Source organism: Hoplias malabaricus, chromosome X2 (genome assembly GCF_029633855.1).
Source record: "Hoplias malabaricus isolate fHopMal1 chromosome X2, fHopMal1.hap1, whole genome shotgun sequence".
Classification (NCBI taxonomy): domain Eukaryota; kingdom Metazoa; phylum Chordata; class Actinopteri; order Characiformes; family Erythrinidae; genus Hoplias; species Hoplias malabaricus.
The window spans coordinates 46,143,361-46,215,449 of NC_089819.1; the positions used below are offsets into that span (position 1 = coordinate 46,143,361).

The 72,089-nt window shown below is 38.1% G+C and overlaps 2 protein-coding genes across 2 annotated transcripts; one reads left to right on the top strand and one right to left on the bottom strand.

Annotated features, from left to right (window-relative positions):
• The first annotated feature begins 18,176 nt into the window (after positions 1-18,176).
• Positions 18,177-45,816, top strand: LOC136677533 (solute carrier family 12 member 4-like). The gene is made up of 24 exons (XM_066655105.1): positions 18,177-18,315; positions 29,673-29,764; positions 30,118-30,249; positions 30,665-30,811; positions 31,187-31,241; positions 31,502-31,632; positions 32,413-32,654; positions 35,082-35,296; positions 36,295-36,459; positions 36,630-36,728; positions 37,298-37,355; positions 37,456-37,630; positions 38,512-38,630; positions 39,230-39,328; positions 39,900-40,019; positions 40,103-40,207; positions 40,728-40,896; positions 41,146-41,341; positions 41,591-41,760; positions 41,902-42,033; positions 42,148-42,255; positions 42,428-42,615; positions 44,414-44,547; positions 44,711-45,816. Exons 1-24 carry the CDS (start codon positions 18,177-18,179, stop codon positions 44,800-44,802), a joined length of 3,282 nt encoding a protein of 1,093 aa, XP_066511202.1. The 3' UTR covers positions 44,803-45,816.
• Positions 45,817-47,232: 1,416 nt separating this feature from the next.
• Positions 47,233-59,246, bottom strand: LOC136677534 (dipeptidase 2-like). The gene is made up of 10 exons (XM_066655106.1): positions 59,181-59,246; positions 57,862-57,988; positions 56,577-56,706; positions 54,900-55,041; positions 53,906-53,978; positions 52,719-52,895; positions 51,586-51,670; positions 51,414-51,489; positions 50,861-50,996; positions 47,233-50,286 (listed from the first exon to the last, which is right to left on the bottom strand). The coding sequence occupies exons 1-10, from the start codon at positions 59,204-59,206 to the stop codon at positions 50,080-50,082; spliced, it is 1,179 nt and encodes a 392-aa protein (XP_066511203.1). The 5' UTR covers positions 59,207-59,246; the 3' UTR covers positions 47,233-50,079.
• Between the last annotated feature and the right edge of the window lie 12,843 nt (positions 59,247-72,089).

The following is a 72,089-nucleotide window of genomic DNA, read 5'->3' on the forward strand; positions in this document are numbered from 1 at the left end:
ATCTAATCTGAATCTGAAAAAACAACAACATACTTATGGTCATTTGGCAGGACATAAATGCAGTGGCAGAAAATATATATTTCTTTTTTAAAGGCATCCTTTTTCTCAGGTTCTTAAAATGAAAATACTGTTTGTAGCAGGTCCAGCAAGTGGAAATGAAGTGAACACATTCACTAGACTTCACGTTCACGTTTTGGTCTCATCCCTTTGCAAGAGAAAGTATTATCATCAGAGAAATCTCTCAGAGCAAGATGTTTGTGTAAATTCTAGAATACTTCCTACTGAGATTTAAATAAAAGTGCTATGACGGACCGGTATGCTATCAGTAGGGCTTATCAGATCGCCTTGAGTTACATAATCGAATTGGAGTGAATGGCAGCATTGAGGATGTTTCCCACGTGTAAAAATTTCATCAACATCCGTGACAAAACAGTCAAAATTAGAGGGACAAAAACAGAGGCCGGTAGAAGTTAGACATCCAGCCTGGTGATGATGGACCTGCAGATAATATCTTGGGTAGGCCTACAGAAAACACAATGAGAGTGAGAGAGAATATAAAAAAATAAATAGAAAGAAATAAGTTACATTTCAAAGGACCAAATGAAGGTATAGGAATAAATTGAGAGTGTATGAGCAAGTTTGTCATTGTTGACAATGAAAAAGATATTATCCAAAGTGTTTGTATATGTATGATGCATGTGTGCTTGTGTTTGTGTGTGTGTGTGTGTGTGCGTGTGCGCCTGGCAGCCCGGCTTTGTTTAATCCAGCTTGAGATGTGTCTCTCTTCTCTCCAAACTGATGCTGCAGCAAAAAGGGAGGAAAAGCAACTGATTTTATTGTGTCCATCTTTATCTGATCACCTCCAGGCTGGAACTGTTCACTTCTCATTTTCTCTCTGTCTCTCCTCACTAACTGTATGAGGCTCAAAAACTGTGAACTGTAAATTTCACACATACAATACAGTATATAAAGGCTTGTTAACATATGATTTACTGAAAACCTCCACATTATTCATTCATTTATATGTTTTCCCCATTGCCATTATTCAATGTTATGTTAGTAGCTCAATTCCAAAGTGATGTACCACAAACAGAAATAAATGATTCTAACTTTTAGCTTTTTTCTTCTGTATTTTTAAAATTGCTAGTTTTATTCAGGCCAAACTCTGAGTAAAACAAGCAATGTTAAAAATACCAAAGGAGAACATTTGCCTCCAGCACAAAACATCAGTTTTGAAGTTTTACCTCAACTGCAAGTTTTTTCATTAAAATCTGCTCACCTAGTCCCAAGCTTTTTCATAAACACTGCAGTGTCTATGACTGGACAAGTGAAGACATGTACTGTCTTTAATGTGTATGAAAAAGAATTTTAGTGCGTATCCAATGAATGGTCTTCACAGAACAGCATGAAATTAAATGAGACATTCTCAGGGAGCTGGACGTGAGCCTATGGTCACCATGCACAATATCAATTGCTAGAGTGACATAATGTCTCCCAGCAATGGGCTGTGGACCAGTGGGACTATTTATGTGAACTATTGGATTTTATAGAAAAAATAAAGGGGAACCAAATGCTACCAACAATGTTACAGCCTAGTACCACTGTTTCAAGTGCTTTGTAAACAGTGCCATTAAAGAGAGTTAAATTAGACCCCTTATCTTCACAGATTTATGTCCTGTAGTGGAACATCTGGACTAAGAACACTTCCAGGAAGCAGTGAAACTGAAGGATGAAACAGCAGGACTGTAAAAACACTCAGTAAATCACTACATTCCAACCTTCAGGTGCTCTGCTACCCCTATGGTCTCCAAGACAACCCTCAAGAGCCAAGAAGTCTGAGAGTGCAACAGCAAAGGTGTGGCCTAAGAACTGCCTGGGCTCAAAGTTTCAAAACACTGAGACACGGTTTTCATCTGGCTAACATTAATACCTGCTGACAGTGCCTGAGAAAGCATTTCATTATAAAGTGTTGTCTGTCCAAAAGGTTATGTGCTGTGTATGTGCTGTTAGGCTGACAGTACAAGATGATGCTTAGAGGATGTGGGCAAAAATTAGCATTTTTCTGGCAAACATTATTTTCCAAAGCTGTATATTCCAGTGGACCTATTAAAATCATGAATGTTTAACTGATCTATGACCAATTTTATCTCTGTGATTAGGACATTTTGTTTCTATCAGTAACTCACTTAAACATAAAATGACAATTATGAAAATTTTTTACTTTGTGAAAATGTCTTTACAAAAAGTGTGAAAACAACTTTTAAATTTATGAAATGAAAATACATCTAAATTTGGTTAAATACAGAAACATCTTATAAAGCCAAACCATTTTCTGGCTCATTTTAGTGAAGACCTACTACAGTGGGAGATACAGTCTGGGATTTTCTCAAATGCCAGGAAACTAATTTTTGCGGTGTCTTGATTATAATAAAATAAAAGACTGTCTAAACTTCACAAGTTTTATTTTGAGTGATGATTTCCCTGTACCTGCCACATAAAATACATAAAAGAACATCTGGATCTGTCCTTTGATCACTGTTTCAATCTGAACATTTACATATGCCTTCGTCTCACATTTTCCAACAGCTTCACTAAATTTCAGAGAAGCCTACTCAAAGCAAAAGAACACAGGGTCAGTTGTCAGCAGTTTAAGGTCCCTGTGTTTAAGGACAACAACTGATTATGTGCAACAAAGTCATACTGGCTTTGAGCCACAATCACTCATCACGAGAAGAACTCTCACTGGTTCATTTGTTTCAAAACTGTCCAGATTTACTTTCTATTAGACATTAAATTTTCCATTAACAATAACACAAGTGACCCCAAAGTAAACTGAAGCTTTATAGTAGCGAGATATACTGCACATGAACAAATATAAATTATATTATTTACACGAGAAGCACTGGTGTGTATATCACTAATAAAAGGCAAGACATTGTTTTTACTTTAAATTATGTTTGCATATATTTCACTGCTCTATATTTGCATGTATTTCACTAGAACGTTACTCGGCCCTGCCACACCCATTATGTCCGGAAAAGAAATGTTCAGTTTTTTTGGTCACTACTCTATAAAAAGTCTGTATGCTACAGCTACCAATTTCTTCATCTGTTGGCTGTTTAAAAAGACCCCCAAAAAAAGGGCCCAAAAGTCAATATCAAATGTCCTCACTACCCTCAGGCCCTCAGGAGACACTGCTTTAAAAACAGACAATGCAAGTTAAAAATATCACCCATTTCTCTGGCCTGAGCTCATTTAAGACAGACTCATGCAAAATGGATGTGCCCTGCAATGGTGGACAGTAACGAAGTAAATGCAATTCATTACTGTACTGAAGTACAGTACAGTACAGTAATATCTGTACTTTACTGTATGTATCTTACTTTATTGAAGTATCTCCATTTGGTGCTACTTTTCATTTTAACTCCACTACATTTCAATATCAGATATCTTACTTTTTACTACCTTTTACTCTGCCGTCAGTTTTTGGTTTATGTATGAATAAAGCCAACAGCGGCTCCATTGCTAGGAGACAAATGAATACAGTTGCCGTGCTACAAGAAATTAAAATATTTCTCTGCCTAAAACAAAATATAGCAAAGGCAGGCTTTGTTTTTATCAACTCATCTGCGAATAATCAATGTAAGGAATCACATTCAGTTCTTAGAACTGTTACAAAATGATCTGTATCCTTTAGTATTTGGCTGTATTTTATTCATTCATTCATTATCTGTAACCACTTATCCAGTTCAGGGTCGCGGTGGGTCCAGATCCTACCTGGAATCATTGGGCGCAAGGCAGGAATACACCCTGGAGGGGGAACCAGTCCTTCACAGGGCAACACAGACACACACACATTCACACCTACGGACACTTTTGAGTCGCCAATCCACCTATTAACGTGTGTTTTTGGACTGTGGGAGGAAACCGGAACACCCGGAGGAAACCCAAGCGAACACGGGGAGAACACACCAACTCCTCACAGACAGTCACCTGGAGCACGAATCAAACCCACAACCTCCAGGTCCCTGGAGCTGTGTGACTGCGACACTACCTGCTGCGCCACCGTGCCGCCTTGGCTGTATTTTAGTCATCAGTAATTACTAATTATTCATATACATGGTTTACAGATTTGTAGATGTCACAAATCACTCACCGAGGGTCAGAGTCAGTTTGTCAGGATCACGAAGTGGACTGACTGAGGGCGGACGCATTCGCTAAAACTCAATAAACGTTTATTAAAGGAACAATAACAAAACAAAGACTTTTAACAGAGAGAAAACAAGCTAAACTGGACACTAGGAAATAAACAGGGTAAATGGGACAGACGGACAACAAAGCGAAACGTCGACAAAGGAAATGAAACGACGACGGGGGAAACTACGGAGACAGACAGCTAACATGACCGACAGGACTGAAGACGATGGAGAAATGAGTAATGTTCGACAAACAGGACGTGAGACAAGAGGGCTTAAATGCTTGACGCAAACGAGACACACCTGGACAGATAACGAGGGGACAGGTTAACAAATGACAGACGAGGAGGCGGGACAAAGGCGGGACTAGAACGTAAACAAACATAGCCATGTGCTGAGAAAGAGCACATGACCGGGGAAAACAGACATGACGAGACGAGGGCGTGACAGATGCCCCCCCCCCATGAACGCGCAACTCCCGGGGCGCATACACCTAAACCCCCCAGGAGTTGGCACAGGAGAGGGCACGGAAAACAAGACAGAGTAAGACAAGGAACCATGGGAGACAGGACTCAGGACAGGACAGGAACAGACACAGGAGCTGGGGACACGACAGGACCTGAGATGGGACATGGGACATGACAGGTGACTGACAAAGGGGGGCAACAAGAGACTGGAACGGACTGGACAGGACAGGAGTGGAAACATGAGACTTGACAAGAGACTGGGGTTGCACATTAGACAGGAATTGTGACCAGACAGGGGACTGAACAGGTTTGGGGACAGAAGACTGGACATGGACAGGTGACAGGACAGGGGACTGGAATGGAGACAAGACAGGGGACTGGACCGGAGACGGGACTGATGACAGGACTGGGTGCTGGGAATGGACGGGAGCAGAGACTGGTGACGAGACAGGGGACAAGACACTGGACAGGATAGGAACGTTAGACTGGACAGGGGTATGTGACTGGACAGAAGACAGGACAGGTGACATGACACTAGACTGCAACGGGGACTGGACTGGAGACAAGACAGAGGGTTGAAATGGGGACTTGACCGGAGATGGGACTTGAGACTGGACAGGGGTTTGAAACAGAGACTGGATAGGGCTGACAGGGGACTGGACAGGACTCACAGGAGACTGGACAGGACTTGGCAGGGGAACAGGGACCAAGACATTCAAGGGGACAGACACGAATACAGTGACAGGGACTGGGACAGAGACAAAGGCAGACACAGGCACAGGGACAAGGACAGAGACAGGAACCAAGACAGGGACAGACAGGGGAACCAATATAACAGGGGGGTGCCCAGGACTGGCAAATGTCTGTGGGGCAGTCTGAGGAACCAGCCTGGGCACAGTTCTGGGGATTGGCCCCGTAGTCCTAGGGACCGTCCCTCGGACACGACCAGGAGCGGCCGGAGCCACAGTCACAGGTGGCGAAACGGCCGAACCATAGTCACTGGGGCAGAAACGGCCATAGCTACGGGGACAGGAGCGGCCGTAGCCACAGTCACGGGGACAGGAGTGGCCGTAGCCACAGTTGCGGGGACAGGAGCGGCCGTAGCCACAGTCACGGGGACAGGAGCGGCCGTAGCCACAGTCACGGGGACAGGAGCGGCTGAGGGAGCCGCCATTCCGAAGACAGGAGGCCCTGCGACGATGTCCACGGAGGCAGGGGAACCTGCGACGACGTCCACGGAGGCAGGGGAACCTGCGACGACGTCCACGGAGGCAGGGGAACCTGCGACGACGTCCACGGAGGCAGGGGAACCTGCGACGACGTCCACGGAGGCAGAGGAATCTGCGACGTCGTCCACGGAGACAGGAGAAACTGCGACGACGTCCACTGAGGCAGAGGAATCTGCGACGTCGTCCACGGAGGCATGAGAGGCGGGCGTCGCGCTCATGAAGACGGGAGAGGCGCGCGCCGCGCTCACGAAGACAGGCGCGGCTGGAGGCGCCGCGTTCACAAGGACAGAAGCAGCTGGAGGCGCCGCGTTCATGAAGACAGGAGCGGCTGGAGGCGCCGCTTTTACGAGGACAGGGGTTTGTGCTGCTCGCCGGGCTCGCGCTGGAGCTGTAGAGGGTTTAGGGGGTTTCACAGGCGCACCCATTTCATCCCTCAGAGGTGCGCCCCTGTTAGCCCCACCTCCGTCGTCCTGAGGTTGAAGGCTAACAGCCCCTACCCTTAACCCCCCCCCCAAAAATTTCCCCGGACCTAAGGGGGTAATCCACCGTCGAGGGGGGGACTCCAGCACGCTTCTTCCGCAGACTCTTTCGACTCCCGCTGGCGCAACTACCCGATTCACGAGTTGACTCCTCCGGTATAGGATTCGGAACAGCGCCAGGCAGGAGCTGGAGCCGGCGACTCCATTCTGAGGCCGCTTTCAAAACCTCCCCCACAGGATCTTTGGGGCCTGTACGGAATGGAGTCCGGCGAATGGCACACCCCTTGAGAAAATAGTCCGTGCTAGCTGCGTCCATAGTTTGGTCGAACATTCTGTCAGGATCACGGAGCAGACTGACTGAGGGCGGACGCATTCGCTAAAACACAATAAACGTTTATTAAAGGAACAATAACAAAACAAAGACTTTTAACAGAAAGAAAACAAGCTAAACTGGACGCTAGGAAATAAACAGGGTAAATGGGACAGACGGACAACAAAGCGAAACGACGACAAGGGAAAACAACGGAGACAGACAGATAACATGACCGACAGGACTGAAGACGACGGAGAAATGAGTAATGTTCGACAAACAGGGCGTGAGACAAGAGGGCTTAAATGCTTGACACAAACGAGACACACCTGGACAGATAAAGAGGGGACAGGTTAACAAATGACAGACGAGGAGGCGGGACAAAGGCGGGACTAGAACGTAAACAAACATAGCCGTGTGCTGAGAAAGAGCACATGACCGGGGAAAACAGACATGACGAGACGAGGGCGTGACAGTTGGACAGTTGGAGATGTATTAAATACAATAGACGAAGTGAGGTCAAAACAAGAAGAAATATTCCAAAACCCAAAAATCAGTACAGAGAGAAACAAGTCCAAAAGGCAAAAATCAGTACAGAGAGAAACAAGTCCAAAAGGCAAAAATCAGTACAGAGAGAAACAAGTCCAAAGGGCAAAAAAGAATATCAGGCAAGAAGTCAGGAAAGCAAAAAACCTTAGCTTATTAAAAAAAATAGGTATCTCAGAATTGCAGAAATCACTCAAACTATACTCTGCAGCCAAAACAGAGAGTTTAAAGAAACACTATGTAATATTTTACCTTAAAATTACAGCAGGCGTGACTTGCACATTTGTGAAGGCACTGTTAATACTGAACAATGCGCACAGGGTTTGGAGAAACATTCAGATGATGTCTTTTTTGAGAGAGGGTCTTGCTTATTTTAGCAAGAAAATGCAAATCCACATTCTGCATAGATTATAACATCATTTTCCCATAGCAAAAGAAAGGTGCTAAACTTGTTCAGGTCCACTGCAAACATTTGGTGCGTTATTAAATAAAAAATACTATAACAGAGACCTGAACCTTTGAGCAGCTAAAATCCAATGCAAAACATAAAATGGGAAAACTTTTCAAAACTACAATTAATGGACTACTCAGTTACCAAATGTTTAGAGAGTGTGGTTAAAAGAAGATATGATGCAACACGGTTGTAAACATGCCCCTGTCCCAGCTTTTTTAAACATGTTGTTGGCATCATATTCCCAATGGGCATATGGGTTATGATGTGCACATAATTGTGCCCTGTTGTAATTTATAGTTCGCACTCTCAATTTTTCTGGAAATTGCGTTTGTATTTAGGGACATTTATTTTAAATAGCTGACCTCAAGACTGCAACTGAAAGTACCATGACCTGTTGTAGAGAGAGTTTCTCTCCATTTCATTAAAGGGTTTATCAAGCAGATTATTTTCCCTCCTCAATTATTATCGACCACTGTAAGACAGCAACCTCCACCAGAACTCTGGCTTATTTTCTAGACATGGATTAAGCTCAGGCTTGGACAAAACTTCAGTACCAATGACGAATCACAGTTAAAAATTCTATTTAAATTTAAGTTTAGGCTTGGATTAGGCCTTAAAACCTGCTCCTACACCTCAACACTGTGAGTCAAATACCCTTCGTTTCCTTGTCAGTCACTGCATGTAATCACACCTGCTCCTTATTTTATTGCTAACAATGCTTTGTTATGAGACTCTATTAAGTTATCATTTTGATAGAGCTCTAATTCTTTAACCTAGCAAGCTTTCAAATATGGTTCAACAAATGTCTCCAGAATTTTACCTAATTTTATCTGCATGGGACTATCCACTGTTTATGATTAGAAATACCAAATCTGATAAGTTTATCTTAGTTTAACTCCCACAGTGATACAGTGATATAGTAAAACATGTTCTGTACAACATGCACGAAGTCTGTCTTTATCAAATCACAGAGTTTATACTTTATTTTGGCAAATGTTATGTTTCAAATATTTCTGTAAAATATTATCTAAGAATTTAATGTCTGTTTACATTGGAAATACAGCATTCAAGATTTCACACTTCAGTTATCAGTAATAAATGAAGGTGCTTGCTTCTTTATACAAATCAGTAAAAAGGGGGCATAGATACAACTAATAAAATATCATAAACTAATACAAAACTTTATACAAAGTTTGTAGACATCCCTATTTAGGGGTCATACAGTTTACCCAAAGTCAAATTCAAGCACTTTTCATGCACTTTCCAGGTCAATGTTCAAGCCTTTCCTGCACTTTACCATTGTAGTAAATTGCATATTTATTCAAATACATTTAGTCAAAATGATAACTTCAATTTGTATATATTTTTATTAATGGGATATTAAACGTCCAGAACTGTATTTGGAAATAGTGGAAGGATAAGACTTTAAAAAGAAATCGAAGTTTCAAAATGTGTCACCTGTTTATAAGTAGACTTTCCTTGCTATAAACTTTACATTTTTATTTGTGCATGTTTATATTTTCACCTAGCATGTTCTAGTATTGGCATTAAAATGACGCCATGAAAACCCAATTGTGTCACACACAGTGCACATCATTAAGCCTGCAAATTCGGCAGCTAGCAGTATGCATAAAAATATTAGCAGTCACGTTTTCTCAAAAATTCTCCACTACAATGTATTCCTTTCTTTCTTTCTTTCTTTCTTCCTTCCTTCCTCTAACCTGGGCAGAATGTTAGGGTGATTTTCTCCTCCGTGGTACAAGGAAGAGCCATTTGGACCCCAAAGAGTGTGCACTTCTGGGCTGAGCCGAGTCAAATAACCTGGTTCACCAAAAAGAGTCAGAATTCTCATCATTAACACACGCATAGGCACTAGCGAGCAGTTTTCGTTTTAGGCTCAGAGACTTATTTTATTTGTCCATCTAATAGATTAACCATTTGTTGTGAAAGAAATTCAGTCACAATTTTAAGCACTTTATCCAAAATTCCAGTATTTTTTCAAACCTGGAAAATACAACATTAATATTCAAACATCCATCCGTTATCTGTAACCACTTATCCAATTCAGGGTCCAGAGCCAATCCACCTACCACCGTGTGTTTTTTGGACTGTGGGAGGAAACCGGAGCACCCGGAGGAAACCCACATGGACATAGGGAGAACACACCAACACTTCACAGACAGTCACCCGGAGCGGGGAATGGAACCCACAACCTCCAGGCTGGAGCTGTGTGACTGCAACACTACCTGCTGCGCCACCATGCCACCCCTAACATTCAAACAGTTTCAAGGATTTCAAGCACAAGTACGAACCCTGCGTATAATTGTTAGCTTGGCTATATAAAAGTGCATCCTAATATCCTTGATTACAAAATTTAAAAAAAACAACTATGCATCATACTTGATTTTCTCTTTGTATATGTATCTTTATTAAGACCCTGAGAATGTTTATATAAAGGAAGCCCTTTACCGTGACCCTATCTGAGTGCAAGGCTACAACCGACCCATAGACTCTCTAAAAAGTTTGAGATAGTGCTGTAGTCTGTAAACCTGGCAGAGGGAAAGGACTGTGGTAATTGGATTGATCTGAGCTCCAAAGAGGGATCAAGCTTTGCAGCTACATGGATAAATGCTTCATGTCATGTAGCTCTACACTGATTCTGACTGAGTGGTCCGGTTGCCACTAAATCAAGGAACTGCCACAATATTTTAAATAACTTTTGTAACCTAAGAATATAAGCCTTTGACAAGCATCACATATCACTGTAACCTCTACTGTTGAATGATTATAACTCACTTACCTTACAGACCTTATGGTCTGACAACATGGAATCCTGATAAATGTGTTTATGCATAAAGTGCACAAATTAACTCTGTAAAAATCAAACAGCACATTCCCTTTATGTCACTTTGCATATATCAAAAGAGCCAGAAAGTGAATTTAGTAAATTGATTTTAATATAGTCCATGTGTATGAGGAAAGAAAGGCAAAGAAAATAACTTTAAAACCTTGAAAAGAACTTATTCTAAAAATGGAGTACAAGAAATTATTTAAACATAGAGTGAAAACAGCCATGCAACAGTTAGATTGTTAAATGTAACAATTAAGTTAATTAAGTTGTGTGTGAAATAAATATATATATATGTGTGTGTGTGTAAAAATGCCTCTAAGTGCTTTTATTGAACTATCATTTATTCAATTATACTGTAGGCATCCTCCATTATATGTAAACACTGCTGCCGTGTGGTGTTTGGAGGGAAATGCTGTGAGAGTTGCTCTCTTGTATTTGTTGAACTTTAGCGGCATCTACAGGACAGTACCATTAATCCCTTCTGTTCATTTGTGGTGGCCATATGAAAATTTCATTTCAGCCACGACATATTAAGAGCTTAATAGCGCTGGTAGTTCATTAAAAAGTAATAAAGACGTAGACATTTGAAACAGGCTTTAAAAAATAGCTTAAAAAATTAAGAATTAAGGTTTTCTAAACAAGTGTCTAGGCACGACTGAGTATCCCAGAAAATTGACAGTTTCTTACTGGGCAAGGAGTGGTGAACACCTGCTTTCTTCTTGTCTTTCCCAAATACACCAGACCCCTTTATCATTATTTCCAAATCATATGATTATCGTAGGTTCCTAAATATTCATTATCTGTTACGCCGTTATCCACAATGCGTCCATTATTTTCAAGTAGGGTGACCACATCTGAGATGGTGAAAAAGAGGACACGTCTCGGGGGGGGGGGGCTCGCTGCCGTTGTATGCTTAGCTGAACCTATGTGTGCTTTTAGGTCATTTACACCTTTATTTTCTACACAAAACATGGACATTTCTTTTTTAATTCATCCGAGAACTTACATAGCTGCTCGAGATGAGGGTAGGTACAAGAGCTTTGCTTGACGTAAACAAGGACTACTGACGTGCAGACTGACTAATTAAATGTTTACAGAGAATGTTATTGACCAATAACGTTAGCTCTACAGTCAGATACGTCCAATACGAAGATTTTAGGCTACTTCACCACGCCCCCTTCTCACTCAAGCGAACCAATCGGACTGGGGGGGGGGGACTAGTTTGTGAACGAAACGCTTCTCGAAATTCTATGTAAGTACGAGAAAAACAAAATCCCAGACGTTTGTGAAATTCCGCCCGAACAAGTCTAAAGTCCGGGTAAAAAAGGACGTCTATTCACTCTATATTCAAGCCACTGAGTACACTAATTTACAAAATTACTCAGTAAGGCCTAGCCTTTAATTAGTCTCTGACAACTGCCCTGTCCACTACTATGGCAAAGTTGATTTTAAAAATGACAAAACTATCAGTGTCTCAGGCTTTAGTCTTGGATCCAGCACATGGAGACCACTATGTTTTTGAAAGAGCCTTTGTATAAAAAGCATATGTATGATGAAGTTTCTACTGAACTACAATGAGCTTCTATACCGTCACTGATAGGTTTCTCATACGATTTATGCTTAGACCAGCAGCTCACTGTAATACTGTTGCAGGAGACAGCGGACACAGCAATAAAGTTATTCTAAAAGGGCACAGTAAATTAAACAACAGGGTAGAGAGGACTTTGTGTGTTGTACAACATGCCTACGCACACAACCCTCCTTTACATTAAATTTTGCGTGTTCCTGAGTTACAGTTTATTTTTTTGTGCCTCTATAGCACACCAAGTACAGCTGAAAGAAAATTTCAGGCATCATTTTTAGAAATAAAGCCACCAGAAAACATGAAAACATGTTCTAACTCAAGTTTTTATTTCTATTACTGGGGTTACACCAGCCCTGAAGACACTGCTGTTATAATACTCATTTGTAATAAAGAACTGCTGAATAATTTGTCTCAACTTGTGTCTGTTGAGTTGGACTGCTCACTTGTGGTCAAAGCTGGTACAACATGCTAATTCTTAGCACTTAGATCCTCAGAAAAAAAGGTTTCCCAAAGCCTAGAAGGCTACGACAAGACGGCCATTTTATTATTTTTTGCTCAGTATAGGTTTTTCCAACAAGGATTTCATAGCTGACGTAGCTGCTATTTCAGGATGACCATTACGGTGATTATTTTATGGCCTTAAGCGATGTTTTCCATCTGCTTTCTTCCTTCTGGACATCAAAAACAAAGTCAGCTTCAGGAGGATACCAGACACTGAAATTACATTACCACTTCAACTTCACATCTGAAATATGAAACTTAAACATTTATTTATTAAAGGATCCTGACTAAAACATATATAATGTTGCATAAACATTCTATAGGGAGATCCTATATGTAAAATAACATTTGAGGCCTACATTTACAGTGCAGTACTGACGTTTTGACCACTACAAAATGTACATTTAATTTTATGGCTTTAAATGTATCCATGTTCTATGCAAGTAGCTAAATATGTTCTTTGTTAATATTGAGTGACCCCATGTGTGATTTGGGAACATCTAATTTAACTAATGGTAAGTTTGTGGGTTAGTTAAAGTTTACAAAACCCTGTACATACAAATCTTTTAACGAGAAAAATATTCCAATCAGGCTTTAGTGAGACTATTGTACATTCTGGGACTTTATTTACTAAAAATGCTACTGGTGAGACTGTGTTCACTAGTGGGAACTCAGGAATATTCAGAAGTATTAGACACAACCTGCAAAAGTCTGCAAAGCAGTTGCTCAAATTGAAATAATCAGATAAAGAAACTAATAAATAAAGTTACAGGTACTTTGTGATTCTATAGGTCCCTGAAATACTTATCCTACCTTCGTAGCTTAAGCACTTTTGAGAAGAGTAAATCATTCAAGCATTCATTGTCTGTAGCCGTTTATCCACTCCAGGGTCGATGTGGGTCCAGAGCCTGCAGACATCCAGCACAAACATGCCGTCTATAAATGCTAAAGTAGTGATCAGATATTTTTATCTGACTCACAAGGACAGCTTGTAAAATCTTGCATGGTCTTTTGAAGAGGTACAAATGCTCCTTGGATTCAGAAAGAATCCACTGAGAGCCAGGCGGTGCAACAAGGAACAAAAAACTGTACTGATCTGTCTGATGTTCAGTGCTATGTTCACTGCCAAAAAAACTAAATCAACACCAGAATATATGATGAGTAAACAACATTTAATGTTAGCCTTTGTTACTGTTTCCAAAGCAAGTAGAAACAAGTATGGTAGGTACCTTGAAGTGGAAAAAGTACAACTGTATTGTTTAAAGATCCATTCATTTTAAATTTATTGACCATACAGCATTTCTATTTTTTAAGTGTAGGCGATGTCCACAAACATACATAGTCCCACATAGAACATTTTGCATTATTATGCAACTCATAACTCTGGAGACTGTGAAACACAGCTGTAGCCTTGCAATAAAATGTCACTTGACCCCTGGCCCGAGAAGAAGTGAAACACTGTAAATGTGGGTGCCTACAAATCTAAGGGAAACAAATAAATTCACCACTCCCTTTGTCACAGCTGAAAGCTGACCTCAGAGCCCTTCCGCTCCTCCCTCTCTCATTACCCCCACCGTGTCTATCTTCCCTTTTCTATAACTTTTGTTATTAAATCAATACAGAATACAATTTATTCATAACAATGTAGATATCAGACATGTAACTTTTAAAGGCACTAAACATATCAGACATCTGGTTCCTATCAGTATTTCTGGTTCCTTTCAACTGTAAACGATTCAGACTCTTTTGAGGTAGTTTTGATAATAATAACATAAATTGACAAAAAATATATATCAATAACCAGCACTTGAACTGTCTTTTTTCCTCCCTCAACATTCATGGCTGATGTGCCCTTAAGCAAGGCACCTAAGCCCCAACTTCTCCCTGCTGCTCTGGGTGTGTATTTGGGCTTAGTCTTTATGTTACTTTTGGGATGAGTTGCAGTGGTGTTTGTAATCAGTAGCTGAATATAATCAGATCCTCGCTGGAATGTTTCAACACATTCTGCAAAGAGATGAGCAAGTGTCACTAAATTGTAAACATCATACATCACTCTGTTTAATGACATCTTCAGTCTAATCTTTCCATTAATCTCTATTTACTACATATCTCTTTGTGTCTGTGACTCTTAGGTTATCTCTGAAAAACACACCACACTCTGGTCAGCACTGTGCGTATGTGAAAATATGATGCACGTTGACTGTCATAATAACCATGATGGCATTACTTTCAGACATTGCTCATAATCCCCAGTAGCTCCCTGCCCTACTAACCCACTGTTTATTAGAGAGCAGCAATCTAAACCAGAGGGAACAGACAGTAAAAACCTAAAGGTCTAAACAATGAAAACTTGAGATATAATCAGAAGCTATAACCTAGCTTCTGTTCAGTTTTATAGCATCTGCAATAACAACAGAGACAAGTATCTGAAATGACATGAGACAGCTGGCCACTTGGCATGTGGGTCTATGCACAAGTTCTCAATAAGGGAAATAAATGGGTTTTCTGAAAATTGTAGACATTAAAGAAAAAGAAATCAAGAAAAAAAATCAAGGTGGATCTTGATTGTTCTGAAAATTGTCAGATGATTTGCCATTGGAATGCAACATCAAAACTTTAAGCAGGTTTATATTTTATATTATTTCAATTAAGCATTTTACTGTGTTATATTTTGAACCCAGGGCTTCTTTATACAGCATTTAAGAGGTTTAAATGTCTGTCACAGGACCACAAATATATCAAAAGAAGAAAGCACCACTGCATCTGGCTTGTTCAGTGGTAAAAAGGGACAAACTTATGTAGGAAAAATTGGAAAACATTTCAGACTGGTGGTAGCTTCCTAAAATAGAAGGCCTGGAGTAATTACAGGCTTTACATCTGCTGGAGAGGACCTGCTCTTCCCAGTTCCTCGATAGAAAACGACAGGGTACTACTGGACTACTGAAGTTGATGAGAAAGAATGTCACTTTGGGTTGAAAATTGGGTGGGAGTCTAAGGTGAATGAAATGTCAAAAGCTCCACACAGCTTTTGGAAATATGCAAGGTACTAAAATTGGAGTTATGGATCACAAATGCCAATCCAGTTTATTTCAAAGGTCCTGAACGATTATATATTACTCCAGAGAACACAGCTCTAATGTTCCACAGCCAAATGCTGGATGTATAGTGCCTTAGATTTAACTTTTATACACTTGGAATTGAGTGGGGTAAATTTTAATGTGTCAATGCGTGTTTAATGTGTGTTCATAGCAGCCCATTCTACTTTCAATGCTTTTTATGGAGATTACACAAGCTCTTTGTGCAACTGAATGCCTGTGTTAGCAATGGGTGCTAACAAAACTGTTTAAACTCAGATTATCTACTCTTTGTGCAGCTGTTTTCAATGTTATTACAGCAGCTGCTTTTAGTGCCAAAGGCAGGAAGGGTATATAACAGTGTAATTCCAAACGTGCCTTGGGCTGAGTTATAGTGTTAAAGCTTCCTTTAAATGTTCTCTCCATTCTTTATTCACTGAGACACTTATGCAATAAAACAAGATTCACAGTTTGTTTTGAGCAAACTTACTGTTTATATCACACATGAATTCATCTTTTTAATCCTCACCTAAAGTCCATAAATGTAACTAGCTGTTTAATCACGCGCAATCCAATTACAACAAACCTTTTGAGCTTTTGCTTGTGGATTTACTGTAAAATATTAACCTGCTGGAATAACTCCTTGTTCTCTTCTGACCCAAAAGTCCAAGGGAAAAGTCCATGAGGAAAATAAGCAGGCCAAAATCAATTTCACATAATTGTTTACAGTCAAAACAGCCATTAAGTACATGTTATTAATTTTTTATTAACAAACCATAATTAACAGACAATTACACAGTAACTGCAAATTAATAAATAATACAGCTTAATAAACCTTTTTACACATTTTAAACATTTTCTGCCTTACCTTAAACTCAGGAATCCCAATCCAATAATCACAACCCATTTAGTGATGCTGAGGTCTGGGGTGGCCAGACACTGGTTCTGGTAACATCAGCAACATCTTTAGCATAGCATAGGTTTTTTAGCATATGTAATGTATTTCATTTCTCAATAATGGGTTTGTGACACCTGCATGTGCTTAATAATGTATTACCATCTCACACCGGAAGTAAGAAATGCCTTTGGATCTTTTACAACTGAAGAAAGTATCATTTTCTCTAATCTTTTAAAGGAAGATGGTCTACTAGATGTTGTATTGTACAGCCATCAGTAATTTTCTTTTGAAAAAAAAAAGCAAAATTACTTTGCAATGCATTTAAAGTATCTTATATGTGAAAGAACAGAACCAAGTGCATTGTCCCAATTTTTCCCAAGGTGTGCAAGTCACAAACAGCAATTTTAGCTGCTATTAGTGAGGCATCATCCAAACTGATGACATATTCTAAACTTGGAAAAACCTCCTTAATAAACAACAGTATTTAAAAAACAGAAACATGCTGACTTGGATGAGTGGGCATTTAAATGAAAGGTACTAAATATAATTAGAATGAACAGCACCAACCAGCACATATAATAGATTCCCAAAAGGTCTAAAGCTATTTTACAGTGCAGTGTTTTATTCTAGTCATACTCTGTGTGCAGAAGTCTAGAGAGGCCATGATAAATTAGTTTCTGTACGTTTGTTTTGAGCTTACAACTTCAGCTAAATTTTAAACAACAATCTCCTAGGGTTGTGAGGTGATACCTAGAATGAGTTCTTGAGAAAACATGAATTTGTTATCTTCAGAACAGAAATAATCACAATGAGATCAAGTAAAAAGCACCTTGAGTACTCAGCTAACATGGATGGTTGGCAGAACGTTGGCTAAATGTTCTAATAACATTTTTAAACAAAACACATTAGTCAAATGTTCAAAGAATTCTTTATTTAAAATGACTAACATTTTGTTTAAAATTGTTTTCTTTAAAACTTTATTAGAACTTTGGTGTAACATTAACCAACGTTGTGAGAACGTTCCCTACAATCTGGGAAACGTTTGTCACTCTGGAGAAAATTACGTTGGGATCTCAGTATAACAGAACAGCAGACGTATTTAACACACTGCCTCTCCGGAACTGTTAACTATTAGCAATTTGCTCCACTTACTTCAACCTTTCTGGAAATGACGTTGAATCAGCCAATAGATGACATACACAGTTGGGGGTAACTTTCGCTGGAGCAGCTTCTGTGTGAGGGGTGTCAGCCTGCCCTGCCCCTAGAATTGTTCCCTTGCCCTCCCTCTGTGTGATTCATGTATTCGCAGGCCCTGAAATGAGAAGGGCAAGAGTGAGGCAGGCCAGTGCGTCAGTGCCTGCTCTATTCACAGCTCTTGTAGACAAGGGCAGGGGGGCAGGGCTGGGGGAGAGACTGAGGGAGAGGGAGGGGAGTATGGTAATGTGGCAGCTCTGGAAGGAAGTGAGCGAAGAGCACAGGAATGCGCTTGGAAGTAGTGAAGTTCAGCTGAGTGCTCTAAGCCTACTGCTATCTGCTCAAGAAGAAGACACCGACAGAGAGCAGGCCAGTGCTGGACACTTACAAACATGCCCCATTTCACTGTGGTGCCTGTCGAAGATAACCCGCCGTCCAACTATGACAGCCTGGAGGGAATTAACTGGGTGGATTACAGAGACACGGGACAAGGAGGATACCCCGGCCATGGAGACACGGTCAGCTCTGATGGTGAGTTTTCACATGAAAATCAACACTGCTGAAACTCTTCAGAACTCTTTTTTATCTTGGTGTTTACTCTCCAAACTATTATTAAGCAATCATAAAAAAACTTCTTGACAAATGGGTGTATCCACGGACTTAAACAAAAGAAATTGCGTAGGACAGCGTAACTATCAGCTCCATAGTAACCATGGCAATGCTCCAGATGTGGCAGACATGGGATTATTTTTTTTTTCCTTTTTCTGACAGCTCACATTCCCAAATTTCCCAGAACTCCCTCCTCATTTGGGATAGTTCTGTTTCAGACATAAAAGGGAGGATTTGAGGAGAAACTGCTGCTGACGTTTTTGTGTGGTCAGTGGGCTTCCATGCCCAACATAAGTGTGGTGAAGAAAGGGAAAACAATTGGAGCGGGGGAGAGGGTAGAAATTGTGAGGTGAGAGGAGGAGGAGAAAAAAGAGGAGGTGGAGGGGCAGCACAATTAAAAGACAGGTCTCACACGTTCCCACACAAAAGATGTAACTCTCTCCCTCTTCCTTTCCTTCTTTCTTCCTTTCGCTCCCACTGCCTTGCTTGTCTGTCTTTTCTGAAGACAGCTGTGTGGGCTAGCCTCACACCCATCTCTCACTTTTTCCGTATTCTCTCTCTCTGTCTACACTATATGACCAAAGGTTTACAGACAACTGCTTACCCAGGATTCACTGGGAAATCAAGGGTATAAAATTGTGCGCAACATTACTCTCTTATGGAGACTTTACACTAGATATTGGGATATTGCTCTGAGGATTCATTCATTCATTCATTCATTGTCTGTAAATACTTATCCAGTTCAGGGTCGCGGTGGGTCCAGAGCCTACCCGGAATCACTGGGCACAAGGCAGGAACACACCCTGGAGGGGGCGCCGGTCCTACACAGGGTCACTTTATTCAACCACAAAAACATTATTAAAGTCAGGTAATGTTTGCTGGATAATTAGTTCTGAGCTACAAACACCACTTCATCTCACTCCAAAGTAACTGGATGGTACAAAATTTAATTGATACTACTTTCTTTTATACATCTCTAGCTCATGCATAGCACTGTAATAATAATGTTCCTTCTCCCATAAAGTCACTATTTTGAAGATACGTGTTTTTCATTGGACAGTGATGATATGCAAATGCTCCAGAGGATTCCACTCTACAGGCCGCAGCATTCATTCATTATTAGAGGCTGACAGCTACATATGTAGCTAAAAATGTAGCTGTACATGAATTTAGTCTCAGTCCTGTCTGTGACCATGTTCATCAAACTGTTCCAACTCCTTTATGCTTTCTAGATTTGGAAACATATTTTTTCTGTATGTGTAGGTGTGTTTTGTTTGAGGGGTAATTAGAGGCCTAGTTTGTGGTGTGTGTGAACGTTTGTATATTGATGCAGGGTATTGGTTGATGCAGGGGCTCGTCGAGTGCTGCTCTGGTCTGTCGTTAGGAAAGGGTGGGCAGTGAAGTGAACACAGTGCAGACTTTGTTCAAGTGAGTGCTGTTAAGGCCAACACAACACACACTGCATGCACTGTGTATACTCAGGGCTTCAGACGAATACATACATCAGCTGAACATGAGCTTATACCCTCCACACTCACTGCTCCAGCTTCTTAGTTCCGAGAGACTGCTACACTAATCGTTAACAGATCTTTGAGTTAAACAGAGAAAAACAAGAAAAACCTTCAATACTTTAGTCATCTCATCTCAAAGGTACTGGTAGATGCTGCAGAGCGTCCATGCTTTTTCACTTGATGCATTGTACAATTGAAAGTTTTGCCCCAACTATGAAGTACTTCACATAACCAACTATAAGATGTGTCTTTAATTATTTGGACATATAGTGCATACACTCAAAGATGAATCAGAGGTTTGTTTGCCTTGCATATCTTTATATGCTAAATGCATCAGAAGAACTGTAGCTATAGCTAATGGATTAAGAAAATCAAACCTGGTCAGAGCCTGATGCATACCACACAGGCAGCATAGCCAAGGAAAGATAAACACATACCAGGAGAGAAGGAGGGATGATGAAAAAGAGGTCTGTGTGTCTGCGCATGTGTGTTCAACAGCTGATTCAGAAAGCCAGCAAAAAGGAAGGAGAACTGGGCAACTTCTTTCAGTTCTGTTATTATTAATAGGATGAAGAAATCAGTGGTAATTATCTTGACCTTGCTGTTACTCATATGTGCCCTTGAAATGTGAAAGGATTAGTAAAATCTGTCATTTTTCCCATAATATGATTCTAACTAAAGATCACAATAGAAATGTGCATTTATTGGGTACTGAGTTACACACGTCATGAAAGTCTCCCATTTGGGATTTTCCTGAAGACTAAGAAACTGTTTCATTTCACTGTTTTCTGGATCCATTTTCGTAATTATTTTAAGAGAATTCCTTCAGAATTAAAAAAGACTTTTTATTTTACTGTGAATTTAAGATTGATATAAACAAATAATGTCAGTTTTCATTGGCTGCACTATGATGTGCCAAACACAAAAAGTATAAACTGAACTACTCCTCATCATTTCAGCATGAATGGGCAGGGCAGAAGTTATGCATGAATGTTCTTTGAAAGCTAAGAAGAACATTAAGCTTTGAACTCGGTTCTGATATACCCCATGGTTTTCTATATATTTTTGGACTCCACATAAAGGGGGAAAAAAACTTAAGGGAAAAAAGAATACTTATTCTAGTACTCTGTCATGCTCTCAGCACAGGCAGGTTGAGCAGGCGGAAATGCAGAAGCAGCAGGCTGCCTCAGTCCCAGTGGGAAAGCCCTTTAAAAAGAGAAAAACAAGTTTGTTCTATTTTGGAGGAAGAGCTCCCTGGCAGTCCTGAGACTCAACAATGACTGTGTGCTTATGACATCCTTTCTGCTACAAATAATCCACTCATTGGATGAAGAGCATTATTAGTTTTTGCTGAAAGATAGCAGTCTGTCCCATTGGCTGAGCAGCTCACTACAAGCATGTTGCACTGAACTGTCTCACTGACTTCAGTTAAGAAGTGAGACTGGGCCAGTGAGCTCACATAAAAGTTATTTTTAATCCCCAAAAACACTCAAACCCCTGTGGATTCTTTCAGTCTATATACACAACATTATTCTTACTGAATATACAGTATAAACAGTGTTAGTTGTAATGCCAAGCAGTAATTAAAGTAGATTTTTCGTGCTTCAGTATCCTCCTCCTGTAACTTTTAAAAATGAGATTTAACTGCAGCTATGTTCTGTAACGAGTTACAATATGAAGCCTTAAGATAACTAAAAAATATTCTGGGAGTTTAAGATTTGGGCACATTAATACTTATTTTGTGGGTGCATCTGGTCATAAACAAGGCACTTTTAATCTATAGCATTGATTGTCAGCATAAGAAAACTTGATGGCCCTTTAATGTAGGTGTTCTTCCATAAGCTTAGTTATGACAACTGAATTATCTTTTCATGACAACTCATATAGAGCTACATATACTAATTTATAGGTATATTCCAACATGCCACTTGTCATAAGCCTTTATGGTTGTTACTGTAGGTTAATAACAGAAATTATGAAAGACTTATGCAGGTATCATGTAGCTCTATGAATGAACATGTACAGTAAATGGTTAAACATATTCTTGGAATCTTCTATACACTTAACTTGCCCCTTTGGACACACACACACACACACACATACACACACACACACACACACCAAAAGCTCTTAGTACTTCAAAGCCTGTTCATACAGTTCCCTCACAGCAGGCAACCAATCAACAAAGTTCATCTGTACATTCCTATTATTGTTTTATTAAATCTCTAAATGCTCTAGAAACTGTTTACTACTGATTATATACAGCTTTCAAACTAGCACACCTAAAAATATGGTTCAGGTCAGTTTTGTGTGGGTTGTTTATTAACCATAACCTTGTTATTTGCTGATATTACATTGAATATTACATATGTACACACTTATAATTATTCCAACCAGTTGGAATTAACTCCCCCTGACTCCTGTCAGTTTATTTATCTCATGTTAACTAGCTTTAAATCCTTACAGCACTGGATTTTGTTTTATTGTTTGTTTTATTTTAGAAAATATTATTTAAGCATGCAGTGTCTTATTTGAATCTAAAAATCATGTCACGTTGGTTCAGGATAATTAGGGTAGTTGGAGTAGTGTGTGGTTGTTGGTGTGAGTAAAATCTGATGACTATGGTTTGTGTAAAGAAGTAAGAACTTAAGATTTGATTCACTGGATCAATTAAAGCAAAAATCTGTAATCAGGTAAAGCACAGATGAGCAAGATTTGATGATTAGGGTTTAATTCCCTGCTCAGATAAAAAAAAAGTTGCAGACAATTAATAAATATTTAGTAAAAACTGATAAATCAATATTTAATTCAGAGGTAAATACAACTTCTATTGTTGTATTACTTTATCAAGAATGTCTTGTTTTATGGTAACCTAGAAATGGTTAAAAATATTAGCATGATGTTATTTATTTTTCTGCAGTCGAATTGGTTTTAAAATTAAACTGATACAGATACTTGAACAGTAATGTACTTAGAAATAATGAAAATCATGTTAATAATAATTATGCATGTTATATTCTTTTAAGTCATTGTTTGAAGTTCAAATAAACAGAGACTGCTATTTTAAAATAGTTTTTAAAATATGTCTGTCATTTTCCATTTTCAGAAGCTTAGATCATAAATTCACTCACCTGTTTGGACAGAGCACGTCTGACTGCCGTCTCTGTAATGTAAAATACACACCTTTGTGGTGGCCAGTTAGAGTTTGCTGTGGTCAGGAGACAGACAGCTGGTTAGACCAGGTGTACACAGCATTCTAAACAACAAGAAATGATGCCTTACATTCAGCTAAGTGATTAAACTGAAACAGTACTTACGACCACAGATGAACCCCTTAATTTGTACACACACACCCACACCAACACACAAACACACACACGTACACACACACACACACACACACACACACACACACACACACAAATACAGAAACACACACAGACACACACAATGTCAAGCCCCATATCCAGTGTCAAAACCATGACTATTACGTCAAACAAGTTATCAAGCTTCTAAATCCTGAAAGCTTTTCCTCAAACCAGTGGTTAATCAGCATAAGCAGCATGACTTCTACCTTTGTAAATTCTTTAAATATCAATTAAATGAGAATGTTGGCCTACAGGATTTCAAACATAAGCCTCTAATGTGGTGGTAAAATGTTTTCTGTGGTTAATCGGCTTTAGTGTATTCTAATATGCCCACCCACAAAAGTATTTTTAGCCCATGGGGTCTTAAGAGTATTATTGATATAATGATCTATTTAACCTTAAATACTCTGAAAATACACACACAAATACGTTAATGAGTACATGCAAGTGCCTTAACATATTTTTTGTTGTCAAAGAAGAGTTAAACTATATGTTCAGAAGTCTGCATATCAGCTCATCCAACATACTTTCAAATGAAGGGTAGTGTGTTCCTATTTGCTGGAGTAAAAGACTCTTTCAAGAAGTGAGGGTTTCTGTGAGGATTTTTCACTTCAGCAAACCCTCTTGTCAGTACTGTGCCTTCTGTGTGTTCTGTTAAACCACATCAGTGTTTTACTGAAAAGACAGAATAAGCAGATTTCCTTTATGCCTTACATTTAACTCCCTCTTCCTTAGCAGATTATGCAAACAGATGTCTGAAGAAAACAGTCAACAGCTGTATACCAAATGTGTTCAGACTTTCTCTTTTGTGTTTCAATAGCAGCTTGCACTTTCCAAATAATGACTTTTCAAACTGTTCTCATTACAAATTGTATTGCACTTATACACTACCAGTAGTTAATGAACATGATTAACTTCAGCAGTTGCATTTCATTTCAGTGTTTAAATCTTTACATGTTTTTTCTTGTCAACCTAATTATAGCCAGCTCACCCCATTAAGTATTCATAACTTTCAGCTTTTCTTATGTCGTCATTAACACTTACTGCATTGTTCTTAAGATCTAAATAATTTATTTCCAAGTGACTCTTCATTGACTTTCAAGTAGAATGGGAATCTTGAAAGTACAGTGTTCTAGTCACATATACTTTTAAATATTTGTCACATACGTAAGGAAATCACTCATGAAATATAACACAATAAATTAGGGTGACCAGATCTGAGATGGTGAAAAAGAGGACACGTCTAGCCCCTCGCTGCAATTGTATGCTGAACCTATTTGTGCTTTTAGGTCCTTTACACCTTTATTTGCTACACATGGGAAAACATGGGAATTTCTTTTTTAATTCATCCGAGAACTTACATTTACGTTTCGGCATAGCTGCTCGAGATGAGGGTAGGTACATGAGCTTTGCCTGACGTAAACAAGGACTAATGACGTGCAGACTGACCAATTAAATGTTACAGAGAGGGTTATCGACCAATAATGGTAGCCCTACAGTCAGACCGTCCAATCGGAAGATTTTAGGCTACTCCACCACGCCCCCTTCTCACTCAAGCGAACCAATCGGAGTAGGGGAGTGCGAGACTAGTTTGTGAACGAAACTTCTCGAAATTCTATGTAAGCTCTAGAAAAACAAAATCCCGGACATTTGAGAAATTCCGCCCGGACATTTTTTAGGTCTAGAATAAGAGGACATGTCCGGGTAAAAGAGGACGTCTGGTCACCCTAAATAAATAGCAGAGCATTATTCTATTTAGCACTAGCTGTTTACAGCTCCTGCCTCTCATATATAGATACCTCTCATAATATCTACAAGATATTTGACAGTGTGACAGCAAGCTGAAATTGTTCCAAACGGTTAGTGATAATGATTTTGCAACTATTCTAGCACATTTGATAACAGTATGGATTTCTTGGATTAACGTATTCATTGTTAAATCACGTTTGATGTTGTGTTATGACAAATCAAATCACAATTATTTTAATTTTAAGAACACAGTTTGATTGGTTGAGAAATGTCCTTTTTATATATATTTTTTAATTAACATTAGCAACTAACATCCTAAACTATGATTCAATTTGTACTGAAGCTAACCATTGCTAACTTTCCACTTTAGCAGTTGAAGATACAGATAATTAATACATTAGCTACAACACACACACACACACACACACATATACAGATGCACAAATGTGAGCAACTCTGAGCATTGGTCTACTGTTCGGTCTTTGATCTGAAAAGCTGCATGGAATGTTTCACACTGCACTGTTAATGCGTTCAGACTTGTCAACATAGTTTGTTCCACTCCCCCCAATGGCTGCACAGTCAGAGAGCCTGTTAAAAATACTCTTTGGTTTTAATCTTTATAAGGAGACTTCCAATATAAACTAACACCCTCCCTATTAAACATTATTAGCTAGGAGGCAGGACCAGGCAAGCCATTTTAGAATTCAAGGGTTCTGGAAAGTTATAGCTGTTCAGAGGTGAGACTGGCTGAAACATGACACGTAAAAACATTATCTGAAACCCCAGGTTTGTTATCTTACAGTTTATTAGCAGTAATGGTTAATGCACAATTTTTTCTCATTAATTCATTCATTGTCTGTTACCGCTTATCCAGTTCATGGTCACGGTGGATCTGGAGCCTACACTGAATCACTGTGTGCTAAACAGGAACACACCCTGGAAGGGGCACCAGTCCATCACAGGGCATCACACACTCATTCACTCACACACTCACACCTATGGACACTTTTGAATGGTCAGTCAACCTACCAATGTGTCTCTTTCAACTTTGGGAGGAAACTGTAGCACCTGGAGAAAACCCACGCAGACACGAGGAGAACACAACAAACTCCTCACAGAAACGTGCAAGCAGCAATTCTCTAGTTTAAAATAATAGATTCTGCTTTTCAAAAAGACGGTACACTTGACAGTTGTTGGGATGAATTGTTTGAATTAGTAGCTCAACCCATCCTCTATCAATCTAAAGAACATTATCACAGCTCCACAGCCATTTTGGGGTGTAATATATCCTTGACATTGGGCATGGTGACTTTCTATGGGCAGTGATACACTATGTGGATTATAACCTGTGTGAACACCTGTGTACATAATGGCTGAACCCCAAATAAGAAATATATCCCTCTGCTGTGAAAAAACCTTTACCTTAAGCACTGCTTTAAAACACTAATGCTGTCATTCCAGATGTATTATGTTTTGTTGTACTTGGCACTAGAGGGCAGCATTATACAAAATGTTACTTACAATCTCCCTCCATCCGCCTCTATTCCAGTCATCCGTGTTCAGTGAGAAATAACAACCCAACCACAACACTATAAAACCAGATTTCCACATTTTAATTCTGAACGGTTAACTGCTTAATGGACCTCCTCCCTTTCCATTTCCCAGCTGGCTTCAATGCAGCTACTTTAAGACAAACAGAGGCTGCTGTTAATGGCACTGCTCTCTAACAGAAAATGCCCTTATAACCTAATCTAAATCCTTCTTCTAAGAACTCCAACCACCAAGAGATGTATAGAGTACCAGTTTCTGCTCGTTATAAAAGGACCCACTTTATCTGATACTGCTGAATTGAACAGGATTCCTAGGAGCTGCTGGTAAAACAGGAACGACATGGAAAGATTGGTTGTAACAAATAATAAAACGTGTCATAAGGACATCAGAAAATAAGGAAAAATCCCTTCACAGACCACAGAACTGATCATAATTTAGTGACAGGCCTTACTACATATATAGTCTTGCAAATTCACATAAAAACCTGTTTGTGAGTTCCTGGGAACTGGGGCATGATTGTGATACATCAATACTTAGCTGAGCCCTAAGGGGTTGCAAGGGTGGGAATTGATGTATTAATTAATTATGTGGTATTTTTTCCTTTTATGTGCAGTTTTAAATATATTCTATTCATAAATATACTGTGAAATGGCATATTTGATTAGAATTTAAAGAAAGGATAAAGGCTCATGGCAACATATTATTAGGCCTCTTTGTGTGTGTGTGTGTGTGTTTGTGTGTGTGTGTGTGTGTGTGTGTGTGTGTGTGTGTGTGCGTGTGTTTGTGTGTGTTTGTGTGTTTGTGTGTGTGTGTGTGTGTGTGTGTTCACAGTGGCCTGGATAGAGGTCGATTATGCCCAAAGCTCATAACATTTCTAACACTGCATCATTCAGAGAGACATGCTGATCCACAGCAATGCTAATACTAACTCTAGCACTAACGGCACACTGTCCCAAGACAAAGGTGAGTGTGAAATAACCTTCAGTTTGCAGAATGTAAAAGAAAAAAGTAAGATGGGTTAACATATTTTAAACCCAGTTAAGGTCTAAAGATTTCTTGGGATATTAGGTATAAAATATTCAGTTTCCAGCGTGCTGAGCTGGAGTTGGAACAGATCAGAAAGTCAGATGGAACACTTTATTTGGAGAGGATCAAACACTGAAACAAGTCTTTATCTCAGTGTTAATAATCAACTAATAAGACAAATGTAGATGTGTTAGTAGTGTGAGCTGTTGCTGTTTCAAATCTGATTTGGTACAAGAAACAAACGTGCTGCCAAAAAAAGGATATATAATATCTCCATCACCTCAGATTGTCAATGACCATACACAGATAGGCATCAAATATGATCAAATATGTTTATGTAATGTTTGGAATTTCTATAAACACACATTCTTGGTTGTTGTCTTGGAACTGTAGAGAAATAGCTCTAGGCTGGACTGATGCACTGGGGAAAAAGAGCATTGAGACTTCCTGATTTTATGTTTACTTGGCAGAAACCCTTTAAGTGTTTGCTGATGTTAGGTCAATGCTGATCAATAAATAGATGCATAAATAAATATATTCTTCATGTCCTTCATGTCATATAAAAATTTCATAATTAATTGACCAATAGAAATGCTCCAAAAATACTTGGAACAACATCTTTTTACATTCACAACTGAAAGTGAAGAAGATTTTTTCCCTTCTCCTGTAAAGTTACCATTTTTCAAGATACATATTTTTTTTTTGGACACTGAAAGTATCTTAATGTTATATTTGCTTGTCCTATGTTTGCTGGTCTTTTTGTTATGAAATGTTTCTGCAGTATAAAATGTAGCTTGCAATAGCATTGTTTTGATATTGGAACTAAATGTATTCAACAACATTTTAAATTACATTTTTACAATAATATTTGTATATTTGCTACAGAAAAATTCAGGTGTTTGTCAATGGTCATTCAAAATAAAGGACAAAGGCTGAAATTAAACACTCGACACTTTACGTCCATTTCAGCATTTGTAACTTGTTTCCTTGAAAACGTGGTGATCAAGGCAAAGTTAATATTGACCTTCATGTTTTCTTGGACATTCAGGCATCCATTAAGATTTGTCATGTCTCCTTTAAGGTTTTACAGTCATGAAAAGACCTCCACACAACACATATAAACAACTTAATTATATGTTGTACCTAAGTTTGTGAGAGACATTTTCCAACAAACATGATTAAGACTACGTGAGCCCATAAATTTGTGTCTAACCAAATGCATATTTGTCAGAGAAGATGAACGCCAAAATTGTAAACACATGCAGTTGTAAAAAACATAGTTCAGCACTTAAAGTCATTATTATATGGATATGGCATCAAAGCTTGTAGGAATGTCCTACAGCAGGGGTGTCCAATAAAAGTCTAAAAGCAAACCTAGAAATTCTTTCAGCATCCCTCAGACTTCTTCTGGGTTTCATTGTGTAGGACATTAAGCGCAAGGCTTTTGGTCTTTCCATTTCTCTGTGAGATACTGTATTATTTAAAACAATTACATAATGTGCAGTATATTAACAGTAAGTGACATGACAGAAACATTTGATTTAATACAAGTTGTTTATATGAACTTGACATGGTACATTCTGAAACTTTAATAATGTTAGTGTAAATCCTCATCTTGTTTTATTTTGTAACATCAAAGATATTTTTGGTTTCAGTGGTGTGTGCTGGATACTGAGTATATTTTTTGATTATTACCTGGTAGATCAATAATGGAATATTACAGATTCTTTTTTTTTTGGAGGCTGATGCTGTAAGGTGATGGGTGTTCAGTGAAGTTAAACTTATTTTAGCATATTTTTGTCTGTTGACTTTTTGCAAAATAAAGATTCGAACTCAAGCTGATTGAGGCATTTTGGCTGGATCTAAGAATTTAGGTGGTAAGTAGGGATTTTTGAGTAAGTTGAAAGCAGCATGATGTCATTGTTTCAGGTTGTTACCAATTAATATTTGGTAGCTAAATTTTCTCAACCCTTCATTACCCTACATTAGCATGCATAAATGGAGACTTTTGTGTGTGTGTGTGTGTGTATGCTTCATCAGCTAAATCTGATTTTCTCTTTCTCCAACTCTGCAGGACATGGCAATAAAGAAGACAGTCCTTTCCTCAGCAGGGCAGAATCCTCAAAGAGGAATGACTACTACGACAAGAACCTGGCCTTGTTTGAGGTTCTTTATTGTTTGTTTTACTAATTGTATTGTTGTATATGTTTTCTTCTTCCTAATATACTGAGTAATTATATGTTGTTAAGGCAGTTAAAATATTAATTGTCAGCCATTTTCGGTTTGACCGTGCCGCTATCTCTTTCTGAAGTATGTTTTTTCCATTTACAATGAATAATTGACCTTCCAGTTCTGAACAAGAAATGACCTCAGCTGATCTAATCATTCTGCCAAAAGCACAATTGTTTTCTACTCTATTTTTAAATGACTGAACTTTGAACGTATGTTCATCTCTAAAGTTTCTGTCCCATTTCCCCTCACCATTTGTTGTAATAATAATTCCTTTTATGGATGTACAGGAGGAGTTGGACATTCGACCCAAGGTTTCCTCCTTTCTCAGCCGCTTGGTCAACTATACAAATATCACTCAGGGGGCAAAGGAACACGAAGAGGCAGAAAGTGCTGATGCATCAAAAAGGAAACTCCCCAAGGTTAAAAAAAACTTTAAATTAAAGTTTTAAAAATATAAACATGTCACTGTGAAACAGTAGTATCCAGTACACAATGCTGTGCACAGACTTCCCTTTTCTGTTTCTAGTCAAAACAGCCATTGTATTCAAGTCCCTTTTCAGCAACGTGAAATATATTTATGCAGAAAACTCTACTGAAACTGTAATAAAAAAGCATTTTTGTACAGACTTGCTTTCAGTTTTTCAAAGATATCTATAGGGATAATTTCAACAGCTTCAATGTTCACTTGGTTAACTTTTCAACTTTTCAAAGTCCACATCAGATCCAAGTAGTAACTGTGTACTGAGGAATTCTTTTGTAAAATTCAAGCTCAGGTAAAAGTTGAAACCAAATCTGATCTTGCTTTTGCTGTCTCTCTCTTCTTTCTTTGTGTAGTCTCCAAACATGGGTACAATGATGGGAGTATACCTGCCTTGTTTGCAGAATATATTCGGTGTTATCCTCTTCCTGCGACTCACCTGGATTGTGGGCACAGCAGGAGTTGTGCAGTCTTTTCTTATAGTCCTTATGTGCTGTTCCTGTGTGAGTAGACTTGTGTTACATGTACACACTAAAACGTCCATGTTAGTGGTTTCAGTAAAGAACTTGTAAGTTCAAGTTGCATCTTGTACAAAAGTCAAGGCCTTATTGAATTTGATAAAAACATTCTGAGTGATTTTATATTCAAATGAGACATTAAACACAATATTCCAGTGTACTTGTCACCCATGTGCTTATCTTCTATTTGTGAAACACAAGGGAATTAACACTGCACCACATGCATGTATTTATTAATTTGCTGTTGTATTGCTGTATTAGTTTGCTGTAATGACTCTTGAATGAATCTTGGACTATCTTAAAATTCAAAAGTGTGTGAACCTCAGTGACCAATTATAATGTTCTTATATTGATTTACAGACAATGCTTACTGCAATATCGATGAGTGCAATTGCTACTAATGGCGTTGTTCCAGGTAATTTCTCAAGGAGCTGACTATGTTTAGAAAAGCCTAATTTCCCTAAACCCATACTGAGACATTGCAAGTACTGACATGAGAGATAATTTTTTTTCTGTTACTGGTGGGGCAAGTTGTAGCTAAACATTTTTAAAATCTGTGCAGGAAATTCACATATGTATACACACAAAAAAGCCTAATTGTTAGGTTATTTACTCTTTATTCGATGTAATTATCAGGGCTGACATTTGTGGTTTTGTTTTTCATATTTCCCACAGCTGGAGGAGCTTACTTTATGATATCGCGTTCATTGGGGCCTGAGTTTGGAGGTGCTGTGGGGCTTTGTTTCTACCTGGGCACAACCTTTGCTGCTGCCATGTATATTCTGGGTGCCATAGAAATATTTCTGGTGAGTCAGGCCTTTGTTTATTCTTTTAAATGTATTTATTATTTTTTTAATGTATTTATTTATTTAGTATTTATTTATTCATATAAACAGTTTACCAAAAGGGGTTTTAACATTTTTGCTGTTTTTGTCTATTTTAATATATTCAGATTCGTCATTCGTCACAGAGTTTTTAAACACTGTGTCCGCTCACTCACCACTATGTTAACCATACCTACCTCGTAGATCCACCTTATAGATGTAAAGTCAGAGAGTGTAGCTCATCTACTGATGCACAGTTTGTGTTGGCATCCCCTAGTCCTTCATCAGACACCCACAGGGCACAGTCTGGATATTTTTGGTTGGTGGGCTATTCTCAGTCCGGCAGTGACACTGAGGGCTTTAAAAACTCAAGCAGCCCTGCTGTGTCTGATCCACTTGTATCAGTGCAACACACAATAACAGACCCCCACCATGTCTGTGTCACCCAAATCATACTTGTCTTGTGGTGGTCCTATGGGGGTCCTGACCATTGAACAACAGGGTGGTAGGAGGCTAACAATTTATGTAGCACTCTAGATGGACTACTATCTGTAATTGTAGAACTACAAAGTGCTCCTGCATGGTCAGTGGAGTTGATATAATGCTTCATATATTTGTTAAGCACAGGGAGATTATACAAAAAAATTACATAAGGTTTCTAGTGTACTACCGTAAAGGTAATTCTGAGATGGCATTTAATATGGTATGATCTTAGAATTCAAATATATATATTTGTTAACAAAAGTAATTTCTCATTCACAGAAATATCTGGTCCCTCAGGCAGCTATATTCCACCCTGCAGATATCCATGCAGGAAGCAGTGCCATGTTGAACAATATGCGAGTCTACGGCACCATCTGCCTCAGTCTTATGGCTGTCGTGGTTTTTGTAGGGGTGAAGTATGTGAACAAGTTTGCCTCCCTTTTCCTAGCCTGTGTTATCATCTCTATTGTTTCCATCTACGCTGGGGCAGTCAAATCAATCTTCCACCCTCCAGATTTCCCGTAAGTACAAGCATACTGATAGTCCAAAGAGGTGTTTTGATTAACCATTGTTTTAGCATGGCAGCCAACTCGCACACACACTGAATGCGTTCATACACTGAATGAGTTAGCAAAAGTAAAATATGGCAATTAGTAGCCCTGATATTTTTGTTGATATTTAATTTCATAAAGTCAAATATCAGATGTATGAATACACATTTTCTTTAAGATTCTATAATGCTTAATGCAACTCAAATGTATGCATGTGGTACTCTGTATTAAGAAATTGGTTTTAACTATTTTAACTAAATATTGAATGTTGTCTAAACTTTGTACTTAAGATTTCTTCTCACTTAACCATATATTATAAATTAATTCATTCAATAATTCATTGTCTATAAAACCACTTATCCAGTTCAGTGTCATAGTGGTTCCAGAGCCCTCACACACACTGGACAGGGTAGCAGAGCACAACACACTGGACAGGGTAGCAGTTCATCCCAGTGCACCACACACTCACACATATTGACACTTTTCATAGCCAGTCCACCTACCAACATGTGTTATTGGACAGTGTCTCCCACAACCTGAACCCTCAATACCAGGACTGTGAAGCTGTGTGGCAGTGATGCTACCTGTTGTGCCCACTGTGGCTCTCACACTGAAATAAGCACATGAACCTATCCACATGAAATTCACCAAAAGTAGTAACCCCAGACAATCTGCCATCTTGGCTGAAAAATGCTGCACACTGGTTCTAGGTCTGTGACTTCAGACGTCAATCTATCATATTGGGCTATTTTTAATAAAAAAAAAAACACAAACAGGACACTGCCAAATCAAAACTTAACTTTTACAAACTCAAAAGAAGAAAATGAACATTAGGGTTTACAGTGTAGTTAATATCAAGACAGCAATTAAAAACATACTGGCACAATTTGTTATGGAGGAGTCTACTAATGTCCGAACTTTAATTTTTTACCCAGTAGACTCCTTAATTCCTCATGTTACAATGCTCCACATATGTATACAGTAATCCCATAATTCCTCGCTACGTCGCGGGTTTTTTCAAGGGGGCTTATGGCCGCTATATCGCGAATATTGAGGGAAAATCTAGGAAAAATGTAAGTATGTCTTACGTACAGTACATGTATTGTTCATGTCCACATCCGAGTGAAATTTACTTATGCTAAATCACAGTTTAGGAATTACTCTATTAAAGAAACTGGTAGGATATCACATGTAGTTCCAGCTGAAAAACATTATAGGATGACTGTTTAATGCAAAGGTTAACAGTACAGGAAGGGTTTTAAAAGTCCAAATACCTGTTAAATACATAAAAAATATATCTTTCCTCTACTTCGCGGAAACTCGTTTTCACGGGTGGTCTTGGAACGCATCCCCCGCGAAAACTAGGGATTAGTGTATACGTATACATATAACCTTACACGACAATATGCATATCTTATAATTAGGCATATAATCTATACATTTTAAGTTATAGAGAAATTCACAAATAAAATAGGGTGACCAGACGTCCTCTTTTTTAGACTTAAAATTGGAATTTCACAAACGTCCGGGATTTTGTTTTTCTAGAGCTTTTCGAGAAGTTTCGTTCACAAATTAGTCCCGCCCTCCCCTACTCCGTTTGGTTCGCTTGAGTGAGAAGGGGGCATGGTGAAGTAGCCTAGAATCTCCGGATTGGACGGTCTGACTGTAGAGCTACCGTTATTGGTCGATAACCTTCTCTGTAAACATTTAATTGGTCAGCCTGCACGTCAGTAGTGCCCCCCCCCCCCCCCCCCCCCGGAGACATGTCTTATTTTTCACCATCTCAGATCTGGTCACCCTATTAAAAACGAATCCCCCAGCAACACTCATAGTCCAGTAACGTATTCCCTTACCAGCTAGGGATATTTCAACCTACCCTCTACAGGTATATAACATGTAAACCTGGGGACCCTAAGCAGATTGGTTCTACAATATATATGCACAGAAACAAAGTAAAACTAAATTACATTCCAGCTGCTGCACATGCTCTTTAATCAATTAACACAGAATGGTTTGTGTGTATCTATCTCAGCTGCATTCAGGAAATTGCTACACATTATCGGAAAATTAATCTGCAGACATTTCCTAAATTGATAGATACTGGCTGATTTGCTATAAATGTTTGTCTCCTTCATATACTCTCCTGAGTGTCTGGCTCATATTTTCCAACACATATTACAACCCAGCCCCAAGGGTGATGTGGTAGGAATGAAACAGTAGCTCAATGGTTTGATTGTTGACAGTCAAATAGACAATTGAAAAGGAAAACTTGCAGAGCTGATATTATAATAGGATATGATGTGATATAATATGATATTCTAACACAATTGTTATGTATGTATGTTTTTTTGCTAATGTATTTTTCCCCATTCAGTGCTTTATGTGCTTCTTTTGCAGTATCTGTATGCTGGGGAACAGAACATTGGCGCGTGATCTTTTTGATGTGTGTGGGAAGATGGAAGTAAACGGGAATGAGACAGTCCCCACTAAGTTGTGGAGGAACTTCTGCACCTCAGAGAATGTCAGCAGTGCTCACTGTGATGAATATTTTGCCCAGAACAATGTAACAGAGATTCAAGGCATTCCTGGACTGGCCAGTGGAATTATCAGAGGTAGAGCAGTTAACACATTGTGACCAGAAATATGTGGGAGTCTGTCAAAATAAAAATGAGCAGCTACACAACTATTAAAACATGCAAAAGTTGAAGGCAAATTTCTTTAAAACGGGTCACAAATAGGTGGACCGCAGAACTCTTTAACTTTGAACAGATTGTTTGCTTTAAGTGGCGTAACTCTTCTAGTCATTGCAGATCAGTTTTAGCGCTCCAGGAAATTACTAGGCTATTTGCGTGCATCTCACGCATGAGGCTACTCAGCCTACTTGCTTTTTCTCTGTTTTTGCCTCTGGATTTAGTTCTTCTGGGCTCCGGAGTATGGATTTTTTAAATAATAAAATCCACATTGCTCACATCTGTCTCTAGCTTTTGCTTACTTCCATTAAGCAACTGAAAGTGGGCTTTATTTACAGAAATTTCTCCAAAAACTGGGGGATATATTAATTAAGCAGTCATTTTTTCGAGGTCATTTGGCGTACCACCTCTTGCTGCTTCACGTACCACAGTTTTAGAACCACTGATTTAGAGTATTTGTTATTTATAATTGTTAGTAAATGTTGAAATATTCTGAAATGTAAATGAATGTTAATAATTAGATTTTTCAGTTGTTAACCACATAAAATAATGCTTTAATTATAAGTCAGTTTTAATGTACAGGCTATGGCACTGATCATAGTGCAAGTTATACATTATGTTCCGGTCCATTGCTTGAGAAATTTTTTCTCTATCTGGACCTTAATGAATTTCAATGAATTACCCCTGCTTTAAAATGTGTAATTGGGTGGGGGTTTTTTTTGGACACAAATGGTAATAAAACAACTACCCTGATATTCAAAACTATTTTCATAGCCAAATAAAAATAAATACATACACTACAGTTTTTAATAAATACACACGCTACAGAATTGTGCACAGTATTGTAATTATAATTAAATGAATGTATTTGCTGTTGATTTTTATTGTATCAGAATTTATACAGAGTATTTTTTTTCCAGAGAACATGTGGAGTGATTACATGGAGAAAGGGCAAATTCTGGAAAAACCCAATCTGAAGTCTGTAGACGTCCACGGTTCCATGGAGTCCTTTGGGTTTTATGTATCTGCAGACATTGCCACTTCCTTCACTCTTCTCGTGGGGATATTCTTTCCCTCAGCAACAGGTACACCCTGTCAGGTGTTCATTCAAGCAAAACAAAATTCTGTCATTCATGCTAACAACTTGAGTGACTTAAGTGTCACCTAACGCTACACTGTAATTTTTCTTGAACAAATGTATTATTCTTGATTAACTTCCAAAGATTTGCTCTCATTTTCTGTTCTGTATCGTAAGGCATCATGGCTGGTTCCAACAGGTCAGGAGACCTGAGGGATGCTCAGAAGTCAATTCCTGTTGGGACAATACTGGCCATTACAACCACCTCCCTTGTCTGTATCCTTTGCACCAGCAAATTAAATGAATGAATGAATGAATTAATTTGTTCATTCATTCATTGTCTATAACTGCTTATCCAATTCAGGGTTACGGTGGATCCAGAGCCTACCCGGAATCAATGGGCGCAAGGCAGGAATACATCCTGGTGGGGGCGCCAGTCCTTCACAGGGCGACTCACACACTCACATCTACGGACACTTTTGAGTCGCCAATCCACCTACCAACGTGTGTTTTTGGACCGTGGGAGGAAACCGGAGCACCCGGAGGAAACCCACACAGACACGGGGAGAACACACCAAACTCCTCACAGACAGTCACCCGGAGCGGGACTCAAACCCGCAACCTCCAGGTCCCTGGAGCTGTGTCCCGCTCCAGGCAAAATAAATGCAAAAAATAAAAATAAATAATAATAATAATCTCATGCTGAAGTTTGTTCTTATTTGACCATTGAATTAACATTCATAAATAAGCCCAATTTGAACACCTTGTGATGTTGTAACAGCTTAAACAGCTCGAAACCAACTGCAACAGTCCTTCCTGTTTTTTTCCTGAATTATAGTTGTCAGATTTCAGTTCTGTGGTCCTATTTGGGGCCTGTATTGAGGGCGTGGTTCTCAGAGACAAGTAAGTGTTTATTATGTTATTATTACTTTATAAATGTTTGATGAGAAACTTAATTTTTAAAGTCTAAAATATAAATTGTCCTGTATGTGTCTTTGTGTAGATTTGGAGATGCAGTCAGTAAAAACCTGGTAGTTGGTACACTTTCGTGGCCTTCCCCTTGGGTCATTGTGATTGGCTCTTTCTTCTCCACAGTAGGGGCAGGGCTGCAGTCCCTGACTGGAGCTCCCCGCCTCCTGCAAGCTATTGCTAAAGACAACATTATTCCTTTCCTCCGAGTAAGACCACTACTTTCAACAAAAATCAACACATTCAACAGCATTTGTTTAGAGACAACACTATAGTCAGAAATTGGCATTATATTCCATATGTTCTCTTAAACACTGATCATAACAATGTAAAAAATCTGCAGAGATGTACTTTACAACGTGTGCTGTTTCATTACATCAACCTTAATGAGGGCTAGACTCCATTCACTACCTGCACACTATAGTTATTTTGTTAAAATTACAGTGTATTGTTCTGAGGCCAAATTTTTACCTATATTTTCATAACCAACTTTTGCCATTAAAAATCAAAAACGTCAGCTTATAGAATTCCTAAATGTGTTCTGAATGATATCATAGATGAATTTACTCAGATTGCTAATATCTGGATTTATTATAGATTTTTAATTAAGTAATTAATAATGTTTTACTGTAACAGTGCACAATTGTTTCTTGATTAAGCAATAATTTGAGATTTCAGTTACATGATTTAAAAAGTATCCTGATGTCTCATTTGCATTTCTGTAAGTAATCAAAAAAAGAATAAAGTCAGTGTGAAATCTGTTGTGTACAAATGTCACCTACTCACATATACTGTCTTATTAAATGACATTTTTATTTTAACATGAAATAATTTCTGCAACCACAACCCTAATTGATTAAGCGGAAAAGATGATGATAATTTCTGCATGATTTCTATTCCTTATGGAAAATATTTGAATGTGCATGAGTAGTGTGTATTGTTTATATGAGGAAAGCTCTGGTCTTTTCGGAAATTGAAAATCCAATGGATATAGTTGGAAATGTTTGCATGCTGGCATGCAAAGTGTTGTTTTTTGAATATGATAATCTCCTTGTTCATCTATGCTTGTGTGTTTGTTTTGACCATCTAGGTGTTTGGACACGGTAAAGCAAACGGGGAGCCTACATGGGCACTACTGCTGACTGGGCTCATAGCAGAGCTTGGCATTCTGATTGCCTCCCTGGATATGGTGGCTCCCATTCTCTCTATGTGAGAACTTATATGCACACTCACACGCATTCAATCTAAATACTCACACATCCAGGACTGTACACATCACATGAAGAATGCTGATCATAAGGCTACCTTCCAATTTATGCTAGTACATACACTTTGCTTGTGTTCATGTTTAAGCTATTCTCAGAAGAAAAGTACAGTATTAAGTGTATTCCCGGTATAGTTAGGACCCAAGTATTTATATGTTTTAAAAAGTGTATCAAGCCCTCTATTTACAAACAAGTCCCAGTCTGAGAGATATTTCATTAGTCAGATTTGTTTGCAAGTGCAACAAAACATCTGACGTACATGGACTGGACTTAAGTGGGTCTCCACTTTAAACAAATTTTAAACTAATGGACTCTGATGTTCATGTCTTTGAAAGTTTATAAGTTGTGCAAGTACAGGGCTTAATGTATGTAGAAAAGCTATACTGTTTGTCTCCTTATGACCTGACAGAGGTTGCAATGTACTGTATTTATAAAAACAGCATTTTTGCAACATTTGATCATTTATCTTGTCATATTCTTCTGTTTTTGCTTTTGATATTCAGAGTGTTTTTACATTTTTCCCATCATTTGTGCTCCTACTAGGTTTTTCTTGATGTGTTACCTGTTTGTAAATTTGGCATGTGCTGTACAAACCCTCCTACGAACGCCAAACTGGAGACCTAGGTTTAAATACTATCACTGGTGAGTGTGCATGTATGTGCAAGCTGTGGTGTGTGGGTGGATGTCCCTGTGAGCTGTGTTTGAATTGTTTTTCCATTCTTCTGTCAGCATGTCGGGATGTGTTTGAATTAGATTGTGGTTCGATAAAATTGGAGCTTCCGAATGGTACAACTGTCTAAGCACTGTCAGTGATGACCCAAGGATGGTAGTTCAGGCCTTCCCTTCCTTCAACATATTTGCTAACATAACAGAGCTGTTCTCCAAGTCTGTTTACCTGTCCCTTGAGGAAACGATACATAAAGATATGGTAGCACAAGGCTCTGTTGATGCATGCTAGCCTTCACCTGCCTTGTTAGCACTGTGTACAGGTTGCAGGTATATTTGGCAATATCTAACTTAGGGAGAAATTTGGGTAGATTAACGTTCAAATGAGGATAAAGTTTGACTAAAATTCTGCTAAAAATAATAGCACTGTGAGTGTTTTTAAAGATTATAGATAAAAACACTGTACTTTTGATTCTTTATCAATACTTTATCACTTTATCATCATATGCTCTGTTAGTACTAAGAGCCCTCTATGTCTATCCCTTAGGGCTCTGTCTTTTCTGGGAATGAGTATGTGCTTGGCCCTTATGTTCATCTCTTCCTGGTATTATGCCATTGTAGCAATGGGGATTGCTGGCATGATCTATAAGTATATCGAGTATCAGGGGTGAGTATTGACCAACAGAAACTTTGAAAACATTTTGCTTAGCTTTCAGGAGTAGCATCACTAAATATGTTCTTGTCCCTTAGGGCAGAGAAGGAGTGGGGTGATGGGATCCGTGGTCTGTCTCTCAGTGCTGCTCGATATGCTCTGCTTCGTTTGGAGGCTGGGCCCCCCCACACGAAAAACTGGAGGTTTGTTTCTTGATTACCTCCAGTCAGACAGCGTTTTTAAAATTAAACATAAGATGCACTTTATGCTCCTTGAATCGTTTGTTTAATCTCCTTTTACACTTTTGTCTATGGTGTGTGTGAACTCTGTTGTTAAACACATGACAACAGGTAACACATCCTTGTCTGCATACATTGTAGTAGAGCATAATTATGTTGGAAATACTTAAAGAAAAATAACCAAGTGAAGATAATTATTATATTATTATCAAACTGTTATTTTGTGAAATCTATAGAATTCTTTTTAAATTACCTTCCATTGTAAGTAAAGGATATTTTTCAGTTGACATTGGCAATATTCGTTTATTTCAGAAAAACACAACAGATGTGTTTTCCATTTGCTCTTTTTAAACACGGAAATTGATATTAGTTGTAATGAATGTAATGTTTTCTTATTTTTGTATTAATTTTTATTTATAGTGTGATGAAGTAGAAGTTAAAATATACTGAAGTGTTATAATGATGGGATTATTGTAAATTGTAGACCCCAGTTGCTTGTACTGCTGAAGTTGGATGAGGACCTACATGTCAAATACCCAAGAATGCTGACCTTTGCCTCACAGCTGAAGGCAGGAAAGGGTCTCACGATTGTGGGATCAGTAATCCAGGGCAACTTTTTGGACAGCTATGGAGAAACACAGGCCTCAGAACAGGTAAATCCATCATATTAGTACCAAGGCTGAACTATGCCTACTAAGCTTTGCAACAAAGAACAAATTACCACCTAATAAACAGAAAAAATGCTTAGGTGACTGGTTTGTTGTAAACATATATGGCTTTTTTTTGCAAGGACTCAATAAAAAATAATTTAATTATTAATTTGAGAATGAAGACATATTTACAAAAGTCCTAGTGGAATTCATGTAAATTGTAAACTGTTGTATGTGTCTCTCATCTTTCAGGCAATTAAGAACATGATGGAGATAGAGAGAGTGAAGGGCTTTTGCCAGGTGGTGGTGGCCTCAAAGGTGAGAGAAGGAATCTCCCACCTCATCCAGTCCTGTGGGCTGGGTGGGATGAAACACAACACAGTGGTGCTGGGCTGGCCATATGGCTGGAGGCAGAGCGAGGATCCTCGAGCATGGAAAACCTTCATTAGTGAGTTTCTATCTTTGTCTGTATGAATACGTTTAATAAGAATTTAGTTTCCAAAAAGACTCAGATGAACCCATGTTGTAATTTTTGATAATGTTAGAATTATGAACAAATATTTTATCATTACTCTTCCCACAAATGAGTGCCAAATTACATTCTACACTTGTATGAATATGCCTTCTACTTTCAAACAAATACCTAAATTCTTTCTAACTGATTGATTGAATTCCTCACTGTTGTTCATCATCACAGATACAGTCCGCTGTACCACAGCTGCTCACCTGGCTCTAATGGTGCCAAAGAATGTGTCATTTTACCCCAGCAACCACGAGCGCTTTACTGATGGGCACATTGACGTGTGGTGGATAGTACATGATGGAGGAATGCTCATGCTGTTACCTTTCCTCCTCAAACAACACAAGGTACACATTCAGAGACCCTTGATAGAGTTTCAGCACTACTGCTCACTGCTCGGAGGCTTCAATAAGGATTAGGTGCTCTTTAAATATGTATTAAAAAGTCTCATTTAACTCTGGTTCTCTTGTTATCTCAATGCTGTCCAGGTCTGGCGCAAGTGTAAGATGCGCATTTTCACCGTGGCTCAGATGGACGATAACAGTATTCAGATGAAGAAAGATCTTGCAACGTTCCTATATCAGCTCAGACTTGAGGCAGAAGTAGAGGTGGTGGAAATGGTATGTACCCCACACAAATTCTCCCAAACATTAAAGATTTGCATCAATCTTAGGGTGAAACTGCACTTACAACTTACCCCTAAAGATGTCTTGTTGTTTTGTTGCTGTCTGCAGCATGATAGTGACATATCTGCATACACGTATGAAAGGACACTAATGATGGAGCAGAGGTCGCAGATGTTGAGGCAAATGAGACTATCCAGTGCAGAGAGGAACAGAGAGGTGCGTGTAGTATATCTACTTGATTCATTACCTGCTTTATTTAATTTGTAGCCAAAAACCAATACATCAAGTTTTTGATATTAACGTTAACATTTGGTTCTGAGAAAGAGGACGGGGTGGGGGGTCAAAACCTTGAAAAGCGAGGCTTAATATTGTGGTAATGACCTGTTAGGCTCAGCTGGTGAAGGACAGACACTCTTTGGTGCGAATGGGCAGTTTGTACTCTGATGAAGAAGAAGAATCTCTAGATGTAGTGCCTGAGAAGATCCAGATGACATGGACTAAGGACAAGATGGATGCTGAGAGACGAAACCGAAACAACGCTCCAGAAAACTTTAGAGAACTGATTAGTATTAAGCCGTGAGTATTGTTAATATTTAAAGTAGTGCTTCTGGAGCTGTTGAAATTGGGATCATGTTTATATTTATGATTAGTGAAGGGTTTTTAGAAATGAACTCTTCCACTATTTAGCCATGTTTTATTCTAAGACTACTATTCTCTTTGACTCATTTAAGTTTTGCTGGGAGAAAAGTGTGGATGTGTCTGTAAGAGCACTGCAGTCTAGATGCCTTTACACTGTAGTTTATCAGATAGGTCTGCAGATTTGTTTTAATAATTCTACTTATAGAAGCAGGAGGATACTGATATGAGATCAGCTTGCCCCTTTACTTATATCCCTGAATAGTACAGATGCATCTCAATAAATTAGAATATCATCAAAAAATTCATTTATTTCAGTGTAAAAAAAAGTGAAACTTCATTACAAACAGAGCAATCTGTTTCAAGCATTTATTTATTTTAATGTTGATGATTATGGCTTACAGCCAATGAAAACCCAAAGGTCATTGTCTCAGAAAATTAGAATGATCAACACAAAATTCCTGCAAAAGTTTCCTTATATGGTCCTTTAAAATGATCTCTTAGTCTAGTTCAATAGGCTACTGGTTCATGGGGAAGACTGCTGACTTGACTTGACAGTCGTTGACACCCTCCTGCTGTATCCACCAATATTAACGAGTAGAATGAGTAGAAGGAAAAAGTGTGGTAGAAGAAGGTGCACAAGCAATACGGATAACCGCAGCCTCAAAAATTTCACAAGGAGTGGACTACTGGAGTCAGTGCTTCAAGAGCCACCACACATAGACGTATATAGGACATGGGCCACAACTGTCGCAACCCTTGTGTCAAGACACTCGTAACTGAGAGACAACGCCAGAAGTATCTCTCAAAGTCTTGTTTTCAGATGAAAGATAATTTTGAATTTCATTTGGAAATAAAGGTCTCAGAATCTGGAGGAAGAGTGGAGAAGCACACAATCCAAGCTGCTTGAGTCTAGTGTGAGCACTTCATGCTTCCCTCTGTTGACAAGCTTTATGGAGATGTGGATTTAATTTTCCAGCAGGATTTGGCACCTGTCCACACTGGCAAAAGTACCAACATCTGGTTTAATAACCACAGTATCACTGTGCTTGATTGGCCAACATACCTGCCTGACCTAAACCCCAAAAAGAATCTTTATCAGACATGCTGAAGGCCGCTATCAAAGCAACCCGGTCTTCCATAACACCTCAGCAGTCCCACAGTCTGATCGCCTCCATGCCACGTCGCATTGATGCAGTAATTCATGGAAATGGAACCCTGACAGAGTATTGAGTGCATAAAGTGTACATACGTTTCAGTAGGCCAATATTTCTGTATTTATGTAAAAAAAAAAATAATATTTAATCAGTCTTTTATAATATTTTAATTTTCTGAGGTAATCATTCAGCAGTCGTCCCCATGATTGTGTAGCCTATTGAACCAGACTAAGGGACCATTTTAAAGGACCATTTTAGGACACGTTTGCAGGAGTTTGTGTTGATCATTCTAATTTTATGAGATAATGACTTTTGGGTTTTCATTGGCTGTAAGTCATAATCATGAACATTAAAAGAAATAAACATCTGAAATAGATCACTCTGTTTGTAATGCATCTATATAATGAGTTTCAACATTTTGATGATATTCTAATTTATTGAGATGCACCTGTATATAACCTACAACAGATTAAATCTGAGATCAGTAGTTTTATTGAGATGAGTTGTTTTTGCATGTATGTATTTTACTTGTTTGCCATGAATTTGCTATTCTTATCAGTGTGTTGTTTATGTGGAGACAGAGACCAGTCTAATGTGCGAAGAATGCATACAGCAGTAAAGCTCAATGAGGTAATTGTGAACCGATCCCATGACGCCAGGCTGGTGCTCCTCAACATGCCTGGGCCTCCACGCAACGCTGAAGGCGATGAGAACTGTATCCTTTGCTCAGTAAATAACAGTGACTTGCACAAAAACTTAGCGCATATGCTGTCACAGAATTTGAACTAGACTAGGACTTTCAGATTTTTTTCTACAGAAAGATCCAGCATAATGTTGGTTTTATAGGGTTTGAATCTCCTTTAACTCAACATTTTCAGATATGGAATTCCTGGAAGTACTGACTGAAGGACTTGAGCGAGTGCTGCTTGTGAGGGGTGGAGGACGCGAGGTCATTACCATCTATTCTTAACAGGTTACCACCAGAACAAAACGAACCTTGCCACTAAATATTTGAGAATAGTGAAGCAAGGTATTACCTGAATATTAAAGGTATTACCTGAATACTAATCTAGATATCATATATCTATAGTGTTTCTAATAAAGGATTGCTACACTGAACTGTATCTGGAGATGCATTCGTAATAATTATGGGACCAGTCCATTGTAGCAAGTCATACAGTGTGTTAGAATACAGCCAAGTGTTAAAAAAAAAAAAACACAAATACCACACACCATGGTCCAAACCAACAAATCAATCATGTAGGTGGCATATTATGCAGTGAAAGATATCTCTGATTACAGGAACCTGAATCTATGCCAGCACATATCTCAGTTGATGATTCAGTCACTTCCTCGTACTTCTTAGAAAGCTAAAGCCCATGTGCCAGACAGACAAACCACAGATCCTTATATTTATTTAATTTCCTGTCAAAACTGCTCATTACATACAAGTCAATAGTTATTAATTTACAAAGAAAAATCGACAACAAAATAACCATTTTTTTATGTTTTCTGCTTTGTCCACACTTTGCCTAAATTTCAGCTTCTGTATGTTCTAGTAACTTCCTTTCCTTTTTTATTTAAATAAATCAGTTTTGGTGGTTTAAAGGGTTTTACAAATTTGTTATTTTAATGAACTGAACTTTCCCCTTTGGTATTGTTACTTGTTTCTATTGGCTTTTTTGACTGGAAATGTAATAGTTTTGCACAGAACAATAGCTAATGTGACAATATATTATGTTGTCACATTACAACAGAAGGTTGTCAGTCTGCACAGAAACATTGTGTCTAAACAATGGATGCACATTGAAACTAATGTGTAAAAATAATGATAGTTAATGTTGACCCCATTCTCATTGGTTTCATGTGTGGATGTCTATATACTCTGATCAGCCATAGCATTACTACACCTCTTTTTTCTGCACTCACTATCCACTGAGTATATAAGTGCACTATTTCTACAGTTATAGACTGTAATCCATCTGTTTTCCCACCCCATTTTTCAATGGTCAGGACCCACACAGGGCCTGGTATTATTTGTGTTGTGGATATTTTTGGTTCTCTGACACTGGTGTTTAAAAACTTCAGCAGCACTACTGTGTCTAATCCAATCCTATTAGCACAACACACACTAACATACCACCACCAAGTCAGTGTCACTACAGCGCTGAGAATGATCCACCACCCAAAGTCTACCTGTTCTGTGAGTGTGGAAACAAGGAGGCTGTAGTAATGTTATGGCTGATTGGGGTGTATTACGCACACTGTATTCGCCTCTGTTGGACAATAGATTTTAGAAAACATGCCAAACACAAATTTTATTTAGAGTGGTTTGAAAAGTTGTACTTTATTTATTTTTCTTATTTATGTACATTTACTCCCCATTGTATTGAAGTTAAGTTGTAGATAATGATTCAAGAAGGTGCAGTGGGATTGTATTCAGATGTGGATATTGGGTGAAAAGATGCAATGATTTTATAAATTAAGGCTTTTGTACTGGATTTGTGAAAGAGATTTGATTTGTAATTTTTTTAAGTGAAATGTTTTCAGATTCCAAAATGCAATCACATAGGTATTACATATGGAAGTAAATATAAACAACTGCAGTGTAAACCATTTGTTTGTACTTGTAGAATGAAGTTTCTCTATAGGGAAGTAAATGCCTTTGTTACACAGTAAATATTAATAAATAATGTTCTATAAAATGAAAAGTGCCAGACCTGTGTGACTATATGACTTTGTACTATGAGCTAAAAACTCATTCGTTTTGCTGTGGATGCAAATCAGTCTAAAGGTCATATGCAAACACAGAAATAAAGTGGAACACTCCGGGACCTGACAGGCCTCTAACTGGGCCACATCATTAGCTGCATAATCTGAATTTTTTTGCCACAGTCATATTTGTGGGTTATATGTAAATTGTCTGAACACAATACACAGCCCCTGAGAAGGCACATTATTACATTATACAGGTATATTTCTTAGTATTAATGTCAAGTCATCATTAGTATTTGTTTTTTACATAAATACATTGTTTAATAATGCAGACTAAACATGAAGACTGATATGGAGTGTAGTCAATCTAGTTTACATTCACATTAAAATGAAGATGATAGATGAATATGTTAAAAAGGATTACAAATTCTTTGTTTAAGATGTAATATCATTCAGTGGTTTAACCTTATGTCGTGGTTTATACGTAAGGTACAACAATATCTTAACATTAAACATTTCAGAAAATGCATAAAACTGTTCCTCATTCATCACACAACTTATTCATAACCACAATTAAAGGTATCTTTCAGAGGCAGACATCTGCTTCCTATCACCACCACTGCCACTGTAAACCATTTGAATTTTAGACTTTTCTCTAGAATGGAGCATTTCTCATCAAACCACCTTCAATGATTGTTTGCATCCAAATTTCTAAATGATATTAAATATTTAGAATAACCCCTTTAAAGCCATAATTAGAAACCATTTCTTTCACAGGTTAACATTTCTGTAACAAACTATACCAACACTGCTGAGGTAGCATAGGTTTAGGATGCTATGCTTGCTATGCCACATTACCAGTATGATATCTCATGTCAGTCATGAAAATGATATGACTTTATATTTTTCACATAATACAGAAATCACAATAAAAAGAATATACCGTGTAAGAGATTATTAGAAATGTTTTTTTACAGTATAAAATTTAAATAGATTATAGGATAATTATTTTCTTTTAATCTTAAAGATCTCTAATTTTAAATGATTGTCAAAGAATTGACAGCACCGGATGAGATTTTCTCTCTAATGTTTTTTCTGTGTTACATTCCCCTCAGATGTTACTGAGGGCACAGCAGAAGTAACATGGTATTGGTTCACATTAAAGCAGTGAAACTTCATATTGTTTCTGACTAATAAAAACATGTATCTCCATTTTTGTTGATTTTTAGTTTACTACATCATTTAAACACATGTCCTTCACATTGTGTGGACATTACATGATGAATGTACCAATAGAAAGGCTCCAAAATTACTTGGAATAAAATCTTTTACAGCTTCCTTTGAAAGTTAAGAAGGTTTTTTCGTTCTTCTGTAAAGGTACTATTTTGGGAGATACATGTTTTTAATCGGACAGTGATGATGATTTCTGATTCACAAAAATCACACCTGTACATTTATTTGAGAAATAATTGAACCCTTGTTACCTTTTACATTAGAGTAGACTGTACACTTGCGTTAGAAGTATAAGTGCAAATGAAGCTGGCTTTGCATGTGATTTGTATGTATTTCTTGGAAACCCATCATACTTCCTGATCCATGTTACATATCTAAACTTATGTCCCAAAAGATTTAACTGGCCTCGTGTAATGAACACATACACGCTGGTTCGCATGTTGATGTATGTGCACACTCATCACTTTTTCTTCATTATGTAATAATTCTTCTAAAAGTAAAGGTAATAATAAGTTACATTTATATAATGCCTTTCACAAACCCAAGGAGTCGTTACAAAAATAAATAATCAAGGATGAAGAGAAGAGGATAGTTTTAAGCAGAGATTTAGAGGAAAACAGTCATGAACAGAGATGAAGAGATTGAGGCATAGTGATCCAAAGACTGGGAGCAGCTGCACTAAAGCATCTGCCACCCATGGTTGAGTGTCTGATATGAGGGACAGTAAGAGGTCCAGTGTTGTTAGATCCAAGTGTGCGAGAGTGACCGTAAGGGAGAAGCAGATCAGAAAGATAAACAGGAGCCAAGCCATGTAAAGCTTTAAAGGTTAGAAGAAGAATTTTATATTTTATCTGAGAAATAAAGAGGGAGCCAGTGCAGTTGCTGGAGGACAGGTGTAATATGTGAAGTGCGCTTGTTAGACATAAGAACTCTAGCTGCAGAGTTTTGGATGTACTGGAAATCTAATAACATTTGTGTCCCTTTGATGCTATGACAGCCTCTACATTTCTGGGGAGATGTTTGAACATTTCTTTGACTCTTTTATAGGATGTTAATATTTGTATCACAAATGTCTCTCCAGCTAATACAAAACATACTGGATGGAGCTCCATCACTCCAGAGAATGCAGTTCCACTGCTCTAGTGCTGGGTGGGCTTCATACTCCTTAAATGAATGCTTGGCATTGGACATTGCTATGCTAAACTCACCTGCAGCTGCTCCAGAATATTCCATTACATGCTTTTCTACATAAATTATACAATTTAAGCATGCACTACTGAACATCTGTGTCCATAGTGGGTACACCTTCAAGTACTAACGTGTCTACAAATATTTGATATATCTGTGACTATAACTAACTTCATTGTATTATATAGTTTGTAAAATGTATTTAAAAACTTTGCATTTGATAAATGCCTACCAATACTGTATGGACATATACCTGTCTTGTGTTCGGCACTGTGTGCAGGGACAGTACCTCAGATGGTACTATCCAGGCTAAGTTGGCTACATGTGTTTTGAGTTTAAAGCTACATATAAGCATATAACATCTATGATATACAATACAAGTAGTTTTACATGTATTTGTACACATACACAAGGTATTTTGTGGAACATCTACCCCGTGTTCAAAAAGAGCTCTTCCATAAAAGAAGCCTAAGGAAATTATTTAGTCAACAATGATACCCAAAGGAATAATGTCCTAGACATCACTAACATGGGAATAACTAGACACTTTATATGAATCCTCTGAAAACTGCTGAAAGCAGCTGAATATTCCAGTTGAGGTGTTTTGGAATTCTAAAAGTCCTGTACATTTACATATGTGTGTGTCATCATCTTCAGAAATAACATTTGCTTTGTTGTCCCTGGAGTTTTAACTCGAACTACAGTCTTCCATCAGTCCTAATGATAGGACTCATATTATGATATGATATGATAATTGATATTATATTCTACTATCAGTTTTTGATTGGTTAGGGTTTCTATACACAGATTTATGCAGAAATATTGGTAACCCTGCTCATGACAGTTTTCGGATTATTTTAACTGAATATTAATGCCCTACAAAATAAGCTTTCGCTCTAAAACAAACACATTTCTGAACATGCAAAACTATGATTCCCAGTGTTGCTGAACATGTGGCCTGTGACAGTGTAATACTTTTTAAATATATAAATATACCAGATTTATGTTTGTTCCCTGTAGGGGATATGTTTGTGTTGACCATGAGTGTTCATACTGTGATATAAGACATGTATATATGTTGTGTACATGTGTTGAAAAATACCTTGCTGCTCTAGCAATACAGCAGGAGACATTGAAATGGGACAATAGTCCAGCACAGAGCACTCATAAAAAGTAAAGGAAAACCTCCAGACACGCTGTACACGTTTCCAGTTTTGGGAATGACCGGAGGCTTCAGCTCCATACGGCAGGAGTTATTGGCCTCTATGAAAGGAATCTGAACCTCACTTGGACGAGTGTCACTTAGCTCATCACGTACCTGCAGAGTAGAGTAGCATGAGAGGAAAAAGATAAAGAAAGAGGGAAAAAATTTTATACTTCAAAATCAGGTATATCTATACCACTCAGTCCTTTAAAATTTCTATAACTTTAAATTTGCATGCAAGCAAATATTTATTGCCCACAGCGTATATAATACTGTTTTAATTTTAAATTTTCAATGTCCTTCTTTTGAACCCAAAGCTAAAATAAATGTCAAATGAAGGTCAAAAAATAAATAAATAAAAGTATTTGATGACATAACAGTGACATTCAGTAAACACCCTAGGACAAGGATATCAAACCTTTCCATCTTTTCCATTTTTTTTTTATATAATACTTCCAAAAGTGATATATATTCCCTCTAAATACACCCCACTCATTAGTTAACAAAATATAATTGCTTGATATCTTCTTTCACTAAATTATGTTCACTTTGTTGTGTCAGCTTAATTTTATTTGCATGAATAAAATCAATAATATTCAATAAAATAATTATAAATAAATAAATAAATAAATAAAATGAGTAATGCTTCATTACTTTCAATCTTCTAACAGAGGAAGAGCATACTGACCTTCTCTACATTTTCAAACACTCTGAGGAAGTTGAGTCTGAGCACACTGGCCAGTTCCGTCTCATTCCACCCCCTCCACAACAGCTCACCAATCAGAGCGGGGTATTTAGACACATCCTCCAGACCTTGAGGAAATCTAGACCCACACGCAAACACTAAAAATACTGCATATAGTTTCCTTTGTCTTGCACGACTGGAGGAAATATGTTCACCATTTAAAGAGTAATTACACGCCCTATCCTCAGGTCATTTTACTTCTAGCTGAAGTTGGAAAATTGCTCTGAAGTAAGAGGTGAACTATAGACTAAACCCATCAGTGGCCATGAACACACACACACACTAGAGCACTAGGTGCACTTTCTCACACACACTTGGAGCAGCCAGCATGCGAGGAGACCAATAGAGCAAGAAAATATTTAGCCCTGTACAAGTTATTTGCAAAGTTCAAGTTAGGTGAAATAAATAAATAAATACACAAAGCAGTACAATTCCACTGTTAATGTGAGAAAAGGACTAAAATGACATGGTTTCATCAGCACAAGCATTCACTTACCCATTTGCTCCATCATAGTCCCCTCCAATGCCAAGATGTTCATATCCTGCTATTTGCTTTAGATAGTCCAAATGATCTGCAATGCAAGTGAGTTTAAGAAAAGGCTGAACAATGAGCAGACCAATGCAATATGAAGATACCTGAGCAACATTTGTTTTGGTGCTGCACTCACTGGCTACAGTTGAGATGTTTGCTATTCCTTCACATGCTATGAAACCACTGTGGAAGTTCACCATGATGAGCCCTCCATTCTTTTTCTAACATAGAAAATGAGAATTCAGTTAATTATACTAAAACGTCAGATACTAATAACTTATATCTTATAATATGGACTGCTCAGAAATAGAGACTGGTTTTCAGTATATAATATAAAAGGAATGTTTGATGGGGAAAAAGATTTACACAATGTAGATAAAGTCAACCTTGTATACATACAGTCTTTTACAATCTTATAGAAAAGTGCTGTATATGACATAGTTGAGCCAAACTGCAAACTTTGGAAAGTCTTTGGAAATATAGAAATAGGGTTTTCTAGACTAATAAAGCTCCATAAAATACCACTGGGAGGAGTGGCTTTCATCATCTATAACTAATCATTCAACATCACAAACACCTTATAAAGATTAAGTTACTGAATGCAATCAAATCCTCACATCAATGTGCCAATGTCCAGTGTGAAGCCTTTTTAAAAGTGTAGAGACTGGTAATACATTAAATAGGGAACTTCTCAATAGATACTTTTGATTTTTGAAGTAACACAGGGAAAGCAATTGTCTATTAACTTTTAACCATATAATTTAGAAAGTAAGTGCTCCTAATAAACTTGCACAATAGCACATACTACTTCCAGGGTACGGGTACACTCTAGGAAAATAAGATATAATCAAGGATATTCAGTACCTTTATTTACTTATGTCTTTTTATTGTATTGCTTTATTTTAAACAATAACACAATGTGCCACAGCTGCAAAATGCAATAGCACCTGGAGAGGTTCCTAAATGTTGTACGTTTGTAAGAAATAGATGCAAGATGCCATGCATCTTAAATTTTATATGGTGAAAGACTTCAAACCTGCACAGTTCTCTTTAGAGAAGTGAATGTAGTATAGCTTTTAAGGTACATATTTGTACCTTTTTGAATTTACATGGCACATTTTCCTTGTTTGTACCTTTATACCTGATGAGCAAGAATGTACCTGTTATTTACCCTTATTTATGACAGGGCATAAGACCCATAAATCTAGTCTTCAAAAGCCCTATTTGTAGGACAGGTAATAATTAAGCAAGTGAATTATGTGGTATCACCAGCATCACAAGTAGATCATCAGGGACGTTGCGGCTGTGGTTGCAGATGGTGTAGGAAGACGAGTGGCTGAAGATGACGGGGGCTTTGGAACGCTGCAGCACTGCACGTGCTGTACCCCAGGATGTGTGAGAAAGATCAATCAGCATCCCCAATCTGTTCATCTCATCCACCACTGCCTAGGATTACACACACACACACACACACACACACACATGTATATGTATATTATTAGCAGATATACACTATTCATGTCACTGAGAGCCCCAGCCAACGAAAATGTAATTAATTAATATGGTAAACACAATTACCATGTCATACACAGTCAAATACAAAATTTGGGAACCCCTGTCCAAATGACACAATTTTTGTAAATTGAAAAGTTGAATATATTTTTGGCAAATGGACAGCTTTCCTATTTATATTTTAAAAAATAAAATTAAAGCAAATAAAGTCATTGCTTTATATTTTTTTCTGACACCTCAAACATTGTGCTAACACACTGCAGCCATGGGTTTCTCTGAGCAACTGTCTACAGATATGAAAATGGAAGTAATACACGAGTTTAAGCTTGTGTGAAACATTAAATAACGACAGTTCAGAGGAATTGTGGATGTTCTCATCAAGAAGAGATATAAAAGATCAAGAAAACTCTCAGAATTGCTTACACAAACATTCTTCAAGGAATAGTCATAAAAGGAAATGTTACCTTCAACCTCTTGACAAAACATAATTTATTACATCTAAATGGAACATCTAAGCGAACCAGATGAGTTCTCAAAACGAGTGCTGTGGACTTATGTATTCAAACTATGGTAAAAATCTATGGCAGTCGGCAAAGGAACTTGCCTACTTGACTACAATGAACACCTTGCTAGCTGTGAATCATGGCTGTGGATGTATCATGTTTTGGGTTTAAAGGGTGGTCTCTGACTGTGGCACATGTCTGTCTGTACATGTATATTCCTGTTTTGTGCACAGGAACTGTGTGTGTGTGTGTGTGTGTGTGTGTGTGTGTGTGTGTGTGTGTGAGAGTGTGTGTGTGTGTGTGTTTTTGTGTGTGTGTATGAAGCAATTCAGCATGTGACCAGACATTAAGGTAAAAACATATTGGTGTTTGTTTTAACTGCCTGTGGTAAACTTGTTTGCTTAGAGTTATTTTCACAAACAGAGAGAAAAATTCCATTACCTTACCGAAGTCTGTCAGGCCATTGATATTTCTTTTTTTATAGTAGGAGTAAATATCAGAGGAACTCTCTGCCCTGAGGAAAGGAAATTGTTGGAAAACGTGAACAGCCTGAAATGAGAACAGTCTGCTCTAGAAGAAACTGCTGTTAGACACATGTTCTTGCTGGCCACTTAATTAAAAACACCTGCTCTGAATGTTCACCTTGCTGGTATGCAGTTAGGGACTTTAGTGTAAACTCAACCTAGCCTTAATATTAACATATCTTCACTGTCCGCTAAAAAACACATTTTTTGTTCATTTTTAGTTTAGTACATCATTTGAACACAGCAGCGGTCCTTCACATTGTGTTACAATTTCATGATACACACCAAAATTTCTTGGAATAAAATATTTTTTAATTGACTTTCTCTTGAAAGTTTTATCCTTCTATTGTAAAGCTGCTATTTTGGAGATGCATGTTTGTCATCTGACAGTAATGATATGTAAGAAGCCCTGCAAATCCACTGTGCTTAATACATGCACACCAAATCTATGCACACCTATTACTATCATTACCAATATTGCATAAGTTCCATGGATGTACTGAGTATGATTCAGGTCAACACCTGTCCTGTGGTCATAAACTGGCAGATGATTTATAGGGTGGAGGGTGACTACATACAATCCCAAAATCCATAAACAAACATAGTGGAATCCAAAAGCAAGTGGATATATTTATGTGCTCATATTAAATACGCTGTAGGAGATACTGATAAAAAGGACAGTAACACAGGCTACATGATACATTAATTTAAACTAATTTACATTAATTACTTTAACCAAAAACAATGGTAAAGTCTTATCACAACAAGATCAATTTGTCATACAGGCTGCATTTCCAGCTCTGATATTATCTCCATCAGGTGACTCTGAATTAATGATTAAATTTATGTATGGGTGTACATACATACACAAGTGTGTGTGTGTGTGTGTACAAATAAGTGTGTGTGTTTACCAAGGTGTGTTGCAATTGTGTGTGAGGGACATCGAGCGCACTCCGAGGAGGTAGAACATGCGCAGTGCTGGAAGACTACTGTCAATTGCATGTCCTCCTTCTATGCTGATCAGACATGCGATCTTCTTTGTGTTTCTCATTTCTAAACAGAAACACACACACACACACACACACACACACACAAAACAACATGCACACACAATGTCCCTAGATGTCCCAAGATTATTTGTGATAACAGTTGTTCAAATGACAGCGTAACATAAGCCAATTTTCATGCTAGACGAACTGCAATGGATAAATGTGCCCTAATTAAGATGATTTTCTTCAGAATGATGCGGAAACCACTGTTGCCTATAATTGCCAATAATTACCCTGCCATTACATCTCCTTCACTTTGGGATTTCCATGGGAGCTGAAAATAATACAGTGTAATCCTTTGTCACTTCATAACTCAGGTCAATCAAATACATTCATAATCTAAATTCACTTATTCCTATTTCTTAATGTATTATAAATTATGCATCTGAAATGCAAGGGTTCCAGTAATGTTGCCCAGAACTTTAGCCTGTAACTATAACATACAGACAAGAGATGGGAGGAGCAAACCTAGTTCTGGACTAGTTTACTACATGTTTCAGTCCATATAAACTGCTCATTTCAAAGAAGAATGCACATCAAAAAGCTGAAAACAAATCCATAAACACTGGTCTAGATGAAAGTGGAATAAATTATATAGTCTAATAACTGTTTGTTATTATGTGAGTGAGTTTACAAGAGGGTGACAAGAGAGTGACACAGGGCTGAATTTTGGCCTTATAGGGATGGATGGTGTGTGATGACTCAGTGTCTGGTGAGTCAGTATGTGTGGGTGGGAGTTCTGAGGGGTGCCCTTTGCTGGGATGATCTGCACCAACTTGTTGTCATTCGCATCGTGTTGTGTTGTTCTTCATATTTGGCAGTGGTAAAGACCAACAAAACAGATGCATCTGTTTACCGTTTTTATTTTGAAATGGGCAAATGGTAAATTACCCATTATCCCATTTTAAATTTGAAAGAGAAGAGCTAGAAATGTGAAAAATAGAAAACTGCCTCGTGTGTTTTTTTTCTGGGGCTGTATTCAGCATGAGAGGACCAATGGCTACTTTTCTCTGATGTTCTCATTGTTCATAAGCTTAGCATGACAGCTCAGAACTCTGAATCGACTCCACATGTGTATCACATATCTCTATGATCTGAGCCTGCTCTAAACAGTAAAAAACAGCAGCTGTGAGTAGAGAGAGCAGAGGAGAAAAGTATAAAAAACATCAACTCCCCACTGATTACCAAGGTTCAAGAACCAGAGCTCATTTGGTTGAAAAGGGCTATTACAGGCAAGGGTCATCAGAAATCTAGACAATGTTGTTTTTGTTTCTTCCACATGTTCTGAGGGAGATCTTACTTTTCACTGTTGCCTCAGATAATTCCACTTGATGATGCAATTGGCCCGACAATTATTTATTTTTTTTTGTAATCTATCTTAATGTAACAGTACTGGTATTCAGCTTATCTCTTTGCTATAGGTAGATAATTACAATAATTTTAAAACCAAAATATGCATTTCCGGACTAAGAATTTACACATTATCTTACTCCCAACAAAGTGAGAAAACTAAACATATTTTCATTTTTGAGTTCATACCTTTGGCTGTGGTGGCCAGCTCTAAGTCAGTGTATTCAGTACAGATACGTCGTATCACATCAATCTGTTCCAGGGTCAGCCTGACTGCATCCATCTCTTGAGCAGTACACATCACATAGGCCGCAAAAATCTGACACAGAACAAACACGGTTATTAATTAATCTTTGTACTAAACATAAATGAGTATGTTTTCAGATTAATGAAACATATCACCCCTCCACTTAGTACAATTACTCAGCTCTATCATAAAAATCTCTGTTTGGAAAGGAAGCCAATCTGAAAGCAAATCTTTCATTAAAGTTAAGCCTTCTTTTTCAAATGCTGTTTTACGCTGTTTTAACATGAAAGCTGTTTCTGAGTCAATATAGAATAAACACATTAGATTTGCAAAATAATTAACTACCATTTACAATAACAACTGTATCTCCACTTTGGCGACTTTAGAAATAAAAAGGAAAAGTGTTTCTAAATTTTTATGTAAGTTAATATAATGATATTTTATTCAAAGCAATTTCAGAGCATTTGTTTTTGTTTTTATACATATGCCTGTGTCAATCTAAACTGCTATGAAATATTGATCAAACTCCTGGAGTACTGTTGATAACAGACACAGCTTCTGCTCAAAAAACAAAAGTACTAAAGTAAATAAGATTTTATTGTGATTGTTTCAGTATTAACTTTAAGAAATGCATTTTCTACTATTTTTTACATGACTTTGTATGTTGCCTACTAGGGCTGTGCCATATCATATAGTTCACAATAATATTTTCATAATTTTTAAAATAACATTAAAAAAAAATCACTATCGTGATAATCACGATATTCTGACTTGTTTAGGTAATGACTCAGCACAGCAACTATTCCGTGTTTGTTTGGTTTTTTAATGTGAAGTTTTAAGTGTATACATGTATAATTTGCTGTTTATATGCGGACACAATTTTCTGCAGTTTGGTTGTGTGGTATATTTATATGCTACATTAGTGTTTTATACAAAATCAGAATCGTGGTAAGTTACAGTTTCCAAAATAAGCAAATGTTTACAGATCACCAAAAAACCCTGAAATATTGTGATATTATTTTAAGGCCATATCGCCCACCTCTAATACCTACCACAACAATATCATTAAGCACCCTTATTTGACAAGGTTAGGATAGGAAGCAGAACCGTTAATGCAAGGTGAGATACATTTGACACAACTTACAAACTTCTATATCAAAATAAAATGAGTGTTTATAAGTGTTTAAAGAAAATGAATGAATGAATATTTAGAAGACGACAACCTACCTGTCCTCCAACATGACCAGCTTTGAGTTTGTTAATATTAGTTGCCGTTTTGCTGTAGTTGTAAAAATTAAATTGATCCAGTTTGTTGTTAAACATTATCCTGAGACGCAGAGCTAAGTCATTGTGTCTGTGGAATGAGAAAATAAGATTGTTTACTGGAAGGTCATTTTAAGATCTTCTGATTCCCCAAGGCTTTAGAGTTAAATTTAATATAATACTATTTGAACATAAGACCTCTTCTAATCACACACTGCTGATAGTGATACGATGTAGGAAAGATATAAGACCCAAATATAAAGTATTTTATAATTTTGCTAACCAATTAATATATTTAGACACGAGTGTATTGTCCTGAGGAAAATTTGTTCAATACTATTCAAAGCAAAATAAGTAGCTCATTCATTCATTCATTGTCTGTAACCGCTTATCCAATTCAGGGTCGTAGTGGGTCCGGAGCCTACCTGGAAATCACTGGGCGCAAGGCAGAAACACACCCTGGAGGGGACGCTAGTCTTTCACAGGGTGACACACACACACACACACATTCACCCGCACCTATGGACACTTCTGAGTCACCAATCCACCAACCAATGTGTGTTTTATTTGGACCGTGGGAGGAAACCCACGCGGCCACTGGGAGAACACACCAAACTCCTCACAGACAGTCACCCGGAGCGGGACTTGAACCAACAACCTCCAGGTCCCGGGAGGTGTGTGTAAGTAGCTTATATTTCTTAATATGGTCCTTATACAGCAGCTAAACTTAAAAAATGACTATGTGATTTTTTATGACTAATGACTAAATGATTATAAGGAAGTAAATAAAAAAAATTATTGTGGGCACATCTTGCAACAGTTTTGTTGAAGACTTGTCCTATTCATTCTTCACAAAACGTCTAAACGTTATCAGCAAATGTTGGAGCATCCCTGGTCAAAATACATTACAGAAAGTGACATTAAAGAACGTATCCTATACAGAAAGCACACTACTGCATATTCTAACTCTCGATCACTTAAAATTTGATAAATTTGTACATTTTGCCTGTGTCAAAATGATGGTACATTTCATATTTTACCTTAAGGTTTTTACTAAAATCTTCAACTCAAAATCATGAATCATGAATTAAACTTAGCAGAAAAAATAGCATAATAAAGTGCATGTAGAGTATTAATATGTCAACGGTACCCACAGATATTAATTTCCACTGGGTTACACAACCGTCACCCGGTTTGTCCATAATATTATGGTAGATTAAGTTTCTGTATGGTTTAGCCCTAGGCATCTTTGCTTTTTGCCAGAAAGAAAAAGATATTGTTACCCATCTATCAGTGGATATTTGGACATCAGCTCCAAAGCTCTTGTGGAAAGGTTGGAAGCAGGTACAACTCCACAGAGAAAAAGGAGGATGTAAAAAGTTCCAAGGTATTGACAGATGCCTGATCCTTTTAAAGAGAACATGTTGTTCTCCTGTTCATCCCAGTGTTAAAGAGTCAAAACACAGAACAGTAGCAGTTCATTAAACCTGAATGACAGGAGAGAAAGAATAAGTACAGTTTACATTAGCTACAGTAGCTTCAATGAGAATGAATGTCATTTAGGTGAGCTCTTCACCAAGGCTCGTGTGACATGTAATATAAATCCAAAAACCTATGAAATGCCATAAACATCTGAAAGCTTATGCGTTTATGTACATTATGAACAACAGGTTTCAGTCCATGTAATGATTCTCTGACTATACTTAGACTATAAAACACACAATAAACACACAGAACAGATTTGGTTTACTCACCACGTTAAAGAAAGAGGTTTAAACCTCACGGGCGGAGAGTTCAACTTTGTTTCTGTGCAGCGCTCTTTGGATCCTCCCTAGAGTCGACTAAATATTTCCTCTCGATTTACAGCAAACTCTACACTGTTCTTCATTCAGCACTGATCTGACGCCACCTGCTGTTTCACTAATGAGAAACAAAACCCACAGCAGTAAAGAAAAATCAGAATACGCGTTAGATCTGTGAAGGCTTTGACCTTTCCCATTTCATAACCAAAACAAACAAAAAATTAATCAGTGTTTACAGCAGAAACTTTAAGGATAAATAAAATTAATAAATCTTTAACCACCCTAATACTACTACTACTAATAATAATAATAATAACAATAATAAACAATGCTTATATTATTTTTATCATTATTATATTATTATTTAACATTTAATAAATGAACATTAAAATGTTGCGTATAATTATTACTGCCATTTTACAAAAATCTTTAAATCAGTATACTATAAAGGCTATGGTCTGTTGTGGGGTTCGGAACTATATTGGGCTCAGGACAGCTGCCTTCTTTGATTTAACCCCCCCCCCCCCCCCCTTAATGTTTGGCACTGTTTTGGGGTTATTTGTGTACAGTTGTGCATATCTGGGGTTTAAGCTGTCGTATTAGTGTTGTTTGTTTTTGTGTGTATCACTGGGCGATACATTGTTTTTTTTTTTTTTAGAGAATTGTGCCTTCATAGAGTTGCTCACTACACCCTAGCGTTACTGAAGCACCCTTAATATCCAAGCACACCTAAAAATAAGTGAATAAAATCTTTTTTAGGTAAGTTTATCTTTCTTAAACTGATTTTTAATCTAAAAAAGAATAATAGAAATTACATATGTTTTCAGCAAAATATTCTAACAAGGAAAATACGGCAATCACCCTCTCCGTGCCTCTTCACAAATGGTATAACCCACTCCCCCCCCCCCTCTTCCTGTGCGCGCGCAGGTTAGTTCAGTAAGTGCCTTTAGTTCTGATGAGGCTTTCTGTCCGTTAAAACACTCAGTCAGTACAAATACATTATCATTAACAGCACTCATCATATTTTAATCTGAACTGAATCACACGTCATTCCTCGTGTTATTAATGTTAGGTAGGGGTTAGATAGATATCTAGTTACTTTTTCTAGGAGGCTAATGTTCGTCAGTCAAGCACTGTCCACTCCTTGAACTGGACAGAGAAGAGAGCTAAGGTGCTAGACTAGTACTGTCGGGATGCGTTAGAATGAAAGCACAGACGACATGAGATAAACGATACCCACCCAACTCCTAACGTGACTTGTGTGTGTGTGTGTGTTGTCAGCTAGTCAAACATGGATATTCAACTGTTTTTCAAGAAAAAAAAGCCAGGTTCAAGTAAAAGAGAACGGGGAAAATTATGTGGCTTCATTGCCCAGTGCAGGATGACACCACCCCCCCTCCAAAAAAGGAAATAAATAATAGAGAAAATCATTTTGTTGTCTTAAATGCTAAACTATTCCTAAACAGTAACTGATTAGCTATAGAGTAGCTCATATGAACAGGCTAACAGGCTTCTGTTGTTAATTTTATAGAGAATATATTTGCTACTGTGGGAGGAAAAATGATCAAAATTATGTGTGTTGAGCAGTTTTATTACCATAGAATCTGCTGATGTTTAAAATGAATATAACACACTTGCCACCTGTGTTATAGTTTGGGTGTCTTATTATATCCTCAAAATCTGTAAATGATCTTCATATTATTGATAACAGATTATTAGATTTAATGTGTGATTTGAATCTGACTAGCCCAAAGCAGTTAAATGTTCTATGAAAAACATGCTATAAATTGATATTAATCTATTTGTCTGTGATTAGATTAAAATACTCATTATGTGTTGAATATATTTGCCAGTTGGTTGGCAGCACTAAGATGGAGAGAGGAGAATATAGAGAGAGGGGGGATGGACAGCTCGTAGCAGGTGAGAAAGCTGACAGTTAATGTTAGTAAAGAGCACATTAGTGATAATGCCATGACAGCTTTTGTTTTCCTGGGCTCATTGCAGTCCACAATAATTGAACATAACCAAACTGAGCTTATGATAACCTGTCATAAAATGAATCTCTTACATTTATTTATAAACTCAAACTTTGTTGGTTTGGCCTATTTATTAATATGTATATCTATTTATGTCATTTTGAGTCAAATTCAATGTATTTGTTTTGATCATCAGTGCAAGGGGGGTGGGGCAAGGATGGAGAATGACAGAGGAAGAACCAAGTGAAAAAACATATAATGACTAGTGGCAAATACATCAGTGACTGTCAGGCTGAGAGGGCAAAACTATGTTACTATGTTATCTTTTTATTTATGCTTACCTCATTATCTTTTCACCTTTAATATTTATTTTTGCAAGATTTAAGTGATGATTTTGCAACTCACATGCTCAGCATTAAAGGAAGCTATCTCAGAGTTGTTTGTGTTTTTGTGTTTCCTCAATCCAAACACTCGTGTTCCTCCTTCACCTGTATGGGAACAAATGTCATAAAAATGTTGGGGGAGGGTTCTGTGTAGAGTCTGTGGGGTTGCTAGTCTCACTCTTTACAGCCCTAGTTCTGTTCCTAGAATGTTCTGAAACTCAGCTATTATACTTGAGTGATCCCCCCCCCCCCTCAGAACGTCATAGTGAATGACGCAACAAGGGACATTGGCGTGTAGTGCAGAGAGAGTATGGGGAACTTTACTCATTGACTCACAACCCACAATGATTGCAGATAAACTCTTAACACAAACTCTCAAACAACTCCCCACAACCAAGTATCACCCAACGATGCATTCAGCACAGTCACAAAGAAAAATGTGAGAGAAAGTGAGACACCAGGGGAAAACAAGGAGACAAAAATTAACAAATGATGGTTAATAAACCAATACCTGTATGAAAGAAGAATTATGGTTATCAAAAGTGTATAGTGTGTATAGAGTGTGTTAATAGCTCTATTAATAAAGAACAGTCTGAAGCAGGTTAGAATTCAATTTTAATTAAAGCCCAGTCTCGGCAGTCAATTGCTAACATTAAAATGAGATATTCAGGCACTAGCTAGAGGTTCCATGAGTAGTGAGCATGAATCTGTAAATCTGGAACTATGTTCCCAAAAAACAAACAGGCTCAACTGGAATTAATTTTAAACAAATTGTACTTCACTCAAACCTTTAGATACATTTAGTATGAATACCTCTTTAAAACTTGCATTGATTATAAAGTAAGGAAATGCAAACACTTAAAAAATGAAGTTATATTAGTTCACCATGGACTAAACTAACAAGTCAAACTTCACCACTTACAGACAACACTCACGTGTTCTTCTTGAATAATTTCATCCTCTGCTTTCATTCTTCGAATCTGGTAAGCTTTCTGTTTTGCGCATCATGCTTCTTTAGCTTAGACAACTTAAAAATCCAGCCAACAGCGTTTCACCACCATCGACTTCCCCTTTAAATTACAATTCTGAACATTTTGAATTTCTTTTTTAATGTGACAACATGTCCAGACGGTAGATGGCGCTATAACCCAGATGATATTTTGATGCACTTTTCTCAGTGGCGGGAAGTGAGCTTTTTGCAAATTTTTATTCCATATAAAGTAGAACAGGCTTAGCTGTTAAAACAGTGATTAATAGGCATTTTGGTTGTTCTGATATCCACTATGCTGAGGACAAACTGCTGAAACAGAACACAATCACCCACACATTAAATGTATTTCTTTGATAAGTTTGACATACAGTGTTTAAAAGAGGGCACCATAGTGGCACAAATATAGTGTCACTGTAACAAAGCTCCAGGATCCTGGTGTTGTAGCTGTAATCCCATTTAAGGTCACGGAGTTTGAGGAGTATTTCTCCCCATGGCTGCATGCTAATTCACTTGCACAACACACAATAACATACCACCACCACGTTAATGTCACTGCAGTGCTGAGGATGATCCACTACCCAAATCATACCTGCTCTATGTTCGTATTGTTGGTGTCCTGACCATTTAAAGCAGGAAGAAATGGGAATAAGAGAGTATGCAGAGAAACAGATGGACTAAATTAGAACTACAGAGTGGTCCTGTATGGTCAACTGAGCTGATAAAATGGACTGAGTTTAGAAACCATATAGGTGTTTATAATCCAGTGATCATTCAATGTATTTCCTGAATTAATTCTGATTTTGGAGGATGAATTAATGTTACTATTTTTTTTAAAGTGGTGTGAAATGCTGAATGATGAACCTCTACACTGGATCTTACCACCCCTGCAAACAAGTAAACACTGGCCCATTTTAGCACCATAACAAGCTAAAAAATTAGCCACATTTGTGCTGTTCCCATGGGACATACTCTGGATTAAACATAAGAACATAATGGGCCCAAAGTGGTGGACCCATGAGGGTTGACATGTATTAAACCACAATTATGTGCATTTACCCAGTTTGAGCTATTTGAGTCTTTGCCAACTACTCAGCCCAGAGTTGCATATGCTAACTTGTCCAAATGTAACCCACACATCTGCATTTTTCATCCCACTGTTGCATGTACTTGTTAATCACAGTAATTGTTGATCACAGTTAATACCATAAATTGTCAAGAGTGGGCAATGTGACTAACTGTACATACTGGACTCCACAAGGGCCACTTTTTTGCCCACCACTGCCTACACTAGAAGCACATGTGCACAAATTTTATCAACAAATTATTTATTATTTAATTGTTTTGGTGCCTAAATTTACCTTACGTAGTTTATATATAAAACAAATCACCCATGTAAAAATGCAATTATTAATTCCACATTTATCTTCTGTAACTATGTAATCCTGATAATCATGAAAGTTGAGGCAGATCTGGAAGCTGCCTGGAAATATCAGGTGCTATGCAGGAAAACACCCTAAAACAGCACCAGTCAATCCTAGGGCATCACACTGTCTTTCAATCACTCACTCACTCATTTTGTCATTTAAACTAAATAAAAATATTACACTTTATAACATGCCCAGTGAATATACTGAACACATAAACAACATACATTCTTAAGAGCCATCAAACCAAAGCTAGTCTTTTAATGAGGTGATTAGTCTTTTCTTCAGTGATTCCTGCAACAGATACATTTCACTTGTATTAAAAAGCAAATGCTTTAAAAAAAAAAAAAAAAAAAAAAAAAAGCAATGTATGGGCCAGCTCATTTCGACTTTTGGCAAGTTGCCTCTTGAGGTAGTCAGCTTCACTGTGATTAAACGCTGAGCAAGAATCTGTCCCCTTCTTTTCCCAAAATCTTCTCTCCTGCACTCCAGTCTCTCCTTCCCCTTGTTCTGTCCTTTTGTGCTCCGAGTTCCACACATTCTCCTGCTCTCTGCTTTTCTCAGTTCTGTGCTGTATGCTTATTTTTTCCATGTTTCTAATCTTATTTTGGTGTTCTCCCCGTGTCCGCGTGGGTTTCCTCTGGGTGCTCCGGTTTCCTCCCACAGTCCAAAAACACACGTTGCAGGTGGATTGGTGACTCGAAAGTGTCCGTAGGTGTGAGTGTGTGAGTGAATGTGTCTGTGTTGCCCTGTGAAGGACTGGCGCCCCCTCCAGGGTGTATTCCCGCCTTGCGCCCAATGATTCCAGGAAGGCTCTGGACCCCCGCAACCTTAAATTGGATAAGCGGTTACAGATAATGGATGGATGGATGGATGGATAATCTTATTTTGCAAAGGAACAGGGCTTGTTAGAGGCATCAGAGGACGGATGGCTTTCGCTGTTAGTGACTTGGGCACAAACATACAATATTTTACATTACAGCTTTTGGTTTTACACACTCTAATAAAGTTACCAAATTCAATAAATGCATTAAATGTAAAATTACATGAAAAGATCCCCAGTGCTGTAGGAACACACAGTGTGAAACTTTTGCAGTATTCATATAAACCCATATAGGCACATGCTTTAAAGTTCATTTAACAGAACGGATTTTACTGTGCACCGTAATTTTTTACCACAACGGCTCATTATTCAGCTGGAAGTGAAACCTATAATGCCAAAGCTCACTTATTGCTTAACCAGCTGCTTCTATGTTTGAACACATAGCCATGAAGCTAGGACTGAGGTGGAGAGAGAATGGGCCTTTCCAATGCTTGTCCACAAGGTCGAGCAAAGTCCTCAACACAGTACAAAGATCAGCAGCCTCAGGATCTAAGGCTGGACTGAGGACTGGGCCAAGTAGCTTTCATACCTTCTGGCAGAAAAGTCTTAAAACACATCAAGTTCAGTCATGAGCTACTATTACCCATTTTGGAAAAAAAAAAGGGGGGCCAGTGACCTCACTGTAACGAATCATGAATCACGAATCAAGTGTCTCCTTCAAAAAACAAGTCCTTACAATAAAATAAAATAACATTCTACATTCAGATCCATTTTTCTTGCTGTCAGAACAATACATTTTGTATTTAAGTATTTTAATTTTAAAAGACCAGCAGCTCGTTACTTTGTGTGAAAGTTGTATGAATTATAAGAACATATTTTTCCTTCTACTCTGAAGTTTATGTTTTTGGAGGTACTTTTTTTTTGTTCTGTTAACAATATTTGTGGACTGCTCTACATGAAGCACAAACCTGTTTTTTGGTTTCCAGTCCTCCAGCAAGTCTTTCTTTCTCCCTCCAGGGGGCAGTGTGTGTGAACACTGTCATGTAGCTTGTGCTTGAAAGTTTGAAAGAAGGATTCTACAGAGAGAGTTGCCGCATGGTGACCTTTGCACTTTACATTCCTCAGAAATGCTATGCACAGGAATGGTAACAACCTTCAGAAGAGTCTATTTGTACAAATCTAAAAGATAAAGGAGTATTTGCATATAATTATTTTGGGTTTAAAGTGGTTCATAGTTTTGCAGACTTAATAATAATGACAATAACAGTAATAATAATATTAATAAAATTTGTAATGTATTTAAAATGTATTAAATGTATTTATAAATTGCATTTTATGATAATTAATATTACATTAGTCATAAATACAAATATATTAAAGTATTAATAAAATATAAAATAAACTATTATTATTATGTTCAATGGCATTTTTTAACCAATTTTTATGTGCCAGCTTGGTCTCTTCATACACAGCTACTAAGCTGAGAAGGTGAAGGCTAGTGCATGCCCCTTGTAAGTCAATTGAAGCACCAGTTTAAACTCTTATTGGTACCACAGTTAAACACTAACTGCCAGTTCTGGTACATCAGTAGATCTCTGCATTGGCTACCTTCAAACTGACTGGCAGAAGAGGTGGAAGACCACATCTTCAAAGCAGAGACCTGTGTCTGAAAATTCACAAGTGTACTGAACTGCTTAATAACATAGAATGAGCTGCAGCTTAAAAAGGTGCAATGTGAGTCACATGATTCAGAGAAACCTATGAGCTTGGTAGTTTCATAAAATGGACGCCTAGATTGCAATAAAAACTGAACTTGAGTTACAATACAACAACACAAAGTGTTAGTTAAAATGTATGAGTATTCAACAGCAATTCCAGAACAGGAATCTGGTTTCTAGCCTGGGATTTTGTAATCGAAGTCCACCTACTGTTTCTCAGATGTTTACTACCCCAATCAAAACACCCTCACCTGTTTACCAGTGAATACAAATCCCAGAGCCTGAATAGAATAAAGTTGATTTACTTCCTGAGGTAAGTGGGAGCAATCTGTCACAGTGCGATTCCAACGCTGTGCCTTTTTTGAGGCAAGATCCTAGCCACTGATGATACACAGGATTCAGAAGAGGGCCAACAAGCATCTGCGAAACTTGTTCCTTTTAATGTGGGATTTTCTGTATGAATCAAATCCAAGTCTGAAGGCTCCATCTTCTGTTTCCTCTGGGCAGGAGTGTGCACTGGCTTTTGGGTTGTTTTCCAAGGCTCTGGAGAGGCAATGTTATTTAAAGCCTGACTTAAAGGCTTGTTCTGTAGAGATCTCTTAGATCTATCCTCCTTGAAGGTCACCCTTAATTCTTTTGATCGTGGAGGAGAGAAGGAAGAATGCAGGGAAGGAGAGGGTAGGGGCCTATACTCTGAAACATCCAATGAACATCCTATTGTTTATTCATAAAAGTTACAGTACATTCTCAAAATCTGTATTTTGTAGAACTGTAGAATCTCACACACGAGCATGATAAATTTTGTTGGAACTTCCTATGACCGAAGTCATGAACAGGTTTATGACTACAAAGTCTAACAACCCATAATTTTTGCACAAGTTGGCCTACATGGATTCTCACCAGTGTGCAGTCATGAGACTGTGTTGATTTTACAAATTTTTGGGGTCTTATAGGAAAAAATAAAATGGAGAACTTGTCCTTTTCAGTAACTTTTTTGTGTCCACAACATTTTGCACATATCGGCAAGGCATAAAACTGTGCCCACCCCTAATTGAAATTAAAATAGTCATAGTTACAAGTTATTTATTTTTTAGGAGCTGTACTTAGATCCACTGATACTACTACTGAATATTCAAATCAAATATATGAAATGTATACTTCAGAATAAATCTGACACACAATGCTCACCTGTTAGGGTCATGTTGATCATCTGATTTTTTCAGTTTTTTCCACACAATTTATCCATTCCTCAGGCATCCACCATCATTTGCAGACCTTCTTAATTTTCAAAATATTAAAAGATTCACACATTTTTGTTTCCCTACATTCTTGGTAGCCATGGAGACCTGTTCACTTTGTCAAACAGCGTCACAAGCTGCTCTGTTTGGACCTGCCCCTTCCCATACACCTTGTGGACATTTTACACTCAGGACTTGAGTTCAATTATAAACTGCTGCAGGTTTTATGATTAATATCACCAACAGCTCAAGGCCTGTGCAAACTCAGTGAATTCAACAACTTGTATATGTTCCAATTGTACACCCAGAGGTTCAGTTCCACACTCACATTATTCTTTGTAAGTAATCAACCAATTTCAGTATCCAAATTTACTGATGTTCATGTTTACTTCCTTACAGCAATTTAGTTTCATTTCGTTTAAGATAATAAATTGTTACAACAGTAAATCTCTAATTCCTTTTAGACTCTGTACAAACAAGCGTAAGGCTTTTGGCCATGTAGTGTGTATGATTTGAGGGTTCAAATTTTGGGCACTTATCTGTAACTGGGAACTGTGGGGGAGGGGGGGTGTTGTATGTTTACCTATGTAATAAACCTATGTGTGCTTTTAGGTCCTTTACACCTTTATTTGCTACACAAAACATGGGGATTTCTTTTTTAATTCACCCAAGAATTTACATTTACGTTTCGACATAGCTGCTCGAGATGAGGGTACATGAGCTTTTCCTGACGTAAACAAGGACTATTAACGTGCAGACTGACCAATTAAATGCTTACAGAGAAGGCTATAGACCAATAACGGTAGCGCTACAGTCAGACCGTCCAATCCGAAGATTTTAGTCTACTTCACCACTCCCCCTTCTCACTCAAACGAACCAAACGGAGTAGGGGAGGGCGGGACTAGTTTGTGAACGAAAACGCTTCTCGAAACTCGAAAAACCGCCTGGACATTTTTTAAGTCTAAAAGAGGACATGTCCGGGTAAAAGAGGACGTCTGGTCACCCTATGTAACCATGCTCAGGATGAAGGAGTTAGATTATTGAAGGAATGGATGGATGGGGTCTTTTTTTATTGTCTTTGTTTAGGGTGACCAGATGTCTTCTTTTACCCGGACATGTCTTCTTTTTTACACTTAAAAAATGTCCAGGCGGAATTTCACAAACGTCCGGGATTTTGTTTTTCTAGAACTTACATAGAATTTCGAGAAGCGTTTCGTTCACAAACTAGTCTCGCACTCCCCTACTCCGATTGGTTCGCTTGAGTGAGAAGGGGGCGTGGTGAAGTAGCCTAAAATCTTCTGATTGGACGGTCTGACTGTAGAGCCACAGTTGTTTGTCAATAACCTTCTCTGTAAACATTTAATTGGTCAGTCTTCACGTCAGTAGTCCTTGTTTACGTCAAGCAAAGCTCGTGTACCTGCCCTCATCTCGAGCGGCTATGCCCCACCCCCAGAGTCCCGAGTCTGAATGTAAGCCTAGGCACAAGGCAGGAACACACCGTGGACATGGAGTCAGTGGTGAAACGGATCACAGAACTCCTAGTTCGGATCAGATCACGTTTTTTAGATTTTTTAAATTTAATTATATATTTTTGGATCATTTTTTTCGTTATACAAAGATAGAAAAAAAGGAGTCTAAAATATTCTAAATATTGTAGCGAGCGTCAAAGCAGAGTTCAGAATGGGCCTACCCCACGCTGAGAACTAGGGGACCTCAATCACACATAGCTACATCACAAGCATCTAGTGTCAAGCGGAGCTTACAGTTGCTTTGTTCATCTAAGTGCACACATATTCCCAAACATTGCAGTGAACATGCATCAAACCCAAGAACAATCCCAAACAAAACCAGAACACTGAAAGGGGCTGAGCCGTGCAAATACATCGGTTTCCCTGAGTCCCAATTGTATTTTGCTTCATTTGTATTAGTGACTTTTATTTTGACGTGATATGTTTGTGAAGTAGACGCTCAGAGGTGCGACTGCTCCGTTTTGTTTTCCTTCGATACATTACACATTAAAATAGTGGAGTCCAGCGCTCTGATGTGGCTGCTATTTTTCTCCTTTTTACCCTCAGCCCGTGTCCGTATGAGACCCCTTGTCTCACACAGATAGTCTCCATTGACACCAGAGTGAGCGCCGTGCTCACTACGGTTTTATCCACATGCACTGTTCATTTGAAACACTCACAGCTCATGTTGTATACCTTCTGTATAGGCTCTGCGTCAAGAAAAATCAAACCTGGCATTAAAACTCTATTCCACGCAATTATAGTTAAACTTTGGTAATTGATCCGCGGTTCACGTGCGTACAGAACCGTGGGAGGTGGTTCATACACTAATTTCAGTGCATCATGCACACAACCCATCACTGACACACACAGTCCATCCACCTACAACCATGTGTTTTTGACAGTTGGAGGAAATAGAAGCTCCCAGAGGGAAACCCATGCAGACAGAGGGCACACCTCTTGTCCTCACAGACAGTGCTCCAAACCCATGGCAAACATTACATCACAAAATCCTCTACAATTTAAAGGGATGTACTATACAAGTTTTAAAGAATAACAGTAAACATAAATTCATTCTATTAGACAAGTAGATGAGTTAAGTCCATCAGTAATATATTCAAAACTGTGCAGCCATTTCATTAACACCTAAACTGCTGATTTCTCCTTGAGCCAACTCATGTATGAATTCTTAATTAGTTCTGGGTGGCTTTTAACTGTATTTATGATTTAAGTCTTATAATCCAACACAGTCACTGTCCATCCATTGTAATTCCAATGAATTCTGCAAGGGCTTATTATATACCCTGTCCTTATGGGTGGCCTATATGACATGCTGGGATAATTAAAAAAAAATCTATTTCAATAGAAGCAGCCGCAGACAGCTCTGCTTCAAGGCTCTTAAGCTTCCTCTAAAACTTGTGGCCACTGTTTACTCATGACTTGATCTCAATTAGCTGTAAACTGCTGCTGGTACAGTGATAAATGACACCACCTTATCAAATATATATATATATAAATATAAATGTGTTGAATCAAGAATGGCCAGTGCAGACCACTATAGGGCAAACATGGTACTAGAATCATATAGGAATGCTTACAAACAATTAGAATTAGAGCTGTGGTGTTTTTTTCCTCATTTGTTATCTAGTTTTGACATTTATGACCTGATAAAAGCCTGTCTCTAACAGATTAATTTCACTGGTGTCTTGTGAATCAGCTGATGCATCTCTCACATTTTTACCTTCCTGCAGGAATGGATCTAGTGACCAATGGAGCGGAGACAACTATTTCACTGATGCTAATGTGACTCCAGTCCACATGTGTGGCAAGAAATGTCAACAGCAAAGTGAGTTAACAGGCAATTCATCAACCACTTTATTGCAAGCAGCAGCAGCCACAGAGTTGGCCTGAGAAGAAATATGTGAACGCTCCTTCCTGCGGGCTGCCATTTGTCAAACCGTGATGGCAGGCAACAAAGGCTGGGTTACAGCGGATCGCTGGGCCTGGGCGAGATATGGTTTTGATTAGAGGCTTCCAAGGAGATGTCCCAAACAAACGTTGCCATGAACTGGTGTGTTTGGTTACAAACAGAGAGGGAGAGAGGCGGGCGAGAAGTGCCTGAGCCAGGTGCCGCTGTTATTTTGTGTACAGCCCTGCTGCCATGGCAACAGGGACCCGTGTCGGCATCCTGTTCTTCTCAGGGAAGGATGGGGCAGGACACACACAGAGCTCTGTCCACTGTAGAGACCAGTTCAGCAGAAGATAGGTCTATCTTAATGACACAGAGATGAGGTAGGTCAGTGGGGTGGGGTGGGGGCTTAGGACAGTT

What these genes read in the sequence shown, in the direction of transcription:
- LOC136677533 (XM_066655105.1), top strand. Translation starts at nt 18,177, where the DNA reads ATGCCCCATTTCACTGTGGTGCCTGTCGAAGATAACCCGCCGTCCAAC. An exon ending in AGAACCTGGCCTTGTTTGAG is followed by an intron (nt 29,765 to 30,117) that starts GTTCTTTATTGT and finishes ATGGATGTACAG; the next exon opens with GAGGAGTTGGACATTCGACC. An exon ending in TTCCACCCTCCAGATTTCCC is followed by an intron (nt 32,655 to 35,081) that starts GTAAGTACAAGC and finishes CTTCTTTTGCAG; the next exon opens with TATCTGTATGCTGGGGAACA.
- LOC136677534 (XM_066655106.1), bottom strand. Translation starts at nt 59,206, where the DNA reads ATGTCCAAATATCCACTGATAGATGG. An exon ending in CACAATTGCAACACACCTTG is followed by an intron (nt 53,979 to 54,899) that starts GTAAACACACAC and finishes TCCTTTCCTCAG; the next exon opens with GGCAGAGAGTTCCTCTGATA. An exon ending in GCCTGACAGACTTCGGTAAG is followed by an intron (nt 52,896 to 53,905) that starts GTAATGGAATTT and finishes GTGTAATCCTAG; the next exon opens with GCAGTGGTGGATGAGATGAA.